Below are 72089 nucleotides of genomic sequence, written 5' to 3'. Positions count from 1 at the left end.
AAAGTAGCAGAACTTAAATACATGGGCTATATAACATACATTCAACTCATTATGCACTTTGCTAAGTGTCATTTCATGCCTCATTCATCCCCGTTTCCACTATAATCTCCATCTAGAATGTTTGAATATTCCAGGGATAAAGCCCAAGTTAGATGATGAATCATCTAAGTAAGGGAATAAACATTTAATGCTCATGTAAGTATGCAATGCACATAGCAGCATAACTCTTATGTTTGGGTCGACTGCATCTTAAGATTACCCACCATTTTTACAGTCTCCCTACCAGACCAGGGTGTATGGATGCACCATTGACAAAGTAACAGCGTCAGTACCTAATCCCAAACCCATGTAACGTATGACCGTGAATCTCATCATGCTCATATGCATATTTCATAATTCAAAATATGTAAATGCAATCTACATGACATACTCATAACAAGGCATGACAATATGATAAGATCATAAAACTAATCTAGTTGGAAAGTACTACTTATCTTCTCAAACTTATCGGACTACCTCGATACTCACGCGCTTGTTTCAAAATACATGCATCATCTCAATTTGCGTGCCAATCTCAATATTCACACAAGTCACTTCAAATTAAGTCTCAAAGTACCCTAATCATCATATTTATTTAAATAAATATTAAAACCTATTTTTTTCACAATTTCTTGCATTTTCTTTCTATTTTCTTCCATTTTCCCTTCTAAAAATTCAAATAAATATCTTCGAGTCTATTTTCTCCAATCTTTTTTCCACAATAATTCATTAAAGTCTAATAAAATCAAAGAAAAAAATTACTGGACTTACCTCAAACCCTTGTTTGCACGCAAAACGAGGCTGGTCGGTGCAAAAACTAAGACATCAGAAAGACAAACCTCAAAACTTTTTTCACAAACCCCGATAAAATATTTTTCTAGAATTTCTGGGATTTTTTCCCAATTTTTCAGACCTCCCACGTGCCCGTACGCGCTAGGGTGACTAATGGTGCGTGAAGACCAGCGCGTGTCGGTTGTCTTCTCCGGTGACGGCTTGCCGGCGTTTCTGGTGTCTTCCACCCCTCGAAAGCTCTCACCCAGTCGATCCTTTTGGCCCATCTTGAAGCTCCAAAGGATGGCCGGAAGGCCTTCAATCAGAGGCTTAAAGCTTTGGCCAAAGCTTCTGCCTCCCACCTTCGGCCAAGTTCGAAACACCCTCAAACCTCAACCAAAATTCACCAAAATCTCTAGATTTCTTCTTCAAGCCATGGGAAAGAAAAGCCCCATGGTTTTGACTCTCAATTTATTTAAAAATGCAGTCAATTTGAAGCTTTAATTCTTCCATTTTTGGCCATTGCAGAACCCCTATTTATAGGCATCTTCGATGCTTCAAATGCCCAATATTGGCCAACCCATGAGCCTTAGATCATATACCTGCCCTAAATCGATCTTCAAGCGGCCTCCACCAACCAAAAATCCCACTTGCAGGTGCGCGACAAATCAACTAGTTTTCTGGTCGAATTTTTCTTAAAATTCGGCCACCCCGGTGGCCGTTGTCGGCCATGTTTTAACCCAAAGGCATCTCCGACCATTGCTCGTGGGTTCCCCGTGGCCAATTTGGAAAAATGGAATGGCTGGTAGGCCATTGTTACTTTGAACGTTTCTTGAAATTACACTTTGGCCCCCTCAACTTTGGCTTTCTCACTTTGACCCATTTCACATAGCCCTTAACTTTCCATAATCATTTTCAAGACCCTCAAGTCCTAAAACATCCACCCAAAGATTCTGAAAAAATATCTTTTCGACCTCCCTCCGATAATTTTGGAGAACTGTACTTAGGCTCAAATCTTTGTTTGGCCTTAGACCCTTTCGTTTCTTCCTGAAACCACTGAAGGGTTGTTCCTTATTAAAAATCGAAGCCCCTTTTAAGCTTTCATTGACTTCCTGAAAGTCCCTTACAACAATTCAATTTTGCAGCCTAAATGACAGCTGTATTTTAGCTGTATCGAAAATCGTTCCGAATCCAATTTCTTCTGATACCATAAATCATGCCTCGAAATGATCAACAAAATCGTATCATTTTTCTTAGATATCTCAGCTCTAGGGCACTCCCTGCAGTCGATTCGGTACTTATAATTGCTATCAAGTCATTTTTTTGGTATTCTAAACTTACTTAAATTACGCGGTAACCTCGTGAAAATATGGGTTCTTACAATAAGAATATATTTGAGTAGGTTTTTATGATACTCAATTGAAATATATCAATACTCGATTAATAAGAAAAATAAATTGAGCAATACTCGATCGACTCAAAAATCGTTTTAAGATTGAAAATCAAGTGTAGAAGTTTTAAAAGAATAATTGAATACTTTGCTTTCAAAAGCTTTACACACACACACACACACACACACACACATATATATATATATATACTTAGTTGAACAAAGGGCTTTTGTACTTAGCCAATTTTCAAAAATGTTTTCTCGAGACCTTTTCATCATGCTTAATTCACATAAAATATGTTTTTGCTATTTTGAAGAAAATAAGGCTATATAAGCCTGAAGTTCTCTAACTTAAGAAAAATATTTTGATAAGCTATAAAACATCTTGATGAATCATTCTCAATTTATACAAAATATATTTTGGCTAATTTGGATGATATAAATATGTATGGGCATGAAGTTTTTCAATTTAAGAAAAATATATAAAATATTTTGGAAATCATCAATAAATCAAATTTACTGAAAATATATTTTCCAAGATTATTTTTTTTATAAATCAAAATACAAATTTATCAACATGTTGGTTGCTTCTTTGATCGCTAAGTGAAGGGCACATTTTGTGATGAATCTGATGACTGACTTCTGAGTAGTTGGACGTGTTCCCCAATTTGCATCACAAAATGCTTTGATTGTAAGTTCATTATTTTTTTGGATAAAAAAATCCCTTTACCTGGAGCATTTTGTATATATTTGATCACATGATGAGCCATGTCCATGTACGACTTCCTTAGCGCTTTGAGAAATTGGCTTAACAAGTGTACCACATACATTATGTCAGGCCTTGTTCCAATTAGGTAGAGAAGTCTTCCTATCAACCTATGATATTTAGCTTCATTAGTCAGAGGTTCACCATCTTCTATCAAAAGCTTGTGTTGCTGAGAGATTGGTGTCTCTGCTTTCCTTAAGTCTGTAATGTTGGCTTTAGTGATTATATCCATTGCGTATATGCTTTGGTTGAGGAAAATCCCCTGTTCGTTCCTGTAAACTTCAAGACCAAGAAAGTAATGTAGATCACTCAAATCTTTTATCTAAAAGCAACTATGGAGATATTTCTTAAATTATGCACATTTTGTTTCATTGTTTCCAATTAAGATTAAGTTGTCTACATAAACTAAGATTAGCATTTGTATGTCACCTTTTTGGAACTTGAAAAGGGAAGTATCTGAGTCACTTTGCTTGAAACCATATGAGATTATGGCATTTAAAAGCTTATCGAACCATTGTCGTGAAACTTGCTTAAGTCTATACAAGGACTTATGAAGTTTGCAAACCAGTTTGGTGTTTTGCATGTGCAATCCTTAGGGAAACTTTAGGTAAACTTCTTTGTTCAGGTCTCCATTAAGAAACACATTATTCATGTCCAATTGGTATAGTGGCCATTGTTTTGTTACTGTTACAGTAATCAAGCATTTGATCATAGCAAATATGGGCACAAGAGTAAATGTCTTGTTGTAGTCAATTTTTTTTTACCTGATTATATCCCTTGGATACAAGTCTGGCCTTGTAGCATTCGATGCTCCCATCAAACTGGCGTTTTATTTTACAAACCCAATTTGAGCTTATTGCCTTTTTGTAGCTTGACTAAACTTCAAGTTTTGTTGTTGCATAAGGCTTTGAGCTTTTCATACATAGCCTCTCGCCACTTTGGATGTTCAGAGGCTTCCTCAAAACTCGTTGGTTTAACGTTGTCATATCTATATAGTTGTTTTTTCTTCAAAGTAATAACCTCGTCCTTTGAGTAGTTCATTACGTAATCATCTAGGTGATGGGGGGTGCTTCTTTCTCTTTGTGGTTGAATTGGTGGTGGCTCATTCTTGTCTATTTCATGTCTAACTTCCTTATTGGTTTTCAAGTCTTCCTCACAACCCAAGCCATCAAATTGGTCTTTATTATCTTCATCGCTGCTAGTCTCTTTTTGGAATACAAATTGCGAAGGAGTTCTTTCCTCCTATTTGTTGCCTTGTTGAACATTGGACATAAATGGAAAATGGTCCTCATAAAACATTATGTCTCGTGACTCCAAAATCCTTCTTGTTTCTAACTCAAGGACTTTGTACCCTTTTTTTCCTAGAATGTATCCTAGGAAAACACAATGCTGACCTCTAGGAAGAAACTTATTTGGGGGCTTCAAGTTGGAGTATGTGTAGCAAAGGCATCCAAAAACTCTTAGATGTTAATGGGATGGTTTCTTGTTGAATAGGATTTCATTGGGGGGGGGGGGGGGGTTCCCTTGAGCTTTGTTTAGGGTGTTAAGTTTATTAAGTAGGCAGTAGTTAAAATGCACTCATCCTAGTAACAAAGTGGGATGTTTGATTGGAACTTGAGTGCTCATGTAACTTCGAGAAGGTACTTGTGCTTTCTTTTAACCATGCCATTTTGTTGGGGCGTGTGTGGGCACGTGGTTTGGTGTAATATCCCTTCATTGAGGATGAAACATTTGAAGTTTCTTGAGACAAGTTCTAGTGCATTGTCAGATCGAATAACTTTTACTTGTCTTTTGAACTGTTTGTCCACCATTTTTATGGAGTGCTTGAACAATGTTGGTGCTTTTGCCTTGTTTCATATAAGATAAACCTATGTAGCCCTTGAACAATCATCATCAATCGTTAGAAAATAAGAATAACCATCATCTATTTTTGTATTGTATGGTCCTAATGTATCTAGGTGAATAAGTTCAAAAATTTTATCAACCTGTTTGTTACTAACATAAAATTTGGTTATGCATTGTTTGGCTTGGTGACACACAACAAAGGACTCTAGCCATTTTTTTATTTAAGATAAAAATATTAGGAAAAACATTAGAAAACTCTTTGATTATAGAAAAAGAAACATGTCTTAGTCGTCTATGGATTAGCTCGGCATTGGCAATGATCTTTGTTGCTCCAACTTGAACATCTATGTTTAGCTGGTAAAGTCCATGTTTGAGTGCCCCTTCCCCTATGACTTCATTGGTCACAAGGTCCTGTATCACACACTTGTCAAGGAGAAATAAAAATAAACAATTTAAATCCTTTGTCAATTTGCAAATTGAGATAAGGTTGCAATTAAAACTTGGTAAATGCAAAGCATGCCTTAAAGTGATTTTTTCAGACAGGTTAGTGTTCACAACTAAATTAACCTTAACTCTTTCCCCATTTGGTAGCTTCATGTGAAAAGGAAAAGTCAATCTTGTGTGAGTTTTCGATAATGGTTTATCACAAGTAATATGGTCGAATGCACCACTATCAAGAATCCAATTGAGTTTAGTGTAAGGTCCGCTTTCGAATATTCTCGCTTAGCATAGGATACTCGAAAGAAGGTCATTATAGAGATGATATAGAACAAAACTGAATTCAAATAAAAACTCATTTCATTTCTAGCAGCGAAAATTTAAATAAGATTTAACTACATTTTCAAAATCTCATGACTTTAGGCTCGATGACCATGCAAAATAATAAGAGGCTCAAATGCTAATAAACATAACAAATCCTCATCACTATAAATCTCACCAAATCACTAACTGGGATCTTTGAAGTTAGGATGCGTCTCCGTACACCACTATCCCTGGGCTGTAATCCTACTACTCTTGCCCCCAATAACATTCTTTCCTTCACCTAGAATGGCAAAGAAGATCAAGTGAGCCATAAGGCTCAGCAAGTTCGAGAAACAACGAACAATATATAGGATCCAAGAATGCGATGACACCAAGAAGAGTAATCAAGAACTCCACAATTATATACAAGATTCATAATTCATGAATTTATCAATTCAATTTAATATATCATGTCACCATGTCTCACTATGCAAATGTGCATAAACTTTCAATGTCATTATCAATTCTCACAAGCTCACAAGCCATCATTCAACATATATACAAGAGTGCATCATTTCATTATTAATATCAATCTTCCGACTCTCAAGCCATAAATCGATACATGCAAAAGTGCATAATTTCAATAAACCTCACAAATAAATATGGAACCAACCTGCCAGGCTATGGCCACCTCATCCCGTGCTAGGTGATCTAGGATACCCTTTCTCCCTCCGCGCAAAATAATAAGTGCGCAAAACATATATATATATAACATGTACATATATGCATCATGTATACATTTTCCAACCACATGTATTTAGATTATTGTTTCCGCGATATTCATACTTTCAACATTGCTTACCCATACATAGTATTTTTCTATCATCAGATAAATTCAACATATCTTACTTCGTAACGTTACCACATTTAAGACGTAATTTATGACATAGAAATGCTTGATGTAATTTATAACACATGAATAATTTTTGAGAGATGCTATTTAATATTAAACCTTGATTCACTAACTGAGGAGTATTATAAATTTAATAACTATTTTTTTTCATCAAATGATTGTTGTGATTTCATTTAACCAGTGACAGTATACATTTATTTGCATTCGTGCTCATAGCTCAATTTATGATTAGTCCCCATGCAATCAGAATGACCACACCACGTGAAATTGCTGGTTAAAATAAATCTAAAATTTTTCTAAGGTGAAGGACCAACTAAAACATATTTTTGTAAATGTCTTCATTTTGAAAAACTAACTCCTGGTATGTTGATAACTAACATTCATTGTTGTAAGAATGATTTTTAATGAATTTTTCAAGAAACATATGCTATGTGTTTCGAGGGTGGGAGAATCGTAAGTTCTTGCGTTTGTACTAAAACCAAATTCTACTTTTTTTATTGTTATGGATTTTAATTTTTTTGATATTTTTATTGAAACCAAATAGGGGGCACTTTCTTATTTACATTTATGTATTAAAGTAAATGAAAGGTAAAATATAAATTAAAGAAAATGCAAACATTTACTTAAGTTAAAGAAATGTAAATGGATGGGGTGTGAGTAGAGAGTTCACAATCAAAGGCTCATGGGAAGAGCTCGGGACAAGGTTGAGGTCATGAGTTTGCAGCTTACGGAGAGAGAGCTCGAGGTCATGAGGTGAACAAGAGTTCGCTTAAGGAGCTTGCGGTCAAGGGGTTGGGCATGAGCTTGCAAGACGAGCTCGTGCCAAGAGCTCGTAATTAAGCTTATGGTTAGAGGGCATAGACATGAGCTCGCAGGTAAGGCTAATAGCCAGATATATGGCAACTATTTAAAACATAGGGTATCTATACCAAGCTGTTCGTTGCGTATATAATATATACATGTGAGGGTTTATTCAAGATTAGGGAGTAAACCCATGATCTGTCTGCCTCTTATAAGGGCTATTTGAGCAGGCTTTTTTATTCATACATATCCATACAACTGGTAGCTTGATACAAAGGCGAACAAAAACTCTGTATCTAAACTGAAACCAAACATATGCCATTCGCAGAAACTAAATCTGGGGTAAGGCAATCCCCATTCGAAACATCAAAGGGACCTTAATATACTTAGTAAGAAGATTCAAAAGAAAATAATGCTGTAATCAGAGAAGAAGAAGTTATACGCAAAAACAGAGATATAAATATATACATTCACAATCATCACAGTAAGACAAAATGAATATAGAAATCGCATCAGTTAGCTCGCGCAAGGATATAAGAGGATGTATAAGAGAACTTGCATTGCAAATCAAAGGGAAGTGCAAGAAGAACTTGCAGAACAATAAATGAGAAAGCAAGAAATCAAGGAAGTGAAATACAGAATGTATAAACGAGCTTGCACTGAAAATAAATAGGGAGTGCAAGAAGAACTTGCTTGATGAAGATGCCTCTACTAGCGAAATGGAAGCCACGCCGCAATAGCAACAAATGAACAGCAAAGAAGAAGAAGAAGGATGCTGAATAGGAAGAAGAAGAATATGAGGTTGAAGATAAAGTTGTAGACAAAGATGAACGAGAAAAGAATACAGGCGGGGAAATTGGGCGCCAGAAATGATACACCAAAGAGGAAATCCTCGGCGTAACAGAGGGGATAAAGATATGGTTGCAGGTCTGCCTCTGCATTCCATGACAGATTACTTAATTGGCCATCACCCTTAGAATAGTCAAAAGAAAGACCAAGAGCACTAATGACATTTGCTGGCCAATTTAATTTATTATGATTTTCTTTCAAAAATTTCAAATCTCATTTCCCAATTGGGCTCAGCCCATACCGTGGGCCATTCCATGGCCCAACTCATTGATCCAATTAATTCTCAACATCTAAGCCCATTCATAATTTAATTAAAGTTTTAAACACATCTCAATGGCCCAATTCACTTGGACTTTCCCCCACAAATTCTAGATTCCATTTAAATGGGCTACCAAATTCTCATTTCCACTACTCTTCATTCCATAAGCAAAGAAAAATATTTTCAACCCTCAATTAATTAAAGCAAAACTTTTTGAACCCAAAATTAAATACTCGAAAATGTCTAGACCCCCTGACGGGTCGTTACATTTAGTGTTACCGATAAAATTCACTGTGGCATCAGCATGATTCTCCCTTGCTAGCATGGTTAAAATTTGTATGTATTGCTCTTCTAAGAAGCACATTTTGCTGCTTTCTTATTCTTTTGCAATAGTGGCATTGGCTGCGTGTTTTCCCTTGCTTTTACCTTGCCAATTGGAAGGATAGCCCACTAACTCAAAGAAGTTCTCCTTAATGTGGCATGTCTTCTTGTAGTAATCACATTTTGGCCATTTTCCCTGCTCCTGGCCTTTTTATTCTCTATTTGTGCTTTGAAGGTTGTTACTCCGACAATCGGAGATCTCCCAATGTAGGCTTCCTCAAAGGTAAATAGAGTATAGGCATTAGATAAACTAAGTAAAGGATCTTTACAAAGGATGTTCGATCTTATTGTGATAATTATGATTCAAAATCCTAATTCATGTATGATTGGGTTTCCTAATTTGATCGTGATTAGGATTTTAAATTTGATTGTGATTAGAATATTGTCAAATTCGATTTTAAGTGAGATTTATCTCATCTGAAGGAACATCCTCATGAATCATCTTATAATCAAGATATGATTTCCTGTGTATATCCATAGATGATTTTAGATCTATAAATAGGTGCACAGTTCACTAGAATTAGTGTGACAGTATCACTTTTGTTGTAGTAATATTTTCTTAGTGATATTTTTTTCCTTGATTTTTCCTATTTTAGGTTTTCCATGTAAAATTATGTGTTCATATGTGTGATTGATAGTTTGATTGTAGTTTGTTTTTTTATCTAATTTCGTAATAAATTGGTATGAAATCCATTGGATCAAACTATCAATGTTTGGCAGATCTCAGCTGTTGGATCTGCACATGTTCATTGTCATCCATAGCCAAGTTACAAGTTGCCTAGCACTGGCCGTTACCACCGTCGTTTTACCAGCCATGCTTTCATCGTTCAATGTTGTCACTACCTCAAACACTATCGTCAACAGTATCTCCTATCTGCCAGTCACCTTTCTTACTTGTTTATGGCTGACCTAAAGCGACACATCATTGACCTCTTCTATAGCTTGGTCGATAGACCGCCGACAGCCGATAATGCCTCTGCCACTGTTGACGGTTGTTGTCATCGACCACATTGCCTTCATTGTCATTCGTGCATCCTTCATCCTTCATTTGGGCTTTCATCTCCATTGATCGCCTTTGTCTCTTGGTCAACCGCGACCGTAACCTCAACATCATCGTCGATTGAGTGGCTTTCCTCAATCTGTCTTTGCAGACGACGACCACAATAATTTTTCTTTGTCGAACATCACTCACCATCGACTTGTTTCTATCGTCTTCTTTGGCGCCTTTCTACATCATGACCGCCATCAACAATGATTTGTTTCATCCTCACCTCTCCATGCTGTTAATTGCCAGTTTGCTCCAACTTCGCCTATGTCACCTTTGCCCATCACTATTGACCATTGGTCCCTCTCTTTCACTATTTTTCGTCGTCGGCGGCTCTCTATACTTTCGTATTGTTGGTTGTTTCAACCAACCCAGATCTCACCTAAATTTAGTCTAACCTGACCTGCTAAGACCCGCCTTGAATCTGGTCAGCCCATATCTGACCCATCAGACCAAATTTGGCCCACCAAATTTGTTAGCCCATATCTGACAGATCCAAATCAATTTCTTTTTCCTAATTTGGCCCAAATTCGATATTTTTTAATATGTTTTCACTTGAGTTTCTTATTTATCAATTATTTGATATTACTTGGGGGTTATTTGATGGCTACATTAATTTACAATATTCCCTTATTGGATCGAAATATTAGATTTTTGTTATAGTAGGTTAAGATACATGTAATTTTGGCATAGATGGATTTAGATGATGCACTTTTTGGGCTTTGAAAAAATGGCACAATCATGGAGTATTAAGGAAAAATAGCATAAAGAGTGTAAGACATTATCTCAAATACATCTGCATTTATCGAATCAAATTTTGTAAGATGTTTTGAAAGAAAAAACTAATGATGCTCTATGGTTGAAACTATAGCAACTATGTATGATGAAAAGTTTGATCAGTAAGTTGCATCTCAAACAAAGACTGCATTCTTATCGAATGGCAGAATGTACGTCAATTGAAATCCATTTAACAGTTTTTAAAGAAATTGTTTTTGATTTAGAAAGTATGGAGGTTAAGTATGATGATGAGAATTTGGGGTTTAATTTTGTTATGTTCTCTACCGGGCTCATGTTTAACTTTTAGAGACACCATACTTTATAGTCGTGATACTCTTAGCCTAGATGGATGAAGTTTATAATGCTTTATTCTTAAAAGAAAAAAATAATTAGTAGTTATTGGGGAATTCTGAAAATTAAGGGGAATGTTTGTTGATTAAAAGAAGAACACATGATAAAAACTCTAGTGGTTGAGGGAAAAATAGATCCAAATCCAGAAAAAAAAAAAAACCTATAATTATTGTAAGGAGAAATGACACATAAAGAAGAAGTGTTATAGGCTATAAAAAAACTTAAGAGATAGGAATCTGACCAGAAAATGAAACAACTAGAAACTTCTGGTAAAACCAATTTTGTTGAAGATAACAGTAATGATAGAAAACTTATGGTGGTAACTAATGAAATTACCAAACTTAGTGAAAATTGGATCCTCGACATAGCATGCACGTTTCATATATATCTCCTAATAGGAATTGGTTTTCGACATATAAAACTTTGATTTATGGTGATGTGAAGATGGGTAATAATTCTTCTTGTAAAATTATTATCATTGGAATAGTTAAAATTAAGATATTTGATGGTATTGTTTGAACTTTAACTAATGTCAGACATGTTCTTAATCTCAAAAGAAATCTCATTTTATTGAGTACTCTTGATTTGAATGGGTACAAGTTCATTGGTGAATATGGAGTTATTAAGGTTAGTAAAGATGCTCTTCTTGTGATGAAAGATACAAAATAGTACGATCGATTGTATGTTCTACAGGGTTCTACCGTTACAAGCGATGCTTCTATTTATATTTCTTCTTTATTTGATATCGATATCACTCAGTTATGGCATATATGTATTGAACATATGAGTGAAATAAGTATGATTGAATTGAGTAAAAGATGAGTTCTTGAAAGACAGAGTATTGGAAAATTGGAGTTTTGTGAACACTAAATCTTCGATAAGCAAAAATGGGTTAGATTGAATAAAGGTATTTACAATACGAAATGTATATTGGACTATGTCCATTCTAATCTCTGGGGTCCAGCCAAAGTACCCTTTAAAGGTGGTACTCTAGGGGTAGCGTATAAGTTAAAATGCTCCGTCTAGTGTGATGAAATACTAGAGGGGACGGAGCATATGCTCCGTCTCTGGGATCCACTATGCTCCGTCCCCTCTAGTATATCTCCTTCTTCATCAGTTATGTTGTGTATTTTATTTTCCTTTTCCTGTATTTATATGTATATATTTTTTATATACAACTTATTTTTATATGATAAAATATAAAAACAAAGAATTTTTTATAATGTATCAATATATATATTTAATATTTTTATGCACTAAACCTAAAGTATTGTATTAATATTTTTTTGATAATTATATATAATTTATTAACTTGTAATTGTAAGTATTCTATTAATTATAAATTAATTTATAATTTATTTGATCAAAAATAGTATTTTTATGCTTTTTAATTATATTATTCAGCATCATGTCTATTGTTTGTCTTTTTATCAAGTTCTGACAACTTATCAGCTTTTACAAACTAAATATATAACTAATAATTGACAACTTAAAAGCAGATCTATCCAAACACATTATCAACTTAAACACTATTTAACTTTTAAGTTAAAAACTAAATCATTTAAAAGCTATTGAAAAAGACGCTAAGCCAAACAACCTCTTATACCTTTCTTTCAATAAATTTTCAATGAGTCAATTATACAACATATGTTTAGATTGCTTTAATCCATACAAAGATCTTTGTAATTTTATTGAATAGACTTCCTAGGAACTTGAATCCTTCAGAGATTTTCTAATAGATATCATTATCAAGTGATTTATATAAATAGACTATAACTACGTCCATTAGATACATACCAAGTTTTTCTTATATTGCCAGACTAATAAGATATTGAAATGTAATTGCATCTACTATAGGAGAATATGTTTCATCATGATTAATACCAAGTATTTGTGAAAAACTTTGTGCTATAAGTCATGCTTTATATTGTATGACTTCTTTTTTCTCATTTGGCTTCCATACAAATACCCATTTGTACCCTATGAAGAAGAATAATGGACAGAAATGGACAGTAGTTGGAACTCGAGGCGTGACAAACGTCACTGTCCTTAAGAGTATTTTCCGCCCCTCGATGAAGTGCAAAGGCTCTGGCGGATACTCTCCCAAGATACAACGAGCACTTTCAAGCTCGTGTGCACTCATGGTGTTTGGGAAAAAGAGGAGAGCAAGAAAACAATGAACCCAACAACAAATTACAGCAGCAATAATTGAATGAAGAATAGCACATACAACATGAGCAATGAGTATATCACAAACAGAAATAGGAAGCAGCCAAGGAATGTGTATTGAGAATAGAAACAGAAAGCAGTAACGAAATATATATCTGGGAGATTATTAATAGTAAGCTAAAGCAAGACTTGCTTGTTGTTCTGTTTATAAGTATAGTGAAGGCTGCCTTTTATAGCCAAAGAAGTGTACGTTGAATGAGAGAAATAATCGGCCAAAGGATAAGAGGTAAGACTAAGTCAAGAGCAAAATGATAAGAGGATAAAACGCAATGGAAGCCAACATGGGAGACTTGGTCAACCATGACTTAGTCTTCCTCAACTGCAAAAGACCATTTGGAATATTATTTGTTTTACAACAATCCCCCACATATTTCAAATGAGTTCAAATTAGAGGAATGACTGTTGCTGGGCTAAGCACATGAGTGTAACACTTTGAACTTGGTGTCTTTTGGACTATGAACCAAGTTTAGAAAGAATGAGAGATAACTTACATAGTCATTGGTGAAACTTATAGTTTCTATGAACCAAGGAACATGCTTGTAAATTATGATTCTCACCAATCATATTACACCCTTTTAATTCTTACTACTCATCGCGGTTTTACGCAAATAGGCCATGCGCGTGCCTGGTAATTCATGAGTGCTCTAGAAATTTAGCCATAGTTTCATTGGAGCAGCCCCACTCCACACTCATATAGGTGAATCCATCAAGTGTATACTACAGTACTATACACCACCCATAAAGGATATGAAATTCATTAAGAGCTTAGTTCAACCCTCATCCATTGCAGTTAATCTACACTATTTACACCATAGGATATGACACCACAATCAATAATAGTGATTCACCATAAGATCAACATATGATTTGTTATTACCCATATGAACCTAATTCATGGGATCTCCAATCACATAGGTTGGGTTACTATCACTGTTGATTTCTCTCTGTTGGCAATAGTCTCATTCCCCTCGATGTTTCATTTATTAATTTTCTACCCAATGGTTTAGTCAAAGGATCGGCCAAATTCACTTCTGACTTCACATAATCTATGGAAATAATTCCATCTTTAAGCAACTGTTTTATCACATTATGTCTCAATCGAATATGTCGATTTTTACCATTAAAAGTTTTATTCTTTGCAATGGCTATTGCCGCTTGGCAATCACAATGCATCGACACTGAAGGTGTCGATTTTATTCCTAATGGAATATCCGTTAAGAAATTTTTCAACCACTCAGCCTCATTACCAGCCAAATCTAGAGCTATAAACTCTGATTCCATGGTGGATCTGGCAATAATGGTTTGCTTGGCTGATTTCCAAGAAGGAGATATACTAGAGGGGACGGAGCATAACTGATGAAGAAGGAGATATGCTAGCAACTTTTTAGTGGGATAGCGTATAAGTTAAAATGCTAACCCAAACAGTTTAACCACAAACGCAGCATAGTGGATCCGCTGCATAAATGGCTTATACGTGGTCAAACCACTAAGCCAAACAGCCTCTAAGAATGATTTAATTTGTCCATGTGTTTTTATAAAGAAATCAGAATCTAAGGTTGTTATAATTGTTGTAATGTTAATGACTTGCATATTATTGACCATTATTGGAAGTCCCAAAAAATTTCAAAAAGCAGTAGATTACTTAAAAAGAGAATTTGAGATGAAAGACATTGGAAGAACAAAATTTTGTTTCAACTTGAAATTTAAGCGTTTAGCAAATGGAATCCATATTCATCAGTTGACTTATATAGAAAAAGTGCTAAAATGATTCTAGATGGATAAAGCTCATCCATTGAATATCACAATGGTTTTTTAGTACCTTGATGTGAATAAGAATCTTTTGCAACCTGAGAGGATAACGAGAAACTACTTGATCTTGAAGTACCATAATACAAGGTTTGATATAGCATTTTCTATAAATTTCCTAACATGATATAGTTCTTTCACCAACACAAAGACATTGGAACGGAATTAAGCATATATTTATATATCTTTGAAGCACAATCAATATAGGTTTGTTTTATTCAAATAATTCTAGACTTCAACTAATTGATTATGTAGATGCATGATATTTATTTGATCCATATAAAATTTGATCACACATAGTTTATTTATTCAGATATGGTGGTATGGTTATATAATGGCGATCTACAAAACAAACAATAGTAGCTACTTTATCAAATCATGTAGAAATACTAGCAATTCAATGAGGCAAATCGAGAATGTGTTGCTTAAGATCGATGACTCAACATATTTGGGAGACATGTGGCATTCCTTTCAAGAAAGATACTTCAATAAAATTGTATGAAGACAATGTTGTATGCTTAGCTCAATTGAAAGGAGGATATAAAAAGGGGATAGAACAAAACATATTTTACCAGAATTATTTTTCATGCATGATCTTCAAAAGAATGGTAATATTGAAGTTCAACAAATTCATTCAAGTGATAATCTAGACCTGTTTACCGAGGCATTACCTACACCAATGTTTAAGAAGTTGGTGCATAATATTGGAATGCGTTGACTCAGAGATCTTAAATAATGTTTCCAACAAAGGGAGTAAAACATATTATACACTTTTCCTTGACCAAGGTTTTATACCACTAAGTTTTCATGGCAAGGTTTTTAATGAGTTAGTTTTTTGAAATAAGAAATGATGTACTATTTTTCCTTCACTAGGTTTTTATCCCAAAGGATTTTTCCTAATAAGGTTTTAGCGAGACATATTTCTTGTAAAATGGACATCTAAGGGGATAAAATTAAAATGTGGATGTCCATAACTCCTTCATAGTCAATAACTTTTTCACATTCTCTTAAGTTATAATTCTTATAATTAATTCTTATTTATTTTATTATTAAGTTTTTTTGTAACTCTAGGATTTTGTAATCCTATAAATAGATATTGTGAGAGTCATGAAAGAATAGGAAAAACTTTAGAAGAAACTCCACCTTTTGTTTTCCTTTCTACTCCCTTGTCCTAATTATTGTTCCCTTATTTTTGCTTAAGTTTATAATATAAGTTCATTAATTTGTTACAAATGTTCATTTTTATCTTGGTTATCAATTATTATATGTGGAGAAGCAAAAGAAGGAGTGAACACTAAGCTTGAGTTGTGGAGAAGCAATTTAGAATCTAAGGGATTTAAATTAAGTAGAAAGAAAACAGAATATATGGAATGTAAATTTAGTAAGAATGCAAGAGTTGATGATATAATAAAATTGGAAGACCAAATCTTACAAAGAAAAGACCATTTTCGATATTTGGGATCAGTGATTCAAAAAGACGGAGAAATTCACGAGAATGTCGTACATAGAATTAAGGCAAGTTGGCTAAAATAGAGAAATGCATCGGGGGTGTTATGTGATGGTAAAATCCCATTAAAACTGAAAGAAAAATTCTATTAAGACAGCTATAAGACTAGTCTTGCTATATGGCTCAGAATGTTGGGCAGTCAAATACCAACATGAGCAAAAGACGAGTATAGTAGAGATGAGGATGTTAAGATGAATGTGCGGCCATACAAGGAAGGATAAGATTAGAAATGAAGTTATTCGTAATAAGGTATGAGTAGTGCCAATCGAGGAGAAGATGAGAGAGACTAGACTAAGATAGTTTGATCATGTGAGAAAGAGACCAATAGACGCTCATGTGAGGAGAGTTGATGAAATGGAACAATTAGTCAAAAAAAGAGGTAGAGGCAGACCCAAGAAAACTTTGGGAGAGACATTAAAGTTTGATATGAAGTGTATGGATCTAAATGAAGATATGACAAAAAACAGAAATACATGAAAATCTAGAATTCATGTAGCCGACTCCACATAGTGGGATAAAGGCTTGATATGTTGTTGTTGTTATTATCAATTATTATATGTTTCTTGTAAGAGTGTGATTCTTTAATGGACTTTTACTTGATGAGAACACTTAAAAGAAAATAAGAACAAAGTCGAGTACAAATGTGATTCTTGCCTGATCTTTATAAATTGACAAGACTTACACATTAGGATTGCCCTATTCAAAAATAGTGCCAGCTATGAAATGCTATACTTTTCAATTGATAAAAGATCAAATAAAAGGTAAGTGACTAACATCACATGGCACTAAAATTCTCAACACCTACTTATTTCATGGGAAATCTAACAATATATAGTTAAACAATTACACCAAACTAACAAAAACACATAAATTACAACATAACACCACTAGAAGATACTCTCAGAGACAACCAACCAAAGGGGGCAATTTATGGTCCATTTTAGCACATCCGAGGATTCATAGAGAAAGGAAATGAGAGCTTGAAATGTTACTTTGAAACAAGTAAATGAAGTGATTGCATCAAGACTTACTCAGCTGGCCACAGTCAAAACTAGCCCTCTTCAATAGCAACCAACTCAGGAATACAGCTAAAACTTTCTCTCTCAAGAACCTCATCACAGGCCCATTACTCTGCTGTATGCACCCGAACAGAGAAGCTGTAGCAATCAGCTCAAAGCTTCTCCATCTCCTCTGTTGGGCATACTTCTTCAGCCCCATCTCAATCCTCCTAAATTCCTCTTTCTCAGGTTTCTCTTTGGATGCAACAGCTGGTTTTTGCAACAAGGCTTCAGCTAGACACCTTGCCAGCACAATGCCATCTTCCAGTGCTGCGCACCCGCCTTGGCCAATATCCGGTGTCATTGGGTGGAGAGCGTCCCCAGCTACACAAACATTGCCTTTGCTGATGTTTCCCCACAGTAGCTGCCATGGAGGTCTGAATCTTAGAGGAGAGCACATGATACTATCCAGTTCAGTCTTCTCTACGGTAACCCTCATATGGTCATCTGACTTCCCAAGCTTGCTTAAAATAAATTCCTTCATCTTTGCTGGGTTCTCTTCCACCTCCTTGTCTATACCATTCGATAGGACAAACAGTAATGAGGATACCACATTGTAAGATCTTAAGAGCATATGCCAATAAAAAAATAAGAGAAAATTTGCGTCAACCTTAGAGAAATTTCATATATAGTACTTTAACAAGAACATTGGGGCTCACCTTTACAGGTCTTTCAATTTGGACCTGAATCCATTGCTTCATTTTGTATGGTATATTTTTCTTTTTTGAAAGTATTTCTTTAATATGTATGGAGCCAGTTTTCAAAATAAACATGCATATTATTGGGTGATATTGTACATGAGAGCCTATTGTAGGATGAAGAAATTCTCACCTTGGCTGGATCGGACAAAGGTGAAAAAGAAATACACAGAGTAATCATCACAAGGTATGCAACCACATCGAATTCCGTTTCCAAAGAACTGCATGAGTTTTGGCTCAAAGCCGTGACTGCTTTTGAACTCTGCACAGCCCCTAATGACAGCTCGGCCATCAAAGGGAGGCTTCTTGAAGTCAAGCCAATTTGCCACTACAGAATTCACTCCTTCAGATCCAATCAACACCTTTGATTTGATGACAGTCCCATCTGCAAGGTGCACCAACTTTAAGTAGCCTGTCTCCTCAATACAAACCACTTTGGAGGAGTACCTAATGGTGCCACTTGGGAGCTCTCTTGCAAGGGCTTCCAACAACAACTTTCTTTTCACACATCGGACTTCATGGTTTGCACTGCACATCATATGAAAGAAGCATCAGGACCTTAGACCAACTATTTTTCATTTTGAAATTTAGTACAATCAGTTTCATAAATAGACGTGTAAATAATTTGTCCATGTAAAACTTACTTAAATGACCTTTCTGAAGTGGGAAGCCCTGTGACTGTAGACGAAGTAATAATTCTGGACTCAAAACATATCAAAGAATGCAATTAGTAGTTGAAAACCTGAATCCCAAATAACATTTTTTCCTGGTTTTTTCCTGGTGTGGTGTGAAACATTTTATTTGTAAAGGGATTCAGCTCAATTGGGGTTGAACCTCATATGTTTTGCCAAATTGATTGGTTAGCCAATCCCAAGAGATAGGATGTGAATAAGAACAAGAAAGCATATACAAAGAGAGAGGAATATTGAAATTCAGTTCCAAGTTAGAAAAGGTTTCACTGCATAAAAAATGACGCTGCAGTCCAAAGCCAGAAGAAATAGATTCAAAGGCAACAACAATAAACCATGCCTTATTCACACTACGTAAGGTCCACTACATCTACATGGAACATAGACAGATTAGATAGCATCAGAGAAAAAATAGATGCTCGAAGGAGAGAGCAATTAGCTGCACCACATAGAAAGTAAATCAATGCTCCACAGGGAGCAGTTGGTGCTGGTGCTCTAAATATATAGTAAATTTTGTAACAGAAAATAATTAGAATGTCCTGCTAGATGTTTTTAGGTGTATTGAGGAGTCCTGGCCCTCAGGCGCTCACCTGGGCTGTAATGAAGTCAAAAACAGGGGGAAAAATCGAAAATGAAAGATTGTCGTCTCTGAAAGATAAGGCATACATGAGCCAGGTAAAGGAGTTTGCAAGCATGAGGGATGCAAGAGCGGTGCAGAGCTTCCTATGACAAATAGATATAGCAGTATTTTGAAGTCATAGGCCTGGAAAATGAGCCAACGAAGAGTTAAGTGCTTCACACTTTCTTACTGGCAATGACTACTTTGTGGTGGGGTGGAAGCATGCAGGTGTCAGAAGCATCATATGCGCCATCTAAACATCAGGTGATTTCAAAAAAGAGCTGAAGAGGCAATTCTTTCCCGATAAGGTGGTATACGGGGTGAGAAAGAAATTACTAGAATTAAAGCAAAGGACTGCCATGGAGATTATGTGAGGGAGTACACTACTCTCATGCTACAAATCCTAAGCATGGCTGTCAATGACCTCCTCTTCCACCTCATTGATGGGTTAAAGACACAGGCCAAATAGGAGCTTTAGTAAGGGGTTAGGAATGTGGACAAAGCCATCGTTGTGACAAAGTCCATAGCAAAATTCTGTCAAAAGAGTCCTGCCCCAACAAGAGACACCATCTGAAGACACATCACGCCAGTGGTGGGGAAGATTGGGTAAGAACGCCGCCCACAGGCCTGCAAGCAAATCTCAAGATGGAGGCAGACTCCACTATTGAGGAAAGTCCCCGAGGGAGACTATAAAAAAGAAAAGGCCTTTGTGCCTAAGATGGGTAAGCAAGATATGCAAAGGGCCTTGCCTGATGGAGGAGTGCCAAAGCCTTGGCTCGCTGGTAGCTCTAGCGCAGAGGCAAGAGGCTCAAGAGAGAGTGGCAGAGCTTGTGCACTCCCTAAACCTTCTCAATATCATGAAGGATAAGTCTGTATCGCCAGAGACAAAGTGCAACGAAGTCATCTATGTTGAGGCAATTATGATTGGGAGACCTTTACAAGCCATATTGAAGGTTTTTGGAATTCCATAGCATGAGGAGAGTCTTGACCTTTTCATGGAAGTTTCTAGTGGCTCTGGTTCCTCCTAGATTCTGGAATGTTTTAGTGCATGTATTGCAATAGTGTGTAGCGTGTTCTAGAATTCGATTTGAAAATCCTGAATATCTTTAGAGTCAGTCTAAGGATTTTCTCCTCACTAGCTTTGTAATTTCACTCCCTAGTAATACAAGAGCTTCCTGTTCTCAAAGATCCTTTTGTGTGTAAAGGATGACTTAGCACCACCAAGGGAGTGATGCTCGCTAAATGTCGATCACATGATGCTTGGAAGAGCCAAGGTCATGAAATTTTCTCTTCTATTTAAAATGATTCGCTCTACTACCTTTTTCTGGTCAAGGGAGGACACTCCTTTTTGCTTGTCCTCCATTGCATAATGTTTGAAGATTTACTCCAACTAGCTCCAAGCTAGTGTTCATTCTTTCTGACAGGGTCCTTTCACCCCTTTCTACAGTCTATTGCTGTATCCATGCTTCCTCGTCAAAAACTATAGACCCTTGCTAGTCACGCCAAAAACTATAGATCCTTGCTAGTCACGCCAAACTTATTCCTCAACAAAAGAGCAAGGTTATACAACCAAAAACATTTTGCATAACTTTTAATTAAAATGGTGCAGTAATCTCCAATTCCATCACTTTGCGATAAGGAAAACAATAAAAATAAAGACGAACTTAGCGCTCAAGATCCCCACATTGCAGGCTCTAGGGGACCTAGTTCAGACCTTACCCTTATCGAGCAAAGAGACAATTTCCTAACTTGAACCTGAGACCTTCAGTCACAATGGAGCAACCTTACTGTTGCGTCTAAGGCTCACCTTGGGACAAGGGAAACATTATTCATGCAAAGTTATTGGTTAAAAAGAACATAATATTGATTGCCGCATCCAAGCAAGGATAGCAGTGTACACATACAATTTTAGTTAGAAAACAAAACAAAAATAATCCATCTTTTCTGAATCCATTAAAAGAAATACCTTCAATCATTATGATTGTATAAATTGTTATTACTCTGGTACCATTATCTATAACAAAATTCTCTTGAGTCTACAAAGACAAAAGTCATAACATTTTGGGCTTACCCTTTGGTCTTGGTGTGAAGCTGGCGAAGGGAGTCGCTAACGCCGACGGCATCCAGCGCCCTCCAAGCGTTGGTCCAAATGGCAAGCGCGAACCCTGTTGTTCTTAAACTTTCCGAAGACTCCAGTACCAAGCTCCGAACTCCCAATCTGCCCAATTAAACATAGCTTTGTTTTTGTTTTTGCTTCTTTTTGGTTGTTGGTAATATGCGCATACTAATGAAGAACAGAACGTTTATTGTCGCCGTTTTTTGGGGAGTTACCTGTGAAGCCCCAAGGAGGTTGTGAGGCCTGCAATCCCAGCTCCAACAATCACTACGTCTTGAACCACCGCTTCCATTATTGTTGCTTCTCCAACTGTAGGGGTCAATCGACGGAAATGGAGACGGAGTGGGGAAGTTTGAAGAAGGAAACCACCACTTTAAATAACGACTTCTTTTCAGGATGGTGATGATGACAGCCATTACGCAACAGCGTTGAAGTTTGAAGTTTTTACTTTGATCGTCATTTTTGGCTGCCAATAGCGTAAAACCGCCGTGATTTTTCTTTCATTCTTTCTTTTTTTATTTGTTTCTAAGAAGCTGTTGAATCTCTCTCGGTCCTTCCCTATGACCAAAGTTCTGTCCCTTGCAAGTGTTTGATGTTGTTGTCTTCCACCACCTTTAATTATACTTGGTGTGTAGTGATCCTATAATATTATTATTATTATTATTATTATTATTATTATTATTATTATCATCACCATTATTGTCGTTGTCGTTATTGTTATCATTAAAATTGTTATTATTAAAGTATAATAATAAATTTGTAAGTGTACAAGAATATTAATTTTTAACTTTTAACCTTTAAGAGACTTGCAAAATAAAAGATAATCTGGAGCGTGATATATCTCTTCTGTAATCTCTCTAATGTTTTAAGTTAGTTTCAATTGAAAAATAAATAAATTTCAAATAGTTTGCGTAAAAATTCTTATGTACCTCAATTTGAAGGATGACTTATTATTTATAGAGGTTAAGATTGATAGGTGCAGGAACATTTACATTTTCTAAAATTTTTTATTCTTAATCTTCAGATAAAAATCTCAAAGGTGAGTCGATACATTCTTAATGAACAATAATTTGGAGGGTACTCTAAAAATCATATCTATGAAACCAAAAAAAAACTCCTGAGAGTATTTGGGAGAGGTCCCCCAAAAAATCTTCAAACGATTGTTTTGTCGGGAAAGTCTCTAAAGCCTCTATCCTTAGATTTCTTTTTTTGAAACTCTCTTAAGCTTGAGCCTATTTTTTAAGCATATCAATGATTATAGTGAGTTTTGAAAATAATTTAATAAAGTAATATTTAATAATTATATATAATGTTATGTTTATTAATATTAAAAGTAAGTAAGTGTTTGGTTTATATTTTGTTTTTATGTTATAAATATATTAAATGACTAAAAGAGATGATTAGGGTAGTTCAAAACTCAACCTAAATTATTGAGTTAGTTGGTCTTATTTTAATTTCGCTTGGGCTTTTTAAAAATTTTGATGAGTTGGATTTAAATTAATAAAAATTAAAACCCAAATTAATTTAACCCGACTCGTACATTTATAATATATTAATTATTTAGTAGAAGTTGAGTAATTTATTTTTTTATAATGCACTATGAACTTTATATTAAAACTTTTTTTAGTTAATTATGCATAATATAGTCATAAAAATATTGGGTTGGGTTGGTTGACCATCTTCTAAAACCCTTTCTAATTATTGTTTATAATATAATTATTAAATTATATTTAAATAAAAAAAGAATTACCTAAAATTTAATTTAGTACTCAACCCAAATCCAATTCACTTGCCCCATAATAATAATTAATAATTATAAGAAGAGGAGATGTTTTACCTTTTTGGTTTTAATAAAAAACTATTCCACTTCCAAAGCAATAATCCATACGCCATTGCCACGACAGCCCATTCTCTCTTACCCATTGCTGGTTTTATTTTTAAATATATATATATATTTCATTTACATTTATATATAAATATACTTTTCTATAAATATTTGCTTAATGCTCATTTAAGCGAGTTAAATATATTCAATTTCAACTTAACCAACCCTCTGTCTATTCTTTTTTTAAGATTATATTACTGACGTCCTTAGTCACACCGTCTTTAAAATTACACTAAAAAAATAAATCAAGAAATGTGTCCAAATGACTATAGTGGTAAGTCTTAACACCACTAATGTCACTCCCAAAATCCTTCCCATAAAGAAATATTCTACTTCCCCTAAAAATCAAACCCACACTAAAAGCCCCCAAACAAACTTTCAATCTGTCATTTGCCACGCGACTATGCCCTACCTATTCTTACTTGTACTACTAATAATTAATAGATATATTATTTTATTTATTATTTATATAATTTAAAAGTGAAAAGACAAAACAAAATATCATTGAATTGAGTTGAATACTCAATTCAATGAATAAGGATTGAAAAGTCTCCTCCTCCTGCCAAAATAAAATAAAATAATTAAACAGAAGCGAACAAATCAAGGGTCATGTGGCCATTCCCAATCCCTCCCCTTACTATAGTTAAATCTCAATCCGTCTGACCACCCAGCCTACTCTATCAAACAAAACTCTTTTTTACGTTTATACCTTCAAAATAAATCAATTTTCCTTTGAAAAGTGTTTTAACAATGAATCCAATCTCCATTCCAAGCAAAACTTCAACAATAATAACCTAATTTTAAAACCCAAATCATTTCGAAAATGGCTTCTCAGAAACAACAAAAATATGGAAAAAACCTTTTCAACTAGTTGTCAATAATAATAATAATAATAACAATAATAAAGAATGTTTTCAATTGGGCCAGCACAATCGTTGAAGCAAATAAGAATAAGCTTGACCGCCACAAACTTTTGACTCTCCTTTAAATAAAGTGGTTCCAAGCTCTCATCATTTGAATAACTGGTAGTGATAGACCAACAGACCCCTAGTAAATGATCCAGCAACCAGCAGCTATTAGGAAAATAGCTACAAAACAAATCTCATCCAACCACATAACTTGAAGCAAAAGCAGTCGCAGAGAGGTCTGACAGTCATTTATAAAAATTTTCAACATCAAAATGGGGGAACGAAAGACCAAACCATTATTCTATTTCTGTGGGTGCCACACAATTCTATGGAATATTTAGCAGCACAGTGGTGTCCTCAGCAATCAAACTGGTTGTTAAAACTCGTCGCAATAGTTGCCGCCTAGAACAGTCAAAAACCGATCGGTCCAACATGGAAGCCATGCAGGACAACTGGAAAGAGCCGTTTCTACCTCCACTATCCACCCACATCCTATCTGCTCTCAGGAAATGTTGCCTCATAGTTCTGGAGCGACTGCATAAATGTCAAATGACATTTTATACACGATTTCACAGAGTAGAAAAATAAAAGCAAAGGGAAGGGAATCGATGTATGGCATCAGAACGGTACACATAAATTACCATGAATGTTGCCGTGATCATCTTCCCAGCAAACCATCTTCCATGGAGGGCACGCTGCGCGCTAATTGCAGATTGTGTATTTTCAAATCGCAAGTACACAAATCCTTCAGTTTTCCTGTTTGAAAAGGAACCAATTAGACAAGTTAACATATCAAATCCCTCATACACGCTTTTGTTAAAAGATAAAAAAAAAAAAAAAAAAGTCATCTGCATCTTCTGGTTACTGAGTTGGTCCAAAAATTTTCAAATACTTTTGAGCCATTCAACTAAGGGAGAACATAATAAATTGAAGTTAATTGTAAATTTGTATACTATTTTGGGGCTATGGCATTAGAGATGTAGCCAACAAGATCCAGAAAATACTAGTGGAGAAAGCTGAGGGTCTTGAAGAGCCCAGATTTCATATCTATGATCTGTCATTAAGTCTTTAAGTAATTCCTAATACAAGTTAACCTGACAGCAAAGAGCACAACTACTCTGCAGGAACAGTTAACAAAACAACATACCAATACTAAATCCCACCAAGTCAGGTCAGCCCTGAACAGTCTAGAAAGTTCTTCCAAAATTGTTGAAATGTTCTGGGCTCCTCTACTCCCCAAGGATATTCTAGATTTCTAGAAGCTTTATCCTTGCCTCATTATGCTGACATTGCTTGGGATAATGAATTAATCAATGCTTAGCCAATGATATCAAATCAGCACGAGAGAGAGAGAGATGGTCAAAGAAAGCAGGCAATTTTTCTTTTTTACTTAATCACACATATGAATTTGTCTGACACATTACACATTGTTTTTGCATGCATAACTGTACTAAATTGTATTAGCCACAAGTCTTCTACTAGATATTGAAATTTTTCAAGGGAAATAAAATTATTATTCAATTGTTTTCGTGTAACCTGACAAAAAAATGTTATCTGTAAATACCTATTGATTTTCTTCTCATTTTTCTCAACCAATAGAGGAAATAAAGAATTTAGCCTCTTTCAGTTTATTTTAATTTTCCCATCTTGAATATTTCCTTTTTTTAACATTCCCCTATGCAATTCCAAGATCCAAATATATGCCCCTTCCCCTCTGCTTGGAAAACCTTGACACCGCCACAAAAGGGCCACCTTGGCTTTTTAGCCACTAAAGAGCACCAAAAGACCCACTATTAAGGGTGAGCTGTACTTTCCTATTTTGATGTGCTCAAGTAAAGAAACAAAAACATGATCAAGAAAGGGAGAGAAGGTTATGTGCCCCTAAAAAGTAAAGAAAAGAAGGAAAATGGCACACTTTGAGGGCAAAAATTCCATGTTGGTTCAAATGAAGGACAACCTTATATTCAAGTAGCAATTAGTCCTCTTTTCAAAACCAATATATTCGCTCCCATTAGCTATACAAAATATCTAGGGTTTACTTATAGCCTCTTGATACTTAACCCACCAGGGCTTAAGAACTAGTGAACATTATTCTAATTAAATACCAAATTGTTTAGATAATACCTTAAAGGGTCCTAATTGAATAGGTAGGTAACAGAAAGATCCTTCATTCCAGCAAAAGACATCCAACAGGATGTAAGGGGTTTCATATCCCAGCATAAGTTAAGAATAGATATGAGCCCAGATTTTCTTTTTCTTTTTGTGTGTGTCTGTGTTGGGGGGTGGGGCGGGGACAGAATTTTTATCATGTATAAAGACAATTGAAGATGGAAATGAGAAAAAAACAAGATGGATACTTACTTGTCTACAAATATATGTTTAAGGGTTCCAAACTTGGAGCATTCATCCTCAACATCTTCTTTAATATCCAAATCAAAATCGGGTTCAGTCTGCAAAAACATGTGGTTTATGCAATGATCATTTACAAAAACAAGACAACAGAAATTGTTGGAAAATTTGTGAACTGACCTCTGATTTTGGATCAAACATATTCTTCAGCAACAAACACTGGCTTGGAATACCAATCATATCAATAGAAGGAACAGTAACAGGAGGAACTGAAAGACCTGCACCTGCCAATCCTGCAAGTGCAGGAACAGGAGCTTGTACAAGAGGACTAACAAGGGAAGGAACTGCAGGTGCGCCGCCAAGAATTGGTGGGGTTGGTGGTGGAAGACCCAAGTTGTTAACAGGAGGGTTACCCATTGTACCAGCTACACTGCAAATGATAGAGAATTTAAGATCAACCAGATCTACATATAAGGCAATTAGAAACTAAGGAAACCCAAACCTTGGAGCAGTGCCACTGCGATCCAACTTCTGCATGAGGAGAGCTCGAGAGCGAGCATTAAGAGCCTGAAAGTCATTAAAAAATATTTTAAGCAAGCCAGACATAGCACCCAAGATGTTTCCAAGTATTTGGTCACAATTATGATTTATGACAGGTATCTCCAATTTTGATATGAAACCAACAACAATACTAAGCCTTAATCCCACTAGGTAGAGTTGGCTACATGGATTATTATTCATCAATCATCCCAATTCATGACATATCTTCTATAAGGCCATTATAACACTCATACCTAAGAGTTTCCCACCAAGTTTTGTTTTTCTACCTCTTTTGCTACATTCTTCTTCCATTCTATCCACTCTCCTCATAAATGTGTCCATTAGTCTTTTTCTGACATGTCCAAATCATTTTAAATGCATCTTACATGTCACCATTATATGAAAGGATGCATCCCATCTCACCTACTGAATTTTGATACGAACTCACAAAAAGAAAAAATAAGGCAAAAAAAAAAAAAACAAAAATAAATAGGTGATGGCAAAGGGCGCAAACCTAAACCATGAACAAGATCAACATATTTCCCATTCTCTTTGTATGGAAGCAGTGGCTCCAAGGATGAAATAAATGACAAAGAAGCAAAAGTTTTGCAAAGGGCCATCTGCATGTACTATCTATGAGCCATGAGACCTCTTTTCAAACACAATGCAACTGACACATTTCTCTCCTGTGTGTTTGGGCTTTTTTTCTTTTCTTTTCTTTTTCTACTCAAGCAACTGCAACTTCAATGTCTACAAACATTTCATTGTCTATTTGCCTGTAGTGTATGATGGCTAAAAAGCATTTTTAAGTAAAAGAACTTTTGCATACTTATAATGGTGTTTGGCTAACATAAAAAGTGGTATTATATATATAACAAAATCCACTGTTCTGTCATAGGGGAGAAGCAAGAAACTGTAGCTTCTTGCAAAAGCACTTTCCACCAAAACGATTCTTGCAAGCCCTTAATATGTCCATAAACTGCTCAGCAACCACACTTTCATGTCTAGAAGCAGTTTTGTTTTTTTTTTTTTTCTTTTGTTTTCATTTTTTAATGATCCACTTTAATTTATCTGATTTCATAGATATGCAAAACAATGTGTTTTACCAATGAAATTTGCATACTAAAAGCAGCCAACCAGACACAAATGATGCCCAACAAATTCAAATAAATCCAAATAATGAAACTAAGACAACTCAGCAAAACCCACCAACACAGAGAACCCAAATGTGCAATGTGTTGTACTTCCATTTTGACAAGTGGAAACAATTATGAAGTCCTGCCATCTCCCCAACCCCAGGCCCAAAACAAAAGAGTTCGTGTTGGCATGCAATAGGACTAATAATTGACTATCATTGTACTAGCTATGAACTCTCCAAACAACTGTTCCTCAGTGGAAGACAATTAATTAAATCTACATCTCAGTTGCACTGGCAAATAATAATAGTAATAACAAGACAAAACCAAGTGAAAACAAGTTTCCGGCTAAGACCAAACCGATTTAAAACAAGTTTCTAGAAAAAGTTAACATTGAATTTTGATTTCCTTCTAAAAGAGAAATCAATTTGCATTTCTAGAGATGTGACTAACCAAACCACCTCCTTCATCGTCATCAAAATCACCAGGATTTATCCCTACATCTTGCAATCCAGTTTGATCAGTTACAGCTGACACCTACAAACATAAGACGAAAAATTCAATACCAAATATCCAAGAAGATAATTCCAGATTAAGGTTTCAGATAAAACTGATTCTTTTGGATGTTGTAACTGTAAATCAACTATGCATGCTGAAAATTAGAAGAATGCAGCCTCAAATGAAAAAGAAGCGTGAGTCAGAAGTAGATAAATTGCAACAGAATTACAGGCTCTATTAGATATGTGACTCATGTAAACTTGCAGTTCCTGTTAAAACCAATCACTCCACAGAAATCATGTTACAAACCAGAAACTGCAGTACAGCAAAAATCAAGAAAATAGATGAAAAGAAAATCTAAGCATATTATGTAGGTTGGTTTGTCAACAGTGCCATTCACAACTAACAGCGTGTTTGGTACACAGATAGGAAGGAGGTATTTACCTCCTTGCTTGTAGTTACATTGTTTCAGATTAAAGGTGAGGGGGGATAAACTTCTCCAGCCACCCCCAAGGTATATATTAATCCCACCCCGGTAGGATTAAAAATTTGCATTGTGCAGACAATTTTGCCCCATTATAAAACTAACCTCTCACCTCATCTTCTTCCCATCTCCAAACCACTGGCACCATGACTGTTGACTGCCACCAGTTCCTCCTCCTTCCCATCTGCACACCACCACCACTGCCATCATCTCTGCCACTGCAACCGCCTACTGCCATCAGTTCCTTCTTTTTCTTAGATATTCAGATCTGTTCTTCAATTCCTCTCTCTCTCTCTCTCTCTCTCTCTCTAGCAGTTTACGGGGGTTTCAGCAAAGGAACCCCAGCGAAGGCAATGGCTCCAGCCATGGCAGCCGAAGCTCTTCTTTTTTCTTTGTTATTTTAATATAATTATAATACTATATGAAAATGTAATCTGAAAATATAAATATATATTAATACATGAAAGCTCATAAGGAAAACAGGCAATTTGGTCACTTGCCACTTAATACCAAGAAATATCTCATTCATATTTTCATACACCAAACATGGGATTAGTTATAACCTTAGGTAATATCACTTTAGCAAATGGGGAAAGTATTATCTAATCCCATCACTATTACATTTCATCCTTATCTTTATCCCATCACCATTCCAGCGGTGAAACAAATGGCATAAATGTTAATTTTGTCCCTCATTGTCTCCCACCAAATTTTTCTTTTTTCTTCCTCAGAGAAAGACCATGTTTTGAGGAAGACCCAAGAAAAATTTGGTGGGATACACTTATACGTATGATATGAGCTATGAGAGCCTTGCAAAAGATATGGCCATATATAGAAACAACTGATGAACTAGAATCTAGAATTCATATGGCCAACCCCACATGGTAGGTTGAAGGCTTGATGTGATTTTTTCTATAAGCAAAATCCAACACGTTTGTTGTTACTTCTGGAAACTGCTTTCTGCTCTTGGAAAATTTGAAACCAACAAAAGTAACAAGTTTTATATTTCATACTAGCACTTTTGAAAAGCTCGCTAAGTTCTTAAACAGTCACTGAATTATCAAAATCTCACTTCTTTTAGAAAACAAAACAACAAAATTATAAAGGAAGAAGAAGAAAGAAAAGAAGAGAAAATAGAGAGAAAATAGAGAGAAAATTTTAAGATAAACGGCTGAATCTCTATAATCAATGAGATTTACTGACTTTATATATTACTCAACAGGATCTCTAACAAACTAACTGTTACTGACAGCTGGCAGCAACAAACTAAGCAAACACTGCTGCTTGTTGAAACAGAATTAAAACTAACAAGTCACATAAGCGACCGAGAATAAACTCTGCCTACTGCTAATAGTAAAATACGTAATATTATTTCCTATCCATCTTCTCTTATATGCGCACAGCATGAAGCAGAGCTATTTTTAACATTCCCCCTCAAATGACACCTAGTAGCTTGCTTAGAAGCCTTTTGCTCAGCCAGCTCCTGTGTCAGAATTCTGTAAAAATTTCTGCTCAACTTCTTCTTTCAAGACAAATTGAGGAGAAGTCTTCGAACACAATTTTGTACACACAGATAAAAATCAATCTCTAGGTAAGCCCTTTGTAAAAATCAGTTGTTTGATGTTCAGAGGGTACATATTTGATATCTACATCACCATTCTCCACCTTTTCTTTAACAAAATGAATGTCTATCTCCATATGCTTAGTTCGAGAATTAAACACAGGATTTTTTGCTATGCTTTTGGCTGTTGTATTATCACACCAAAGAACTGGTGAACTAGAGAAAGAATAACCAAGCTCAGTAAATAATGATTTCAACCATAATCTCTGTAACACCTTGAGCTAATGCTCTCTATTCAGGTTCTCCAACCGATCTTGCTACAACAGATTGTTTCTTTGAGCTCCAAATAAACAGATTATTACCTAGACTTCATAGTAACTTTACAACCAGCATGGTCAGCATCTGTAAACACCTCAATACCTTACAAGTCTTTTACAGGCCTGTTTGTGTTGCTGTTCTGAAGCTACAAGAAACTAAGCTTGTTCACTGTAAAAGCAATGTGTGACCTAGTACATGTCAGATATTGAAGTGAACCAATAACTTTCTACATAGGGAAGGATTGGGAAAAAGATCACCTTCATCAGTAAACTGAGCACCTACTGTAAAAGGTGTTGGACAAGGCTTACAATTTCCCATTCCAGCTTTGTGTAGCAAATCAGTGGTGCATTTAGACTGAGTAAGATATAAGCCTATGGAAATATGATAAGCTTCAAAACCCAAGAAGTTGTCGACTGAACCAAGAGTTTTTAAAGCAAAAAAGGTATCCAAATCATGAATAAAGGACTGAAGCAGTTTGGGATTTGATCCTGTAATTAGGATATCATCCACATACACTAGAACAAAACTTCTGACTGCATTCTTTTGATGAACAGAGAAGCATCAGACACTGCATCGAAAAAACCCCAAGACTTAAAGAGTTGTCTTTAATTTACTATATCAAGCTCTAGGGGCTTGTTTTAGACCATAGAGTAATTTTTGAAGCTCACACACAAAGCAGGACAGGTAGGATCTTCAAAACCCTCAGGTTGTGACATATAAACTTCCTCTGTCAAATCTCCATTAAGAAAAACATTATTAACATCAATTTGTTGGATGCCCCAACCTGTCCTGCTTTGTGTGTGAGCTTAATAACCAAACTAAAAGTTCCAGAAAGTCTATACAGGAGTTTGGTAGAAATCCTTAGCAACCAACCAAGCCTCATACTTCAAAACAGTCCCATCAGGGTTATATTTTATCCAAAACACCCATTTACAGCCAATCAGATTCATGTCAGAAGACTGTGGAAAAAGCTCTCAGGTACCATTATTCTGTAAGGCTGCAAACTCTTCTTGCATAGCCTTCAATCACCCAGGGTCTGATGAAGCAGCTTTAACTGAACAGAGTTCTAGTTCATTCACTAAGGCAATTGGTAACAACAATGAAGGTTGAGGAACAAAAGTAGATAAAGAGTTTCTTGCTTTTTGAACAAGAAACTGTAGGATGAATAGAATGAGTTGGTCTAGGATGATGAGTAGGCTGAGATTGCAATGTAGGTTAAGATGAAGAAAGAAATAAACTCTCTGGCTGCGAAGGAGAGGTAAAAACATCTTGATGAGAAGGAAAAGTACTAGAAGACTGCTATGGACGAATAAGGAGGAGAAGAAAAAAACTGAAGGTAAGAAAAATAGGCAAAATGGAAACAGAAATAGAAGAAACAGGAGAACAGGAAAATAGAACTTTATAGGGAAAATCAAATACATTAAGGTAGCGTTTGTTAAAATGAGTAAGATAAAATTGTATCAAGATAAGGTTGGAATGCTTTCTGGACCAAAATATGAAAGGATCAAGATAAGTTTGGGAAGCATTCCAAGATTTTTATCAAACTATTTGTTAAATTTTTTGGAATGTACTGAATGATATATGCGTCATTTTTTCTTATCTATAAGGTCCAAGATATGCTTATTTAGAAGGGGGAGGGAGAAAAGTATATCTGAAAAATGCCAAATAAAAAATCACGTGATTTCTTTTTCAAAAGTCGTCAGATAAGTGTAACAAACACATTAAAAATAACAAAAGTCTGGAATACTGTCCATATCTTACCCTTTTTTTATCTATATCCTGATTAACAAACACTATCAAAAAATAATGTCTGAAATATAAACTTTCCTAAAGGATGCAAACACTTATACCCAGCATGTATAGGACCATATCCAATGAAAACACACTTAGAATAATGAAAATCAAACTTATGACAATTTTAAGGTCTTCGGTAAGGAAAAGAAGAGTAGTCTGATTTCCTATGATAGAGTAGCTCAAAAGGAGAAGAAAACCTTAGAACTGAAGAAGGCAATAGGTTGATAAGAAAAACTGCAGTCTAAAATGCTTTCACCCAAAATTTTAAGGGCATACAGGCAAAAGCAAGTAGGGTTAGACCCATTTCAGCAATGTATCTATGCTTTCTCTCTGCAACACCAGTTTGTTGGTGATTTTGAGGGCAAGAAACCTAGGTTGAATACCATGTTGCTGAAAAGAAGGAAGAAACACCTTAAATTCACCACCATTATCAAACTAAAAGGATTTGAGTTGAGTGATATACTACACTTCAGCAAGTTCATGGAATCTAATAAAGGTAGCAAGAGCATCAGATCTTAATTTCAAAGGAAGCCAGATATATCTCATATAAGCATCAACAAATATCTTCAGTAGAGGGATGAGGAGTTGGCCCCAAAAGATCAAAATAGACAAGATCAAGAGGTTGTTTGGCTTTAATTTCACAATCATTAAAAGGTAACTAAAAAATTTGTCAAACTTACAAGAATCATAAAAAGAGATGAGATGAATGAGAACAAGAAACATTCATTTTTTTCAATATCATCTAAGTACAGAAAAACTTGGATGACCAAGCTTTGTGTGCCAGATATCACATACAATTTTGTTTGGGACTGTTCTAGCGGTAAAAGATCTAGCACTACAAGGCTTTAAGTCAGACTTCAATGTGTAGAAAGAGCTGTGAATCTGAATACAACTGTGAAAAATAGGATGACCTTCTAGAAGAGGCTTACTCAGATCCTGGAAGGTATAGAAGATTGGTAGGCAAACTAAACTATCTCACAATCACTCGTCCCAACATTGCTTTTGCTGTGAGTGCAGTGAGTTAGTTTCTTAGTTCTCTATGTGATTCTCACTAGGATGCTATTATCCAGATTTTGAGATATATCAAACGAACACCGAGTAAGGGGCTACTCTATGAGGATAAGGGGCACACAGATATTTGTTGTTATACAGATGCAGATTGGGCCGGCTCTCCTTCTGATCGCCAGTCGACCTCTGGATATTGTGTTCTTGTGGGAGGAAATCTAATTTCTTGAAAAAGTAAGAAACAAAATGTAGTAGCTAGATCTAGTGCAGAGGCAGAGTATCAGGCTATGGCTAATGCAACTTGTGAACTCATCTGACTTAAGCAACTCCTAAAGGAACTCAAGTTTTGTGAGTGTCCCTATAAATCTTGTTTGTGATAATCAGGCTGCCTTGCACATTGCTTCCAATCCAGTGTTCCATGAGTGGACTAAGTATATTGAAATCGACGGTCACTTTATTAAAGAAAACTGGTTGAAGGTATTATTGTTACAGAGTTTATTAACTCCAGTGATCAACTTGCCAATGTTTTCACCAAGTCTCTAAACGGTCCTCGAATAGAATATATCTATAACAAGCTTGGTACATATGATATCTATGCTCCAGCTTGAGGGGGAGTATTAAAATTATTAGTATAATTAGATATATTACATATTGTTGTGTGTGTAATTAGGCTAAGCCCGTAGGTTATTAGGCCCGTCGTGCCTATTATAAATAACACACTAAGAGACTAATCTCTTAGATTTTTCTCTCATAATTATTTTCTCACAAAGAACTCTACATGGAAATCCCTCATGGCTTTGAAACAAATCATACGAGAGATAAGGTGTGCAAACTCAAACGTTCTCTGTTTGGACTCAAGCAATCACTTAGAGCTTGGTTCGAGAGATTTACAAGGGCAGTCAAACAACAAAGGTACAACCAAAGTCAGGTTGATCACACATCGTTTATCAAGCATACGTTGGGAGAAAAATTGACCATTCTTATAGTATATGTGGATGACATTATTATTATAGGAAATGACAAGCCAATAAAAAATCTCAAGGGAATGCTTGCAAGGGAAATTGAAATCAAGGATCTAGAAAGTCTAAGGTATTTCTTGGGAATGGAAGTTGCAAGATCAAAAGAAGGCATCTCAGTATCCCAAAGAAAGTATACTCTAGACCTACTAAAAGAAACCGGAATGTTGGGTTGCAAACTGACTGGCACACCTATGGAATCAACTACAAAGTTAGATCTTGGCAAAGAAAGTGCACCGGTTGATAAAGAAAGATATCAAACATTGGTGGGAAAGTTAATATACTTATCCCCTACACGACCGAATATAAGCTTCTTAGTAAGTTGTGATAGTTAATTTATGAATGATCTTACAAAAGTCCATATGAAGGTTGTCTACCACATCTTAAAGTATCTGAAATTGACTCTTGGCAAAGGCTTGATGTTCCCGAAAACAAACAATCAAGGAATAGAAGTGTATAGTGATGCTGATTGGGTTGGTTCAATTTGTGATAGGAGGAAAACATCCGAGTGTTGCACATTTGTTTGGGGGAATTTAGTCAGTTGGCGCAACAAAAAAATAGTCTGTGGTCTCTAGGAGTAGCATGGAGGCTGAATTTAGAGCTATGGCTCAAGGGTTTTGTGAAGGAATATGGTTGAGGAGAATATTTCAAGAACTACAAGTGGTTGTCCCTAAACCGGTACAAATGCTATGTGACAATCAATCTACCATCAGCATTGTGAAGAATCCAGTCCATCATGATCGAATAAAACATGTTGAAATAGACCGGCATTTTATTAAAGATAAGTTGGAAGAAGGGATATTTCAACTAGTCTACACTCCTAATAATCAAGTGACGGATATCCTAACTAAAGCTCTACCGAGAAGAATTTTTTATGAATTGAGCTCCAAGCTTGGTTTGAACAACATTTTTTTCAGCCCAATCTTAAGAGGGAGTGTGGAGAATTAAAATGAAATCAGTGACATTATCAAGAAGTTACATTCGAGATAATGCTCCTAAATATTCGAAGCATTCAAAGTTAGAGATAAGGCCAAATATCTCTCATTTAGTTAGCTGGTTGTCATGATCCACGTAGCAAGGAGGGGGAGATATAGCAATTAAATATAATAGGAAAGGAGGAATAGCAATTAGCAGAATAGGCAGTAGAGTATGCTATAAGGGGGGTACAAAGTTTGTTGTTGCTTAGGCAGTTTGTACATTCCCCTGCTGTAAGCGGTTACCGCACATGGGCAAGGAATCCAGCTATATAAACAGCTGATCCTTGCCACGGATGGATATGAAATTATTCTAATAGAATTCTGAACATTCTCTCTCTCTCCCTTTCTGTTCTCTCTTTCTCCCTAATTTCTCCCTCTATCTTCCTTCCTTTCCCCTTCGAACAGCTCACTGGTCGAAAGAATTATTGGTCAGATCCTTGGGAGCTGACATTTTGGTATCAGAGAGCGACTTGGGAAACGCTCGGAGCTGTGGGTATCCTCGCAATGGCAGATGGAACGAGGATGAAACAAATGGAGAGCCAACTACAGCAAGTCGTGACATCCATGGCGGAAATGCAGACCAGAATGGGTACACTCGAATCCTAAGTAAGAGTGGGGGTGGATAGTCGAATTACCCAAGCAACGGAAAGATGGCGAGAAGAAAACCGAGAGCAGAGTGCTATGTTGAGAGGGTAACTGATGGAGCAAATGCAACAATTCGTAAGAATGTTCATGTCTCAACAACCAGTGAGGCCTTCAACAGAGTTTTCCCCCAGGGATAGAACGGAACCAATCCTTACTGGGGTAGGGATGGAGCCTCCGCATGCTGGAGTGCCGGAATTTGAATTAGAACCGGAGATGATGGAGGAAAGCACGATGGGGAGAAGACCCGAAGCTCAAGCTCATCGAAATCAGTCGAACTTCCCTGTGTCTAAATTAGACATTCCACTATTTGATGGAGAGAACCCAAGATGGTGGATCAAGAGGTGTGAAAGAATGTTTACACTATACCAAGTTCAAGAACAGCAGAAGGTTGTCCTGGCATCTGCTTACCTGAATGAGACGGGGGACGCCTGGTTCCAAGGATGGCTTGCAACCAAAGAGGGGAGCCCGTGGAATGTGTTTGCAAGAGACCTCTGTATGAGATTTGGAGACGAGTTTGAGGGACGTGGAATGTGTTTCATTGTCAGCAGCTGAGGTCTTTGATGGTGGTGCACCAACCCCACTTGACGGAAGAATATTTTGTGTCAAGTTTTATCAATGGGTTAGGAGAGGAGGTGAGACCAATGGTTAAAATGATGCAACCAGGGACAATGAAACAAGCTGCTGACAGTGCAAGGCTGTAAGAAATGACGATTGAAGCGCTGATGAAAAAACAAAGAAGCCAAGTTAAGGGGGTAGTCACCGGTGGATGGCAGGTGGGGAATAGAGCCACTGGAAGGGATATGGGGCAAGGAGGCAAGGGAGTCCTGGCTTTGCCTTCGACAGTTTCCAGTCCTGCTAATGGGGGAAGATTAATGGAGCAAAGGCGTCAGGCAGGACTCTGCTATAAGTGTGGAGATAAATATTTTTTTGGGCATAAGTGCAAGAGGCAACTATTGATATTAGAAGCAGAGGGGAATGAAGAAGAAGAGGTAGAGGGGACTCTAGAAGTTGATGAAGAAGATAAAAAGGAGATTTTTCTACATGCCCTTAAAGGGTCAGCCAACAGTAAAATAATTAAGGTGGAGGGAAGAGCTCGCAATGCTCCGGTAATGGTACTTATAGACAGTGGGAGTACCCACAGCTTCTTGGATGAAACCATGGCCCGAAAGTTGAGAGTGTGAGATCTCCAGCTTCCACCCTCTGTCAGTAACAGTAGCGAATGGGAATAAGCTTGTAAGTCAGTCCTCCTGTGTGGGGTTTTGCTGGGAAATGAACGATGAGCAGTTTGTGGCTGATTTGAGGCTACTGAAGCTGGGGGGTTGTGATGTGGTGCTTGGTGTAGATTGGATGAAGGGGGTCAGCCCTATCAATTTTGATTTCAACAAAATGGAGGTAACTTTTGAGAAGGATGGGAAGAAAAAGACCCTAACAGGCAATCAAGAGTCGAGAGTGTGTAAAATGATTTTCGGAAAGAGGCTGCAAAGGATGTTTAAGAGCAAACTCTCCCAGGCGGCCCAACTTTTCTCCATACATGCCCTGGAGTTCATCCAGGAACAAGGAGAGTAGGAAGGGGAGTTGGCACTGTGAACAGCAGCTCACATGAACCCTAGCAGGTACAAGAAATAAACTCTCTTAACATGCCTTTAATTGAATTTAGGGACCTTTTTTCCGAATCATCTGCCTTGCCACCCAAAAGATCACTTGATCACACCATTAACCTAAAGTCAAATGCCGAGCCTGTTAACCTAAGGTCTTATCGATACCCACCCAGACAGAAGACTGAAATAGAACAACTCATTAAGGATATGTTACAAAAATCTATCATACAAACAAGCCATAGCCCATTTGCATCTCCCGTGTTGTCAAAAAAAAAGATGGTTCATGTCAGTTTTGTGTCGATTACCGCCAACTCAATGCCATGACCATCAAGGACAAGTTCTCCATACCTATTGTAGAAGATTTGCTTGATGAATTAAAGAATGCTTCTATTTTTACCAAACTCGACTTAAGATCCGGCTATCATCAAATTAGAATGAGACCGGAAGACATCCCCAAAATAGCCTTCAAAACCCACCAAATGCATTATGAATTCATAGTGATGCCCTTTGGCCTCACCAATGCTCCAGCAACCTTCCAATCCTTAATGAACCAGATTTTTGAACCTTATTTACGCAAATTTATATTGGTTTTCTTTGATGACATTTTGATCTACAGCCCCACTTTTGCCCAGCACTTAACCCACCTAAAAACTACCCTTGAGGTCCTTAGATTCAATAAATTGTACGTTAAGGAGTCGAAATGTGCCTTTGCACAAAAGCAGGTGGAATATCTAGGGCATATTATATCAAAAACACGGGTGAGCACTAACCCTAGCAAGGTGGTAGCAATGGTGGCTTGGCCCAGGCCTCATAATGTCAAGGGGCTGAGGGGATTTTTGGGTCTAACCGGCTACTACCGTCGGATTGTAAAGGATTATGGTGTCATCAGCCGACCTCTCACCAATCTGTTGAATGACAAATTTCTATGGGATTCCAAAGCAGAAGAAGCTTTCAATGAGCTTAAACAAGCTATGAGTAAGGTACCAACTTTAGGCCTCCCAGATTTTAGCAAGCCTTTTGTTCTAGAAACAAATGCGAGCGCTAAGGGTACTGGGGCAGTGCTGGTTCAGGAAGGGAGACCGATAGCATTCCTAAGCCAGGCTCTATCACCTAGACATCTTGGGCTAAGTATCTATGAGGAGCTATTGGCGGTATTAATGGCAGTGGAGAAATGGCGCCATTACTTGGAGGGAGGAAGATTTGTGATTAAAACAGACCACGAGAGTGAAATTTTTGCTACAGCAAAAGCTGCACACCCAGCTACAAAGGAAGGGGATGACAAAGTTAATGGGATTGGATTATCTAATCCAATATAGGAAGGGAAAGGAAAACCTAGTAGCAGATGCGCTGTCTAGGTGTTTTGAGGAAGGAAGTCTGGCTACAATCACCACCCTCGTTCCCGATTGGTGCCAAGAGGTAGTTGACAGTTACGAAGCAACTGGAAGAACCAAGGAACTTCTTTAGCAGCTGGTAGTAAACCCATCATCAAGACCAGGTTACACTCTGAGTAATGGTTTAATCAGGTATCAAGGGAAGCTGGTTATAGGAGAGGACGAGGAACTAAGGAAGAAAATAATAGAAGCATTACATGCTTCCCCCATAGGGGGGCATTCGGGTATTGAAAACACCTATCACAAGGTCAAACAACTATTCCAATGGTCAGGAATAAAAAGGTATGTCAAGGATTTTGTACTAAGCTGTGATACTTGCAGGAGATGCAAATCCGAAAATGTAGCCAAGCCAGGGCTACTGCAACCTCTGAATATACCTGGGGGACCATGGGAGAGTATCTCAATGGATTTCATTGAGAGACTTCCCAAATCTGAAGGAAAAGACTGCATCATGGTGATAGTAGATCGGTTCACCAAATATGGCAACTTCATAGGACTAGTTCATCCTTACACTGCTCAAGAGGTAGCAAAGGTGTTCTTGGATCAGGTAATCAAGCTACACGGCGCACCTACGGCCATAATATCTTATCGCAACAAGATCTTTACTAGTTTGCTGTGGAAGGAGCTGATGGGGCTGCTGGGAGTTAAGCTACATATATCGACGGCTTACCACCTTGAATCAAATGGCCAAACCGAAAGGGTGAATCAGTGCTTGAAAATGTATCTAAGGTGTTCTTGCTTCTTACCGCCAAGAAATCGACACAAGTGGCTTCCTATGGCCCAATGGTGGTACAACTCCAGCCACCACAGCTCTATAAAAAGGTCTCATTTTGAAGCACTCTATGGCTATAAACCACCACTTCTACCATCCCTAGGTGACTCTTCTACAGTGGCAGCTTTGGATGTTTATCTCCAGCAAAGGCAGCAAGCTTTACAGGTGCTAAAAAAGAATTAGCTACTTCTCAGAATCAGATGAAGCAATTTGCAAATAGGAGGAGTGAAAGAGAATTTCAGGTTGGAGAATGGGTGTATTTGAAGCTTAAACCGGGTCACCTAAGGGCTTTACTGCAAAACCCCAGCTCCAAGTTGAATCCAAGATTCTATGACCCATTTCCCATCACTGCAAAGGTGGGAAATGTAGCATACCGGCTGCAACTACCAGAAGGCTCCAACATCCACCCGGTATTCCATGTGGCACTCTTAAAAAAATCAGTGGGAACACAACCAACAAGTCCTACCCTACCCAGTCTTCCAAGTGCCAATGACAGTATTAAGGAACCTATAGCTGTGCTAGATAGGAGGATGATCTACGAGCACGGGGCTCCTATTCCTCAAGTTCTCATCAAGTGGTCTCATCTCCACTCAGATAGCAACACGTGGGAATACCTTCCGAACATGCTTCGCCAATTTCCGAGAGTAGCCAACCTGCTCCACATTTCTTGAGGACAAGAAAGTTTTGTAGGGAGGGGTAATTGTCATGATCCATGTAGCAAGGAGGAAGAGAGATAGCAATTAAATATAACAAGAAAGGAGGAATAGCAATTAGCAGAATAGGTTGTAGAATATGCTATAAGGGGGGTACAAAGTTTGTTGCTGCTTAGGTAGTTTGTACATTCCCCTGCTATAAGCAGTTACCGCACATGGGCAAGGAATCCAGCTATATAAACAGCTGATCCTTGCCATGGATGGATATGAAATTATTCTAACAGAATTTTGAACATTCTCTCTCTCATTCTCTCTCTCTCCCTTTCTGTTCTCTCTTTCTCCCTAATTTCTCCCTCTATCTTCCTTCCTTTCCCCTTCGAACAGCTCACTGGTCGAAGGAATTATTGGTCAGATCCTTGGGAGCTGACACTGGTTATTTATGTTTTGCAGATAGATAATTTGTAAATTTAAATAGATTAGATTTTGTACTTATAGATAGATTAGACTTGTACATTAGGTAGGTCTTCTATCTCCTAATCATATATATATTGAGCACTATCAAATGAAACCGTGGATCATTCTCTTCTCTCAATTAATTCTACACTCACCAATTGCAATAAGAGCATGTCCAATTATTTTAATCTTCAGAATATACTCATTTACTATTATAGAACCTTTCTTAGTTGGTCTGTGTTGTTTTAGCTGAAAAGACTTTGCTACAGTCCATTGTGAGTATAAATTTTCAAGAACACACCACAGTTTTGATGAACACTCACAATGTATAAGCTGAGATAGCACTTCTTTGCTGATTGTTGAAAACAACCAGCCTAAAAGTAATCGATCTGGCCTGAGCCATGCAAGATATTCTTCATACCTTCTGTCCATATGGATTACCGGGACCTGAATCTGGAACATACTTCAGAGGAGATTTCTCTGATTTTGTGATAAACTGAATTAGGTCAAAAGCTATCTGTCAAGAATTTGGGCCTTCCAAAAAAGAAGTTATCTGTCTCCAATTTTATTGGATTATAGTTCAATGCTTTCACAACTGAGGAAAAATCATATTTCAACTGCGACACAGTGAAATTCGAGTGAAGATTTTGGGATGTTGAACTCGAGGATTGGTCCTAGTTTCTCGCCATTTATGTTGATCTTTGGTTCTGATACCATATAAAGGATGAAGAAAAAAGAAGAGAAAATAGAGAGAAAATTTTAAGATAAAAAACTGAATCTCAATAATACAATGAGACTTATTGACTTTATATATTACACAACAGAATCCCTTCAGGAGGAAATTTCAGGATTGGGACATGGATTCATTGATAGCTTTTTTCAATTTTCTTGATGATTTTGTACTGTATAGTCAGCTTAAGGCCAACCGAGTGCAGGGGCCTCTAACTAGAGGTTCATTTTCTATTTGTTTTTACTACTGGATGCATCATGACCATGGGATGATTTCCCCTAGTTTGAGGTTTGGAGCTCCGGGGTAGCTTTTTTTTCCATTTGGTTGGCTCCTCATGAAGTTGTTCTACTACTGATAATCTGAAGAGTAAGAGGCCAAAGGGTCATTGATGCTTTTTGTGTAAGAACAGTGGAAAGTAGCCTCTTTATCTACTTTGCCATCGTCTGGTGGCCATGGAGATTTGGTGCTTCTTTTGGTTGATTGCAGGTATTCAGTGTAACATGCCAGCTTGGTTTGCTTGGTATAATGCTTTCCTTTTTGGAAGCATTAACAGATTCATCTCCCCTTTGCAGGGATGTCGCATCTTAGCAGAGAAGCATAGTCATGCCTTTGGTGTAGTAAGAGTATTTCATCCACCCTCTCAGAGGTTCTATTCTTAGTTCTTTATTTTGTTGGTCTTGCTCTGATCCTCGTGATTTTTCTTCCTTTGTTTGGTGACTTTGGTCATCTTCTTGTATCTGTTGTTGTTCATTTTCAGGGGATCTTTGTCATTGGGTAGTATTTCAATACTTTTGTTGATTGTTCAGGATTGCTCCTCTTTGGAAGTTTATTTATCAAAAGAAAAAGAAAAAGAAAGCTTGCTTGTTAGTAACTATTAGATACCAAACAATTCGGTTTTGCACTTAGAAATGCTTATTTGACATTGAATCCTATATTTCTAGTCTTTGTTTTTGTTTCCAACCCCCAAATGTCGACAAATAAAAATAAAAATAATAGAAGAATACTTGTATCATATACATGTGTCCATTAGCTTTTCCCTTTTAGGAATAACTAATATGTGTGGCCTCTCCCTGAGGTCAATAAAAAATGCTGCGATCAAGTAAAAATGTACATGAACCACACCTACTATAATAGTTTGAAGACCTTACAAGATGACCACAAAAATGCAAATGAGATCAATTCAGGAACCAAAAAGACAACTAACAAGAAAAGCACTTCCATGGATAAATCAGAGAACACCCAGATCAAAATGTCTACTAATGCAGAAAATACACAACTTTGCTGATTGCTCCTCAATAACTTGGAATTACTTTTGCAAACCATTGCCAATGACTTATAATGATTGTACTACCAATTTTTTTCTCCTTTTTGGTTGTGGATGAGTGCAACTGCATCCTCAATTGATAAGGCCAAGAAAGATATCTACATATTGATCTTAGTTAATTTTATACAGGATTTCAGTAGACAATTCCAGAATAGAACATGTGAACCTTTTCTTTTGAAAAGTGGAATATAGAAGTATATATAATAGAACATCTAAAATGCTACCTGTCAAATATTTTTTCACTACAAATTATGTCTCAAGTCCATGCCTAAGACTTCAACCAAATAGGAGAAACTCAATGTTGATCACAGCCTTGTTTACACCATAAAAACTCAAAGTTTAATAACCTTCAAGATTTGGCTAGGGAAAAACCACCCATGCAGATTTCAGGATCTAAACATGTACACAAAATTAGAAAGATAGAAAAAAGTAAAACTACCTTGATTGCTCGACCAGCAATCTCCAGTTGTCCATTCAAACTCTGCGCAGCTCTAGCATCTTCAAGACGTATAAACTGCAAAAACATCTAACCCATCAGTTTACAATCTGAAGTAGAATCTAGCATAGTAACTCATTGGGTTGCTGTAATGATTTTTGAAACATCTACATCTTCTATCTCCTTTATCGCTCAAAGGGCAGAGAAATGCACAAAGCTCCTTCCACTGCAATCCACACAGACCATTGCATCGATGACCCCTCACTAGGAACAAATATTGTCATTGCAAAATTCTTCGATACCTCAACTAGTAGTCAGTTTCAATTACAACCTTTTTCAGCTTGCTCCCTAAGATAACCATTCAAAACAATGTTCTGAACTGCATTTTAATCAGCAGTCACTAACAACTGCAAGAACTATTGAGGTTTCTCCCAGAAGTCAAATTTGCTAGCCACACTCACCTGAACAAAGCCAAAACCTTTGGAATGACCAGTCTCCAGGTCAGTAGGCAACTGAACCAGCTCCACCATACCAAATGGTTCGAAAACCTGGATAACAAGAAAAAGATAAATTATTTTGCAAGGGGAGAGTGAGCATAATACTTAATGATCTTGATCATCTAATAAGGACAATATAATCGAATCGAAACCTACTGTCAATAGTAAGTCTATGATGAGTTTGACACGCTGTTAAGTTTTGGGAAAAAAAAATAACCTTACTGTCTCACTTTTTTATTCACAAGAAAAGCTTGATTTATGCAAGCTTCTTTACAAGATTAGGAAACAACTAACTTTAGGAAAGAATCCTAGGATCTATACAATTTAGGATACAACCAAGATAGAAAACATAAACTAATCTGGAAGATACAATTTTACTTTTAGGAAACAATATATATAATCAATCAATCTAGTAAATATATATAATCAATCATCAATTAATCAATCACCAATCAATGATTGAATCATTCATCCATATCAACTGTCATCTTTCCCAATACAGAAACAATACTCTTGCTGTTGTTTCCTATTACTTAGGGAACCCTAGCTGCTGACACCCCCCCCCCCCCCCCCCCTCAAGATTGGGCGTGTATATCTTGCATCCCAATCTTACTTATCATCATGTTAAACACTGGTGCAGGCAGGCCCTTAGTTAGCATGTCTGCTAACTGATCTTGTGATGAGATGTATGGTGTGCATATCAGCCCACTATCCAATTTCTTCTTGATAAAGTGCATATCTACTTCAATGTGATTTGTCCTATCATGTTGAACACAATTATGAGCGATACTGATTGCCAATTCGTTGTCACAGTAAAGCTTCATAGGCGTAGTCCACTCAATCTTGAGATCATTTAGAAGAATTTTTAGCCACAATAATTCATACATACCTAGAGCCATGGAACGAAATTCTGCCTCAGCACTAAAAAATAGGCACCACATTTTGTTTTTTGCTCCTCCATGTTACCAAATTGCCTTCCAACATAGTACAATAGTTGGAAGTAGATCTTCTATCTACAACAAAGCCAGCATAGTTTGCAAATGTGTAGGCCTCAAGGGTCATAGCTTCACCCTTTTTGAACAAAATGCCTCTTCCAGGTGCTCCTTTTAGATATTGAAGTATTCGATACACAGCTTTAATATGGACTTCCCTTGGGTTATGCATGAATTGACTAACCACTCCCACAGCATAGGCTATATCTGGCCAAATATATTAGCTTTCCAACCAGCATTTGGTAAACTCCCTTGTCAACCTTATCTCCTTCTAGAGCTTCTTGCAACTTATGATTTGAGTCAATAGGTCTGTCACTTGCTTTGCAGCCTAGCAATCTGGTCTCTTTAAAAGGTCTACCACATATTTTTGCTGAGATATGAATATGCACTCTTTAGAATGAGCCACCCCTATTCCCAAGAAATATTTTAATCTCCCCAAATCTTTGATTTCAAACTCCTTTAACAAGCACTCATTTAATTGAGCCATCCCTTCTTTGTCGTGCCCGGTAACAACAATATCATCTACATACACAATTAACACAATTACTCCCCCTGTGGTCGAATGTTGAATAAAAAGAGTATGGTCTCCTTGGCTTTGTCTATACCCCATGCCAACCATAACACTCATGAATCTCCCAAACCAAACTCGTGGGGACTGTTTTAGTCCATACAGGGCTTTTTTTAGTTTGCATACAACCGGCCCTTGTGTGGCTACTTCATAATCTGGTGGTATTTCCATATATACTTCCTCCTCTAGGTTACCATGTAAAAATGCATTTTTCTCGTCAAACTGATGCAATGGCCAACCTAGATTAGCAGCTAACAAAAGGACTCTAACTGTATTTAGCTTAGCCACCGGTGCAAAAGTGTCCAAATAGTCTACCCCATACACTTGTGTATATCCCTTGGCAACCAATCTTGTTTTGTATCGATCTGGAGATCCATCGGACTTATATTTCACAGTATAGACCCATTTACAATCCACTAGATGTTTTCCTTTAGGCAATTTTACCACTTCTCAGGTCTAGTTTTTTTCCAAGGCTATCATCTCAACTTCCATGGCATCCTTCAAATTCTTATTCCCTATGGCTTCAGAGAAACTTTTTGGAATAGGGATGGTATGTAGGCTGGTAAGAAAGGCTTTATGGGTAGGAAACAACTTAGAAAAGGAAAGAAATAGGTGTAACAGATGTTTGATACAAGTTATTTTCCCTTTTCTTAGAGCAATGGGCCAATCAAGGTCATAGGTATCTAGTTGGACAATAGCTTCAGTAGGTTGTGTAGAGCTCATATGAGTCACATCAAGAGAATTGGTTGCAGGAATACCTGGTGATGACTCTGAAATGGCAGGATTGTCAGTGTTATTCCTGCTTGTAGAGATTGTAGGACATATAGGACTTGTAGAGGATGCAAGAGCTTGCATAGGACTAGATTCGATTTTCTTCCTCCTTGAGTATACCAGCATAGGCCAAGGAGTAGAAGGTGAAGCTTTCTCAGGTGTCATGTTTGTCGAGTCCTTCTATTTAGGAGATGGGTTCGAGGATAGCAGAATAGGGCCAGGAAGAAAGGAGGAATCCCTATTAATCAATGTCTGATTTTGTTCTAAAATAGTTGATAATTTGAAGTACGACTCATTTTCAGCAAAGGTAACATTAGCAAATACAAAATATTTCTTTAAAGGAGGATGATAGCATCGATAGCCTTTTTGTGTAGATGAATATCCAATAAATACACATTTTAAGGCACAAGGATCTAGTTTCCCTCTATTGGTTGGTGGAATACGAACATAGGTTGTGCACCCGAATATCTTGGGCTGCCAATTACGAGCCACATAGAAGTCAAGAAAATGACTCATCAATAGTTGAATAGGACTTTGAGATTCTAGGGTTTTAGATGGCAATCTGTTGATAAGAGTGGTGGCAGTTAGGGCTGCTTCTCCCCAATAATGTTGAGGGACATTATGGTAAAAAAGAAGTGCTTGAATAATAGCTAGAAGATGACCATTTTTCCTCTCGGTTACCCCATTTTGTAGAGGGGTGTAAGGGCAAGAAGACTCGTAAATAATACCTTTTTGTTAAAAGAAAGCGAATAGAGTGTGATTGAAGAAATCTCTAGCATTATCAAATCTAAACCGCTTTACATTTACCCCAAACTAAGTCTTAACCATGTTGTAAAAATTGGGAAAAACATGGCTTATTTCTAACTTGGCTTTCAACAAATATAACCACACCACTCTAGTATAATCATCAACAAATAAGACAAACCATCTTGCCCCAGAAATATTGGGAACACTTGATGGACCCCAAATGTCACTATGAACTAAAGAGAAGGGGAATCCAGTCCTTTTATTAGAAAGAGGGTTAGAAACCCTTTTATGTTTGGCAAGTTCAAAATCAGCACAATGAAAGTGACTAAAATCCAAACCTTTAGCTAAATTAGGGAACATTAATTTGAGAGTAAGAAAGGAGGGATGACCCATTCTATAATGCTATAACCACATCTTATCCTCATTGGACTGAGCTAGGCATGACATAAGAGGAAGAGACTCCTTCTTGTCCGGCCCTACTGATTCCTTGAGGTAATAAAACCCCTCTCTAGCCCTAGCAAGCCCAATCATCCTCTTCTTGCCCTGTTCTTATATCTCATAGCCATTGGAATAAAAAGATACACTGCAATTAGTATCCTCAATAAATTTTTGAACAAATATAAGATTAGCAAATAATTTGTGGACATGAAGGACATTCTTGAGGGTTGGGTGATCATTGAGAAGAATATCTCCTCAACCAACAACAGTAATAAGTGAGTCATCTGCCATTGTAATTTTTCTAGAGCTAGGATGAGGATTATAGGAAGTAAATAATTGTGGATGGGATGTCATCTGGTCTGAAGCACCCGAGTCTAGGATCCAACAATGTTGGTGTAAAGTTTTTGAAGCATGTAGGGAAAAAGTGGAGGAAGCAATACCTATGAGAGCAAGACAGCTACCTTTCTCTGCCTTTTTGTCTAGAGATCCCAAAAAATTTTTTAGTCTTTCAATTTCTGCCTTGTTGAGTTCAAGAGACTCTCCCCCATGCTCCAGTCCTCTTGGTTCCAGTTGCTGCTGACTGTTGGCTGCTGCTATATGCACTTGACTCCTTGCTGGTCCCCCTTTGGATGGCTTTCCATGGAGCTTCCAGCACTTCTGTATAGTGTGCCTAGGTTTTTACCAAAGGTACACCATAAAAAATCCCTATCCACTAGTTTCTTTTCATCCCTAGGGCCTTTGTTTTGATTATGAGTTTTAAAGACACTAGGGCAGAACTCTCACCGGAGATAGCTTCAAGCATCACACCCCTTCTCCTTTCTTCTACCCTTATTATGGAGATTACCTCATTCAGGGAAGGTTAATCCTCCTGGACAAGAATCTGCACCCTGACCGCATCAAATTCACTGTTGAGGCCGACCAAGAAGTCATATATCCGCTCCTTTTCAACAAATCTTTTATGGAGTGCAGCATCCTCACTACATTTCATCTTCAAACACTGGTAGTGATCTAGCTCTTGCCATAGAGTTTGCAACATATTTGCATACTCCGTGAAGGTCTTCGAGCCTTGTTTGGTTCATGCCTCCCTTGCCCGTATTTCATAGATTTGGGCTGCATCTTTAATCTTGGAATAGGTCAAGTTTATGGCCTCCCAAATATCCTTGGCTATGGTCAAAAACATGACAGTGTCACTGATCTCTGGAATAATAGAATTCCAGAGCCAAGACATTACCAAGAAATCCTCCTTGTCCCATGTTGCGAACACTGGATCACCTTCTTTTGGGCCTGTTCCTAACAAGTGGCTAAACTTCCCCTTCTCTTTAAGAAAGGTCCAGATCAGCTGTGACCACTTTAGGTAGTTTTTTCCGTTCAAATGATAAGCTGCCTGGAGACTCTGCAATTCTCCTCCCAAGGCCGCATTTTGAGTTCCAGCAATTGGAACTTTTGAGGCATGGCAAGAATTGGTTGTATCGGATGTAAGTTCTTGGATGGTAGACATCTCTTGACCAAGGTTTGGATGACAAATGAAAGGTGGGAAGACTGGTAAGGATAGGCTTCGTAGATCCCAAAGAATTGTAGAACAAAAACAATCCCTAGGGCTCTGATACCATGTTAAGTTTTGGGGAAAAAAATAACCTTACTGTCTCACTTTTTTATTCACAAGAAAAACCTGATTTATACAAGCTTCTTTACAAGATTAGGAAACAACTAACTTTAGGAAAGAATCCTAGGATCTATACAATTTAGGATACAACCAAGATAAGAAACATAAACTAATTTGGAAGATACAAATTTACTTTTAGGAAACAATATATACTAGTCAATCAATCTAGAAAACATATATAATCAATCATCAATAATCAATCACCAATCAATGATTGAATCATTCATCCATATCAGCTGCCATCTTTCCCAATACAGAAACAATACTCTTGCTGATGTTTACTATCACTTAGGGAAACCCTAGCTGCTGACACACCCCATAACTAAATTGATGTTATTGGTGCGAAAAGGACAGAAGAAGTGGTAACAGTTGACCAACAGTCAAGCTGTATGGGTATGGAAGTGGCAACCAACCTGCCAACTTTTAGGATCAACTGAAGAAAAAGGCTTGAAGAAGAACAGCCAAAAGTTAAGGTGACAATCGACTATTCAGTCAACTGTTGATGTAAGTGAATAACTCCATGTAAGCAATTGACTTTGAGCTGACTTTGGGAGTTTTAAATGAAAAGATAACATTTGAAGTGAGAGGATTACAATGGTACAATCATAGAAACTCAATAATTTTGGTTAAGGTCTGTGAGAGTTGGAATTAGGGAGTAATGGAGATTATTAAGGTTAATTAAGTGGGTTAGTGCTAAACTTCATCATACCAAGCATTCATCTAGAATTCTGGGGCACAAAGGATTCTTCTGGAAGGTGAGCGTGATAGGAATGCACTGTAAAGGCAGTGATCACCCTCTTGAATTACAGAGAAGAGAGGGAATTCTCATTCATGCCTTTCTCATTACATCAATTCAATCCTATGTCACTGCTAGTGTCAATGGCTATCTTACTTAGTGTAAATCGGTGAATAGTAGTAGAAGAGAGAAAAAGTTAGGCAGAACAGAGGGAAGAAAGAACAAAGAGAAACAGAGAGAGAGAGAGATTGAATTTCAATGATAATTCTCGATCGTCCTTCCTGGAAGGTCTAGGAGGGATATATATACCTCTTAGCATGGGTGCTGCCATAGCAGACTCCCCCTCACAAGCGGTTATAACAACCGATTTTATCCTATTCTAGCCCATACATGTGGGCTCTCCCTAGAATATTCTCCTAGTAACAAACTATTACAATTGGAAATTAAAGAAACAAACTACAATAAGCAATAACAGTAATAAAGGAAATAACAATTACAGCATTAAGGAAAATTTTTAAAAATAACCGAGAATAAGTCGTCGCATGTGACATCCTATACCCCTTACACATTGGCGCCCACTAATCACATGTGCATTCCCATGGCTCACGTGCCATTTTCTGTTATTTTCACTTGAGCCTACAATTATTACAAATTCTATAGTAATAAGTGAGAACACAAACAAACAAGCCTCAAGTTTAGTCTTCCATTACTGTGCCTCAAGCTGCATTCATAGTCCCTCATCTTTTCTATTAATTCCACAACCTAGCTGGGAACTTCTTATCCCTCCTGCTTCTTCTCACTGCAATTGGCTGCTGGCCGTATTCCTGAGCTACTTGATCCTCTGAAGTCGGATCAAGCTGGCTACCATCAATGCCCTCCCCCTCAGCATCAAACCTGTCCTCAAGTTTGAGGTGGGGGTGGAGAGAAGCAAATTGTTGATGGTCCCCCCAAGTTGCCTCCTCTAGAGGTAGCCCTTGCCATTGCACTAGCACCCTTTCCACTCCTTTATGCAGCACCACTTTGGTGTTGAGTATGGCTAGGGGTTTGATGAGGGGTCTGTCACCAAAGTGGTCCTCTAGTAAGGGGTGGGCCTGCTGGTAGTTGGAGTTTATAACCTAATGTTACCATCTTCCTGTAGAGATGTCAAACAGATTGGCTCATTACTATGGCAAGTCAGGCTCAGCTCGACTCACCATTTATATAGACCAAGCCCAACATGTTTTTTGGGCCCGTAGCTTGGCCCATCCGGCTTGGCTTGGGCCCATGGGCTTGTCGACTAGGCTCATGGGCTCGCCCTATTACGCACAATCAAATTTTAATTTTCTAAAAAATAAAATTATAAATAATTCAATTTTGAATTTGAATTGTTGATATTTGGTTTAATAACTCTTAAGACTTTAAAAATTATATAGACAATGTCACAAATTCACAATGACGATCAATAATCCCAAAAAAATTATATCTCATATATAATTTTACGCTTTTTTACAAACAAATCTATATCTCATACACAAAAAAGGCATAATTACATTAAAAAAATTCTAAATATATAAATAAATATGTATCTCATACACAACTATTGGAGTTTGAATTCAAAATATGGAAGTAATTTTTATAATTTTTAAACATTTATAAAATTTAATACTGCTTTACAAGTGGAATTGTAAACTATTAAAAATTTTAATTTTCAAAATGTTTAACTTCTAAATTCTAAATTTTTATTTTACAAGTAGAATTTGCATTTTTAAATTTTTTTTATATCTTAGATATTAATTAAATAAATATATATTTTATTTTTTTCAAACTATTTTAAAAATGAGTTGACCTAGCAAGCTGTTGCTGGGCTCAGCCCAAGACTTGCAAACCTAGCCTTAGCTCAACTCAGCTCGAGAGCCTGATGGGAGATGGGCCGACTCGGTTCAACTCGCTCTAGGCGGGTTCACGGGCCTAGCTAAGCCCTGTTGCTGTGTTTTGCATCGAATATAGCTTAGAAGAATTAGAAGGAATCAATGGAATTCTCGGAATATTCAAGTGGCAGAATTAGTTAAGAGTGAGTCTAACAATAGCTTATGTATGCGGGGTAGAATAGGAAATGTGTAATCTTTTATATTCCTTGTATGGTCCGCCCTAATTGTCTATAAATAGAAGGCAAGGGGCAGTCGCTTGAGGCATCATTCTGAGAGTACACGAGTGCTGTGAAAATTGAGAGAAAAGTCTAGAGGAAGATAGTGCTTTGTAATCTCGATTGTATTGTACTCGTGTGAGTGGGTTCTTGTATTGATTCTTTGAAGATTTCATAGTGGATTGCTCTCGAGGCAGAGGATGGACGTAGGATCACAATTGTGATCTAAACTAGGATAAAACCGATTGTCTTCTTGTGTGGTTTGCACATTCTTACTCTATTTTCATTTATGTTGTTCTTAATTTTTTGTTGTGGGGTAAACCATGTGTGCGTGTGGTTGTGAATTGGCTAAGATTAAGTATTTCCAGTGCTCCCGATTCAACACTTATTTTTGGCTGATGGGTCAGGCCCAGGCTTGGCATGTCCTGTGAACATGTTGGGCTCGACTTAGCCCATCTCTTTAGGGCATGGGCTAGCCTGGCCCATTTGACATCACTATCTTCTTAGTTACGAGGTAAGGCCCATATTACTTAGAACTAAGCGTTTAATGTCCCCCGTGAGCCATCAAATGTTGTATGTAGGGTTGAAGCTTCACCCACACCCAATCACATGTAGAGAACTAAACTAGCCTCTTATGTTTGTCATGTTGCTCCCTCATGGCTTGTTGAGCTTGTTGCAAGTTTATTTTTAAGGGTGTGTAGCAAGTTGGTCCTTTGGAGCAAGACTTGCTCAACCGCTTCCACCATGGTTCCATTCCTCACATAATTAATAATTCCTAGTGTCTCTCTCAAAAATAGGGCTTGATAAGGAATCATCGTAATGGGGGACTAGTAGAAGGTGTTGTACTAGAGCTCAACCCAAGGCATTAGTTGTACCCAGTCTGTAGTGACCTCATTAACATAAGACCTTAGGAAGGCTTCTAGAATTCTGTCAGGGACCTCTATTTACCCATCAAATTGAAGGTGATATGATGAGCTATAGTATAAGGAAGTCCCACTTTACTTGAATAGAGCCTGCCAGAATTTGCTAAGGAATAAGGGGTCTCTACCACTAACTATGCTTTTAGGGAACGCATGGACCTTAATCACCATATGGAAGAAGCCTTAGGCTACTTTTATTGTTGTGTAGTGTTTTGGAAGAGCCTCAAAATGGGCAAATTTGCTTAACCTATCTATCATCACCAAAATAGACTTTGGGTAAGCTCACTATGAAATCTATCGATAGCTCTTCAAACACCTATTGGGGAATTAGCAATGGTTGTAGTGAACCCCCCTAGTTTAAGAGTCGAATATTTCACCTATTGGCCAATGGCACAATCTTTGACATAGTCTTGTACGTCATCTTTCATATTTGCACGGTAAAAATTAGATGAAATCCTCTTATGTGTTTTGGTTAACCTAGCATGCCCCCCTATAAGAGAGTTGTGAAATTCCTATAATACGATATGCTTCAAGGGTGAATTGGAAGGGAGGACAATCCTCCCCTTGTAGGTTAGGACTCCATTGGTCTCCTTGTAGAGACCCCATGGACAAGCTCCATCATGTATCTTCCGCTTTCAATCCAATATCTCTGCATGAGTGTTATGGTCTTCTAGGACTTTTTGAAATAAATCACTAACAGGTCTAGAGATCACCATCATTAGCGTATTTGAAATGATTGAGAGTTTTTTCTCCGGGTGTTGTAACTCCTATCTAGGAGCATCTACTACCAAGTTAGTAGGACCTGGTTTATAGACAATAGTGTAGTTGAAGACGACGTAACTTATTACATATACAATTGCTCAGGTGTTCAAACTATTTTTGTCATTAGTTCCTTCAAACTTTTGTGGTATGTGTATATGGTGAAAGGATGCCCCAACAAATATTTTCTCCATTTTTGAATTGCTTGCACTATGGCATACAATTCCCTAACCTAGGTAGAAGCCTTGAGTAGTATGGGAGGTATCTTCTTGCTGTAGAAAGCTATTAGATGATTGTCTTCTGGGGTTAGTATCGCACCTATGGCCTTTGTTAGAGGCATCTCTCTCCTAGAAAAAAGGTTGAGAAAAATCTAGTATGGCCAATACAGGTGATTGGGTCATACAAGATTTAAGAACAAGGAACTAGGGGTGTTCACAAAAACTGGCTCACCACGAAAATCGGCCGAACCGCACCAAACCGAGTGATTTTCTGAGTCAGCGGTTTGGCACGGTTTAAGAAAACTATAAACCGCGCGGTTTGCGGTTTGGAGTTTTCGCGGTTCGCTTTTGAACTGAACCGCCCAAGTAATAATATTGTAATAATAAAATAAATAAAAATATATAAACAGATGTAACCCTATCTCTTCCATTCTGTTTCTTCTCCGTGTTCTAACCCACCAACGTCGCACCACGTTTCTTCTCTGTGTTCTCTACCAACGGTGCGCTTCAAACCCACTAGACCGATCGTCGCCAAAAGCAGGCGCAACATGCTTTCGGAAACGCTGGTACTAGATTCTCTCTCTCTCTCTCACTTCGATTCCTTCATCTGCAATTCTGAGCTCCTTTTTCTGGCGCCTTCATTCTAACCTCATATTTAATGTATGAATATGCAGAGAAATGGAGGGAAACAACAGCTTCAGGTACTAATAATGTTTTTTTTGTTTATATATATATAAAAATAGATTTCCACAGGCTGTTGGAGCTCAGTTATGGAGGTAGAGCATTGGACCATTCTAAGGTTCCAACTACCCATCTCTCTCTGTCAAATGCTTTAGACTCTCTCTAGAACCATCTGGTTGTAGATCGGTGAGAAGCCAACCACACAGTTGTATCTATATATACTGTAAGATCAAGCTTCCCTTATCTGCTCAGTTTTGTGTACCTTCATGTCATTATCTAGGGCAAGTGGGTGCTTAGAAAATTTGGCCACTACAATAAATCAAACACATAATGCAAGTAGTCTTTGAACATGAGCACATGTACACAATTTTGTGCAATGTCAAGCCGCGCCAACCAAACCCTACCTAGCCGCGAAAAATAAACATTCACCAAACCGCAGAAATCACACCGCAAAATGCGGTGCGGTTTTGGCTCACCGAATCAGACCGTGCGGTTTGATTTTATAGGAAAACCGCATATGCGATTCGGCATATTAAAAATGGCAAAAACCGGCCAAACCGAACCATGTACACCCCTACAAGGAACGCTTTCTCGTCCTCTAGACCCCATTTCCATGCCCCCTTTTTGAGTAGGTCAATAAGTGGACTAGCTATGGTAACATACCCCTTAATGACCTTCATGTAATAACCAGTTAACCCCAAAAATCCTCTAAGTTGTTTCAAGTTGGAGGGAGTTTGCCATACCTGCATTGGTTAATTTGGTTCAACTATCCTTGGGTCAGGTTCCACCCTTTCATTAGAGACAATATGCCCCGAATAATCACTAGTCACTTGAAAAATAGTAAATTTGCTTAGTTTCACACACAGATGATTTTGTTGTAAAATGTGGAGGACTTGTCTGAGATGTTGGGAGTGTTCTTCTCTAGTCTTGCTATAGATGAGTATGTCATCAAAAAAATACTGCCACATATTTCCTCAAAAGGGGTCTAAAAATCTCATTCATGAGAGCCTTGAAAATAGATGGGGTATTAATGAGCCCTAAGGGCATGACTAAGAACTCATAATGGCCTCAAAGTGTTCTAAAAAGTTGTCTTGCAAACATCCCTCCTTTGTACTCTGATCTAGTGGTACTCGGATATGAGGTCCAATTTTGAGAAGATGGTCCCCCATGTGGTTCGTCAATAGTGGGTATTGGAAATTTGTCAGTAATAGTGACTGAGTTTAATGCCCTATAATCTACACAGAACCTCCAAGATCTATCCTTCTTCTTAAGAAGCAAAACAGGTGAAGAGAAGGGACTAGTGCTAGGCTAGATTATCCATTGATTCAACATGTCCTATACTCTTCTCAATCTTAGCCTTTTGGAAATGGGGATACCTATAGGGCCTTACATTCTGCTCTTGGTTCAATGCGATGTGATCATTAATTTGCCTAAATTGTGGTAATCCTTGAGGTTCTTGAAATACCATGTGGTATTGCCTAATAAGGTTTGGCAACCCCCCTACAATTCTCTCTAGTTGAGCTTCCTAGAGTTCAGTGTCTTCAATCCTCAAGCAAAACATTTCTAAAATTTCACCGTAGTGTTCCAGTTTCTGGAGTTGCTTCCTACTAAGAGGTTGTTCTTGGGTTTTAACTCCTTGCAGCTGTACCTTTGTACCTGCCCACATAAACCTTAAGAGTCGAAACCCTAAAGTTCACCTTGATATCTCCCAACATTTCTAGCCGTTGGATTCCCAATATTAGGTTAGCACCTTTAATAGGTAGTACATAGATATTGAGGGTGGTAAACCTTAGAGTTGAAACCCTAAAGTTCACCTTGATATCTCCCAACATTTCTAGCCACTAGATTCCCAATATTAGGTCAGCACCTTTAATAGGTAGTGCGTAGTACATAGAAATTGAGGGTGGAAGTCATCTGCTGAATCTGCAAGGGAACCTGCACACAATTGTGTTCACAATGTAGATGATCTCCATTGCCAATAAAACTTTAAAGGACTTGCACCTTTCCACTATCAACCCCAATCTTGTAGTTGTGTGATCAAGCATGAAGTTGTAGGTGCTGCCACAATCTACCAGAATTTGTGTGAGATGTCCATTAACTGATCCTGCTAGCCTGATGGTCTTTGAACTATGTTGCCCCTCTAGGGCATGGGTAACTGATTTCAGGGGTGAGATTAGAGGGCATGTCCATATTAGGTTCATGTGCATTCTCAATGTCTTGTTCCTCTTCATCCAACTCCCCCCCCCCCCCCCCCCCCCTTCAAGAACAAATATTTGGCTTTACATTTGTGCTAGGCATATACTTGTCATCCCAATTGTAATACAACCATTTTTCCCATTTAACCTTCATTTCTTCAAGAGTAAGCCTTTTGATTGGTAAGGAATTGGTCCTTATAGGTTGAGATAATGGGGTTGATTTAGTAGTTAGAAGTGGGGATCCCAGAATAGAAGCATTGGTAGTGGTCATGGCCCAAACAAGTGGTATTCTAGGGGGCTTAAACTTAACTTGTCCTCATGGAGCCTAGCCAGGCCAAATGCCAATGTAAGAGTAGTGGATTGATGGGACACCAGCTCTCTTTGAATCTCAGGTTTTAACCCAGCCATAAAACAGCTTGTAAGGGAATCAGTAGGCAACCCCACAACTTTAGTCGATAAGGCCTCAAACTTAGCCTGATAGTCCAGCACACTATGTGTTTGCACAAATTTTGACAGAGCACCCCTAGGATCATCAAAAGCAGTAGGTCCAAATTGGGTTATAACTGAGGTCTCAAATTCAGCCCAGGTACCCAACTGGCAGCTGAGCCATCCATGTGGAAAGAAAACAAATCTAACTTCAATTCTTCAAGTATAGCATAGAAGTTGAAGTAATTATGAATTTTAAAGACCCACTCTGAGGGATCATGGCAATCAAACTGAGGACACTCCACCCGTATGAATCAAGGAATTCCTGGTTGTGCAAGGTTGCTAATCTCAGTCTGTTGGAGGACAAATGAGATCCCATTTGGGGTGGGAATCACGGGGGTTTCTAGAATAGGCCCTCAAGAAGTTGTACCAGGTCCAGCAGTGTGCAAGCTAGGGTTCAGATCTGGGGTGGAATTGGATGGTTGAGGGCCATGTGCCATGCAGTTGAAGAGCAACGCAAAGCTCTCTAGAGCCTGCATTTGTAACTGCATGACTCTGTTATCGATGGTGGCCTGGAGAGATTGAACTTCCACCAAAACTCGGGTTTCAATGTTAGCTTGCAAAGATTGCACCTCCACCAAGATTGAACTTTGTATTTCCACACATTGCAATTGAACCTTCTCCATGATCAGATCTGAATGTTTGTTCACCTTGGTCATCTTAGACCGCACACCCTCTGCCATGGTGTCACTAATCAATGCTGCATTGGGCTCTCAACGAAAGCAACAGATGATAGGAATTCACTGTAAGGATAGTGATCACCCTCTTGAATTATAGAGAAGAGAGGAAAATAGGAAGAGGAGAGGGAATTCTCTTGGAATCTTCATTCATGCCTTTCTCATTACATCAATTCGATGTTATACCCCCTTATACATTGGTGCCAACTGATCACATGTGCATTCCCACTGCCATGTACCACTTTCTGTTATTTTCACTTGAGCGTACAATTATTACAGATTGTATAGTAATTACTTGAGAACACAAACAAACAAGCCTCAGGTTTAGTCTTCCATCCCTGCACCTCAAGTTGCAGCCATAGTCCTTCATCTTTTCTGCTAATCCTGCAACCTAGCTGGGATCTTCTTGTTGCTCCTGCTTCTTCTCACTGCAATTGGCTGCTAGCCATCTTCCTAAGCTGCTCGATCCTCTGAAGCTAGATCAAGCTGGCTGCTATCAAAGAGTGACAACTGCATGTGCTGAAGCAGGTGTGGAAATGCATGGTTAAAAATAAGGCATATGGCTAGGGCAAAGGGTCAAAAAAGAAGAGCAACACCTGTCTAGCTGTTTCCCATTGTCCATAAATAGGCCTTCACCATTCATTTTTCCAGCACAAGCAAGTGAAGACTGATCGGCTCTTAAGGGAGAAGAGTGTTACTAAGAGATAGTGCTGAGACAATTAGAAGGAAAGTGAGGAAGAAGCTGAAGGAATAGGGAACTGCTGCTGGAAAGCCTGAAGAAGTTGGGGTCTACCCTAAGGTAAGTGCATGGTTAAGGTGCTTACATATTGGCATTGTACATAACTTGATTTATGGAAGCTTGTTATGCATTACACTATAATATGCATAGATATTGTGAGCATGTTGCATAATAATGTTAAGTAGGCTTTGGCATGTGAATTTGATGCCATGCATGTGTGATCCCCGGGATTGTGGAATGAGACGGAAGGCTAGGGTGAGTCTATGGCCCCTTGTGCTATATGAGGATGATGCTACAAAGAGTGGACTATGGGAATTAACCTACGGGTGCATCCTGGTGGAAAGTGGCTTTTAGAACCTAGTAGCTGCCTAATTGAGTGAGCATTTTGTGAATGCATTGTTATACCACAACTTCCTGAGATGATATCCACATGCATTGCATTATATCATGTCAGACCTTGCAAAGGATAGGGAAGAAGATCAGTCCAAGGCTGGATGAAGGAAAAGATGTTGCATAATGCTTAGTATGTCATTTGAATTGCTATGTAGTGCTATGTAGCATACTAATGTTGTCCTCAATGAATCCATAATCAATCATGAAAAGTATATGATCTTTAGTTGCCCTTTTACCCTCAGGGTTGCTTTGCTATAATACTTATGAGAATGCATTGTTTATGAAATTGTGAATGGTCTTGGACAATGTGGAATCTAAGCGTTGACAATGGCAGGCAGGAAGGGAAATAGTTGACTGAAGACCAACTATAGGTAGGTGCATCAATTGACAATTGATTGTAGCATTGACTGTGGGATGTAGAATCCAATGAGGATCGGCTGTGACAAGGGACAACCAATTGTTGCTTAGAAGGTCTACTATCAAGAGGGATAATCTATTATGGGTGGGTCGAAGCCCACTGAAATATGCTGACGTATTAGAAGAGCCAACTATGGACATCAACTGAAGGCTCTATGGGGCCAAAAATGAGAAGGAACATTCACTTTGATGGGAGTTCTGCACACACAAGCAACTAGGTAAGTTATCTTACTTACCTGGTAATGACTCAACACATCTGCCACAGACCAAGAAATAGTATCCAGGGAGTTGTGACTCAGCTTGCTCTGTGGGATATGGTAGGTCATAACCACACTAAAGCATGGCAAGGTAAGGCATTGAGATGGCATAACTGAGGACAGCAAATAGGTACACAAAGAGTCCATGATATATGTTTAGGATACAAATGCAAGAATAATTAATATCTTAGGCTTAAGTTCAGTATTCTCTGTTCCATACTCAGCAGAATTCAAACACAAATGGTAACTGAGTGACTAAACTAGTAGGCAAATTAATGCCTCGCTCATAACTAAGAAAACATTTCATTTACATTATTTGAAGCCCAGTTCTCTTAAAATAAATCTTAAATATGCGTTATTAAATAAAATTAAAATCCCAAACTAGAAACTGAACATTTGTACCTGACGAAGTTGATCTTCCTTTATGTTGAAATGCAGATTACCAACATAAAGCCTCCTAGCTCCCCCAGAATAGGGACCTATATGCCCACCTGTTGTCACAGCTGTAGACGTAGTAGACTGAACTAGATTTTTTTCAGCTTCTGAAGGTTTAACCATCACAGGCTGACCAAGCAGTGGCTGGCCACAGAGTGCTATTGCCATAGGGACCGACATTACATCAAAAAATTCAATATACCTGCAAAGAAGATACATCAATATCCAAGAAACAGACTATAAATAATGTAAAGACAAGTATACAACTTGACTTCATAGGTAGAAAGGGACAAGATACAACATTCAATAAGTAGATTGAGCCACCATGGCTTCACAAAATGCCATTGCACAATTTACCAAAAAAGGAAAGAAATTTGCATGTATACAATTTAATAAATATAAGCCTACGAGCAGTTTCTTTTTTGTTAATGAAACTATCTAGTGTAATCCTTAAATTAAAAAAAGATGCCAAACAAGTCAAGAAAGATCATTTTAGTGCATATTTATAAGAATAAAGAAGATGCTCAAAGTTGTGAAAATTATGGAGGGATCAAGCCAATGAGCCATACTATGAAACTTTGGGAGAGGAAAGCTAAGCAAAAGTTACAAAAAGAAATTAAGGTCTTTGCAACCTAATTTCGTTTTATGTCTAGTAAGTTAACAACGGAAGCTGTCTACTTATCAGTACAACTAATTGACTGCTCAAGAAATAGACAAAAAGATTTTAGATATGGTATTTATAGACTTTAAAAAAACATATGACAGAATCCTTCTAGAACTCTTGTTCAAAGTGTTAGAAAATGAAGGAATCTGGATGGTTTATAGACAGGTTAATAAGACAGGTTAATAGGACATGTATAATCAAGCAAAAACATGTATTATGACTTGTGCAGAGTGCAGAAAATATTAAGGTTTTTGCAATTACATACATCAAGGATCTACATTGATCCCTTACCTCTTTGCTTGTGTGATCGATGAACTCACAAAATACATAAAAGAAAAACTGTCATAGCTTATGCTATTTTCAGATGATATTGTCTTAGTCAATGAGATGACAGAAGTGAAAAATAAATTTAAATTATGGAGAAACGCCCCAAAATCCAAAGTTTTTAAATGAAGTAGGTTGAAAACTTAGTATGTGAAAGGTAAGTTTAGTAAAAAAAAAAAGCTGTAGATAATATTGTTGTGAGACATGGAGATCAAGTTATCTGGAAAAGAAAAGGTCGATGTTGATATATTCGATCAATTGTTCAAAAAGAAAAAGAGATTATGGAGGATGTTACTTATAGAATAAAGACATGTTGGTTAAAGTGAAACAGCATCTAGCATTTTATGCAATCGTAAAATCCCTTTAAAGCTACAAGGGGGATTTTATCAAGCTATAAGACCATATTTGTTATATGGCTCAAAATATTGGGCAATTAAATGCCAACATGTGTGAAATATGAGCATAGCTAAGATGAAAAAATTATTGTGGGTATGTGGTCATACAAGAAAAAATAAAAGAACAAATGGGATTATACATGAAAAGGTTTAACTAGTGCCTATTAAATATAAGATGCAAAAATCATGATTAAGATAATTTGGACATGTGAAAAGATGACAAATAGCAGCACCTGTGAAGCAAGTGGAGGAAATTTATAGCAAAAAAGGGAGGAAGACCAAAAATACTTGGTGGAGAACCCTTAGACATGATATATGATATAATGGCCTTACAAAAGATGTGGTCGTCGATAAAGATGGTCAAAGGTCTAGAATTCATTTAACTAACCCCAACTAGTGGGGATTTAAGGCTTATGTTGGTGTTGTTGGAAGGCTACAACAGAACACTCCATGGTATGAGAAATGAAATATTGAAGTATTGGGGAAGCAAACAATTTCAACTTGACATATCATTCAAATATCTAAGCAAATCCTATCATGAAAACACCACCAAAGATGGGATTGGCTACATGGATTCTAGCTCCCTAATCATCTTTATCCATGACTAAGCAAATCTAATCACTCCCACAAATTGTCCTATCAATTTCTTTCCACATATGTTCCATGAACAATCTAAAATTGCATAAATATTATATGTATAGTTTGTTGAAATCTTTCTCCATGAGGACCATAAAGGCACTCACAATGCCTTCCAAATAGAAAAGGCAAGAAAAAGGAGATAGAGAACAAATTTTAAACAACATAACATTTTTATAAAAGCTCAAAGAATCCCATCCACCCACCCCAAATTATTATTAAAAGAAAAAGAACCAGAAGGAAAAAAAAAAAATAGAAGATAAAAGGAAAGAAAACCATGAGTTACATTTTGTAGCGGTAGGAGTCAAGAAAATGCAAGGTGTCATCATCTATCTACCAAATCATCAGATTTCACATCCCAGAAGTCTGTTAGCCCTTGATTACTTTACAACTCAGCAAGTAAACTTCTTCAATGTAATTAACGTAGGATTTCACTCTTACTCCTCTATTATAACATATTCTGCTTTTGCTTTTGAAGAAAAAAATGTACAGCCATCTGATCTCACAACCATTATACGATAACAATTCTCCACTCAGTAACAATCCATCCAAAATATAAATGAAAATGAAAATAAGTGAATTTATAGGTTTCAATAAAAAATGAAACTTACCCGACCCCCTTTGACCTCCTTGAATTCCGGTCCATTATAAGGCGGACATCTCGCACCTAAAATAGCAATTAAGAGGTATTAGAAATACCACAGACAAAAACAACTGTTTCTCCACCAAAGGTACCATACATCTCAAAGGTTACAGGACCACAAGAGGCAGCATATGTAACTAGGCATGCATGGAGGAAGAATTGGTCTGCAATAGATGGCTTCGGTTTGTTGGTAAAATTTTACAAGTTGTATCCTAAATGATCTTATGCCATAAAATCAACATGAGAAGGGGAAGCAATATGGTTCCATTTAGATCTAGACCCATTTCAATGTTTCTCTGTAATATATAAAAGTTCCAGTTGCATAAACAAATAGTGCAGATAAACTTTGTCAGATTCTGGGGTTCTATCTGGTTTTACCAGTACATAAGATGATAATAACCATCTCATTCATTCAAACTTCAAATCCATTACAAACTACAGTATATAAATTGAATAGGAATTATTTCTAAAGTCGTACACAAACAAGAGAACTCTGATAGGCTACACCTACAACAGGTCTGAATTATAAACAAATAACCAAAAATAAGACTAGAGCAAATGAGGTGTTAGATCAGTCTAATATTACCAGGCAAATGAGAGTTACAGCTATCCAACTATAAATGTTTTTCATCTATCATTTCCACTCAGATACTCACTTCGAATGATATTTCAATACTGCACAGATTGTCCATAGATTTACTCCTAGTTGAATAAAAAACAAGTATTCACCTTGCCAGCTCTTGAGAAGAATTCATACACGTCTCTTTCATCTGCCTTCAAAGATATCTGTTAAAATTGGAAATAACATACACGTCAAAAAAGAACAAGTGACAGACAAAATTTATGGTAGCCTAGCTAGCAGTTCAATTACCTGATAAGCAAAAACAGTTCGCTGATCTCGTTCAGGATCAGCCTCTGGTTCAGCCACTTCTTCCTTTTTATCTTTTTGGCGCCTACGAAGGAATAAATTTTCAAATATCATCTCAACTTGATTAATCATAAACAAAGGCAACAGATTTAGTTAAAAAAAAGGTGAGGAAAAGAGTAGAACACTACAAGCAAAGATATATATATATATATATAATATGCATTTGCTTCCTTCAAATAACAGAAGCTAGCATAAAGTTCCTCAAGTTATTGAGCATAGAAGAGGAAAAAATGAACAAAGAACAATCCCAAAAGGGCAGCAAATTTTCTCCAGAGGGTGCATAATGAATGGCCGAACCCATCTAACATAACCCTGCAGGGAATTGCACCAAGTTAAATTGATGGGACCAATGTATTCAGTTGAGAAATTATAAACATCTTATAACAAATTTAATGAGAACCAACCTGAGAAATAAGTAAAAGAAACTGGAACATGTGGACCAAGTACTGAATTATATAATCCAACTTCAGGCAATGAATATAGTAACAGATTTGTTCCCTTCTAAAAACAACCTAATCTTCAACAGGCACCAGATCATGGGATCACACAAATGGCACTGTTGAAGGAGGACATTATTAGTTGACAGCATAACGGTGTGGAAGTTTATTTTCAATGAATAAGAGATGCGTTTTTAGCAAGTAGTAAGAAAGCCAGAACATAACAGATGTAAAACAAAAAAACATCACTCCACACAATTGATTTACTACCATCATGGTAGCTCAGCTTAAACTGCAATATGTGTTAAACAGTGAAAGCAAATCAAGATAATGAATCACAAAACATAAAGGGCTAATTACGCACCCCCCCCCCCCCCACCCCAACCCCTGCCAAAAAAAACACATTTGACCATATTTTCAATTATGGAATACCTTCCAAATTTTTTCAAAAGCCACCACCACTTCTGTTAGTTGTTTCAATTTTATAATTGGTCAAGATCCATCAAGTTTCTCTATTAAAAAGTTGGCTTGTTTTGCCCATGTGTTAGAGTGTCATCCGTCTCCCTCGCTTTTCTATCTCTACACAGCTGCAAAGGAGTCGTCCATACCAGCCATCAGTGGAGATCACCTCCAGAACCAGATAGAGCAGTATGGAGGAGCAATCCAAGTCCACACTCAAAAACCCATTTCACGGACGCAGCATTGCCATGAGGGCAATGGCTCATGAAACCAAGAAAACAACTAAAATAGAAGCAAATTGAAACCCACAAACCCATAAAGTCTTCTATGTTTCTCTCTCCTCCCATTAACCTTTGTCTTCTCCTAAGGCTAATTCTTGTATTCTGCCACAACATATATTCTCCCACACCGATCTAAACCCTCCAATCCCTACCCAACCATCCTTGTCCAAGCCAACACCGCACACCTTCAAAATGTCTGTTTAGATGCTCAGTGGCTCAGCACCATCCAAAGTGTTGTCCTCCAGGGGAACTGTCAGCAACATCTTGTCGATTACGAGTAGGAAGCAGCCTCAAGAATGCCACTCAAGATCAGCCCTTTGAAGTTTGATCCCTTCTTTGGTTCAGAATTATGGATCAACAACATTCCCTCACATGCAGAAGCGAGAGATTGTCGCTGAGAATTTTCCATTTCCCATCATTGGTTCTCAGCTCGATAATGCTGTCGAACAAAGACCATTCAACAAGTCATTGCCGTTGATGGGAAGCTCATCAGAGGAGGAGATGGAAATAGCAGAGAAGGGCCTTATTTACACCCATCACTGAGAACCTCCCAGCCGCAACTTCTGCCATTTCAACAACCTTCTTGCTCCTTGGATTCTTTTACACCCGTCACTGAAAGGTGAAGGTTTTGTTAGAGAACCATTCTTAATCTTAATTTTATCAAATTGAAGTAAGGTACATGAAGGACAAATCAGGAAACAACAATGGGGCTCATCTGAAAAGAAAAGCAACATCATTCTTCCAGCTAGCTTTGATCTTCAGATTGAATCCTCAAGCCCTTTCCTCTGATTCTTGCTCCAACAACATACGGTCGGCCTCCTCTCTGGTCTTCTCAAATATGGCAAGGTATGCAAGTTCGGTGGTATTCTAACAGTGAGTGTGAGCAGGTTTGCTGGTGCATTAGAGGGAGAGAGAGAGAGAGACCTCACATATAAAGGGGTTATGCAAATGAAGGGGATGACATGGACTAGACAAGTCAGCTTTAATGTAGGAACTTGACAGAACTTAACGGGTTATAAAATTGAAGCAACTAGCAAAGGAGGTGATCATTACTGAAAAAATTAAAAATGCATTCTAAAATTGAAAACATGGTCAAAGGGGAGTATTTTTTTGGTAATTAGCCAACAGAAAATTTGTAGAGCACATCTGGACAAAAAAAACAACTTAAATTTACATCTAAAGCAACTGACAGAAAGTGCAACAACAAAAAGGTAAGTCTGAGAAGCAACTTTTGCTTCAACACTGCAATATAAAATCACAAAGTAATGAAAAGATGAAATTAATTTCCCAGTAATTGATGGTTAAAGACTTCACCAATTTTAATTTTTTAGAGCTCTAATAAAACAAAGCACATAGAGAATGACGTGGTTAGGAAAAACAGGAATCTAAGACTAAGTTTAAAAATTAGATAACCACACCCCTCTCCAGAATTTCTAGTAACAAAAAGAACATGAACATGAAATGCCTAGTGCAAGGTTAAAACAAAGAATTCTATTTAAGAAAGAAACTGCTTGTCAAAGAAAGCCCACTAAAAATACTAAATTTCTCCAGAAACATTTGCACTAAATTGAAATTTCTTTCAGGACATTGGTCACAGAATAAAAAGGCCTTCAGATGGGATCAAATTTAAACTTTGTAACAGGACCTTTATTGGAGGCAACTATTGTATCAAGAAACCTGTAATTTAGTAATATGCAATCAGACATGTTTAGAATATTGTTTCACATCCCGCAAAGGAATTATGGCCAATCTTGTAGCCAACATAACAATGATATTCCACAAGCATTGGAAGATGAAGTGCTTCTGTTATGTAAAGCCCCATCACTCCCTCACCAGCATTTCTGCAACAGAAAATAAAATTAAGCTACTAAGTTAAGAGGTTGGGACTAATAAAATCATAAAAATGATATCACCATGACATCACTCCAGTTAGGACCTCTAATACCAAACCCCCTGATCTTGCCATTACGACACAAAAGACCGCTCTCACAAATATGCGAGTCATGTAATCTAATACTCAATATTCAGATCTTTTAAGGCTTCGGCAGTCCAGGTAATCATATAAAACACGGATAACCTATTTTAAGGAAATTGTGCGTAGATATAAGTGAATTACCTTCCTAAAAATGATGTGCTTCCACTTGGAAGCAGAAGTTTTTTTCTGCCAATTAAAGTCACAGAAGGGGGTTTAGAACAAATAAACTCAAAAGTCATGGGAGAAAAAGAATTAAATTCTCAGAGGCTGTGAGCCCAAGTAGTTGGAAAAGGATTTCATTGAGCTGAGTTGAGGGGGGAAAAAAAAGGAAAAGAAAAGAAACAAGCACTCCATTCAGAAGGGAAATCAAGGACTAAAAAAAAAAAACTGACGGATAGGAGCTGTTTTATCCATAGAATGATACACATAGCAAACATATTAACTCCAAAGATCCAAACTTGAAAGATAATTATACATGTGTAAAGTCAAATGCTACTTCTCACAGCAAAACATACTGATACCTACAAGATAACAAATAAAGATATTACTTTTATGTGATTGGGATTCTTTTTAATTTTATCTTAATGTATTTGAGTTTTTTAGGACTTTTAATAGGTTAAGTGGTAAATTTTAAGTGGGATTAAATGACTGTAATGGATACAATTAGTTTTATAAGAGTTCTGGTTGTCTTGGGATCAAGCCTATAAATATGGCTAATTGGTGTAACCCACAATTATGATTGAAAGATTGAATGAAGTTGGTTATTTGAAAATACTTAGCCTCTCCCCTCCCCTCCCCTCTCCTTCCCCCTGGGTTTCTTCATCCTCTCTTTCTTACCCTGGGTTTCTTTATCAAAAGTGAACCAGATGATAAAGCTCCATATGAAGACCTAAGTGGACATATACTTCAGAATTAAGCATTGAAAAAATTGCACAAGGCAGTGTCTAATGCAGTATAGTTGCGTTGCCAGTCAAAAAAATAAATAAATGACACCCCTCTTCTATTAGTCTTTATAGTATTCACACTTTTTTGCGACTCCGGAATATGATGACAGTAATTTGCATCAAAAAAGATAATATATGAAATTCTAAACTTCCGCTTCCTCAATCCAAGTGATCCCAAGCGACAAAATAATATAAATTGTAGATCATGCTATATGCTACAATATTATAATTGGTAGCATATCAAATTTAGTGCTGATAAAATGTGCTTGTGCAAACATTAATCCAGCACTCACAGCTTCATAACCTAAAGGAATTACAGTGACATGCAGACATATAATCTCCCCTCCCCGAAGGGGAGAAAAAAGACAGAAGAATACATCACCAAAAATACTTCTCACAACTATAAATGGGTTGATCATTCAAGAAAATAATATGTGGCTATCACTTTCTGGCAATGAAACTCATATTGTCTTCCTATATATAGACTAGCTCATGTCTGTATGAGCAGAACTAGGATAGACATCAAGAATATCCAGATTAATTCTAGATATTAACGATAATGAATTGTAGTATCCAAAAGAAACAAGACTGAATTTACGCAATTTGCACAATGCAAAACAATAAGAAAAGGCAATAAAATCAAAGTACAATAAGAATAACCAGACTATAATTGGAAAGGCACATATTCCTCTAGATGTTCAGAAAGGAATCTAAAGTTTGTCAATGATCAATTAGTTGGCAATGTTATTTACCTAGGCATGAATATGTTCTTCCTTTATATACATCCCCAATCATACTTCTTAATCATATCACAGGCAACATAAAATTACATGCAGATCCATTATCTTTCAAACAATCATGCAGATATTACCCAGTACACCTTTAGAGCAGTTGCATGTACAAATAAGCTTGTAAAAAGATCTCTAAACTTCATAACCCACAGTCAGGACTCAGGAATGAGTGGAAGAGTGGTTGGAGACTACAGACTTCTCAGAATATGCTGTGCACTCCAAATAGATAAATTTAGTCCAGAAATATGTATTTTCAATGTTATAAATTTACATAACTGTGTTATCAGCTCATACAATAATTACACACAGTTATAAGCTCAATTAGTGCAATAAATTCAAGTCAATGTGCCAAAATTGTCAACAAAATTACACAAAATTGTCAGTCGAGAGCATAATCTAATTAATTGATTTCCCACAAGGTTCCATCTAATAGTCTACATAGAAAACAGGAATCTTCATATAGGTTTCACAAATCTAATTGTGTAATATAAATCAACAGTTCAATTTGATGTTCACAAATTTTAAATTAAAAGACGAAAATATGCAATACCTGCTTTCACGGTCAGGTTCTTTATGCTCCCCCCTTTCCCTATGCTCCATATCCCGACTCCTCTCTCTGTAGGGCTCTTCCTGATGCCTTTCAGAATGACTTCTACTTCGACGTGATTGCTCTCGCTCTCTATCAACTTCCTTCTCATAGTTACGATTACGCTCTCTCCTACTCCTTTCACGATCCCTCTCTCTATCTCTGTCTTGATCTCGATCCTTGTCTCTGCCTTTGTCTACATCTCTGTCTCGGTCTTGATCCTGGTTCCGGCCTCTGTCCTTCCCATTCCTCTCCTCTCTGTCCCTATCTCTATACTCCCGACTACTTCTGGGTCTCTCACTGCCATTCCTCTCACCACTTCTTGGAGTAGAACGGTGTCGTCTTGATGAGCTCCTCTCCTTGTCATGATCACGAGACTCTTCTCTAGACTTTGAGCGCTTTAAGCGGTAGTCCAAATCACCATCATCCTTGTCACTTTGGTGCTTCAAACGCCGAGTATGTTCTTTGAATTCATGTATAAGTGGTTCTTCACCACCATTTCCTGCTCCCTTTGATTTCTGGGCTTCCAGATTTTCTACTTCCTTCTCTAAATAATCATATTCATCAAAATCCATTCAGCAATATCTGATTGAAACAACTCCAAATTCTTCAGAGCACCTTTTCAACCACTGGGATCTGCAAAATATGTTAGCAATCCATTGAGCAATAACATGAAATTTGAGCTTTGAACAAGGCATGCTCGCAATAAAATTTTGAAATGAACTTAAATAAAATGAAGAAGGCATGATCCCCATATTATTAGCCGTGAATTTTCACCGAAACAGGAATACGTACAATTATACACCAGTTATTACTTATCAAAGAATATATTCTACACCACATTTAATATTTTTTATACGCTTTTATTGTGTGAAACCCTTGCAAAGAAAGCTTAACGCGAAATAATTCTCATAGAAACAAATATTGCTTTAAATCCAAAGGGTAACACTAAACATGGAAAATTCAAGCGGAATAAACCGAACTAACCACGCTTGCCGGAGTATAACTAAGTCAAATGACGAAACAGTGCTTCATTCACAAGAACAACAAAGAAACAGAAGGGGAGCAGAAATGAAAATAGACGGCATCACTATTTTCGATGTTTCGAAACCCTAATGTAAGCAACCAACTAAAAGCATCTCGACATAGCCAATATTCATAGCGAAACCACTTTCAAACTGAGTGAAGTGAAGAATTAGGGATTTTTTTTCCTAGGATTTCCCGAGATTTACCCCTGGAATGACGGCGCCGGCAATGAGACTGAAATGTGCGGCGGGAAGGTGCGTCAACAGAGTTTGTCCAGGTTTGCAAGTGTTCGTGGCACTTAGGGTGGTGTTATTTATACGGACCGAGATTTTTGACCCGAAATTAATAATCGGGCGGATATTTAGATATCATATCATGAGTTGAATTGGATGAATTAAATTCACGTAATTTTATCTATTTTTTTATTATAAAACATTATCTTACTTATATATAGACCACTTTTTTTTCTTTATTAAGTAGATAAATAGATTGTATTTTTAATTGTATAAAAAGATAATAATAGATTGAATATTGATCAATATTTCTCTCCTTTTCATTAAAACATTATCTTACTTATATATAGACCACTTTTTTTTTATTAAGTAGATAAATAGATTGTATTTTTAATTATATAAAAAGATAATAATAGATTGAATATTGATAAATATTTCTCTTCTTCTTCATTTCTTATACTTGATTTGAGAGTATTCAAAAAAGTCAAAATTACCAAATTATCTCTAAAGAATAATAAGTCGTAATAAGTCATGTGTCTCTATTGTCAAGTAACATGAAAACAACATGTGATCCTTATCTCGTCTATATCCAAATCTAAGAGATTAATTTGAATCTATTTCTCAAATCTTAATCTTAAAAACTCATTTCAAATATAATAGATTTATCTAAATTTAAATTCAAATAAAATATCTTATTATTCGATAATAGTTAAAATCAGAATTCTTTGAGAAAATATTGAAGAAAATCTTAAGGATCCAAACAAATTTAAAAAATAACTCTAAATATATCATCTTATGTAGTCTATATAAAGGGGATCTCTATAAGTAAAATCAGCTAACTACAACCTTATTATTAATTTTTCTAAGTGTCATTACTAATTTAAGAGTCAAAAACTATATTAAGGGAACAAACCCCTCATATTCTTATAGGTG

General features: G+C 37.1%; 2 protein-coding genes across 4 annotated transcripts; both read right to left on the bottom strand.

The window, feature by feature from the left end:
• Nucleotides 1-17101: 17101 nt before the first annotated feature.
• Nucleotides 17102-22024, bottom strand: LOC127802826 (monooxygenase 2-like). 2 transcript variants are annotated; one of them, XM_052338872.1, is made up of 5 exons: nt 21866-22024; nt 21606-21752; nt 18871-18924; nt 18360-18754; nt 17102-18041 (listed from the first exon to the last, which is right to left on the bottom strand). In XM_052338872.1, exons 1-5 carry the CDS (start codon nt 21940-21942, stop codon nt 17491-17493), a joined length of 1224 nt encoding a protein of 407 aa, XP_052194832.1. In that variant the 5' UTR covers nt 21943-22024; the 3' UTR covers nt 17102-17490. The 2 variants fall into 2 exon arrangements, with proteins under 2 accessions (XP_052194832.1, XP_052194833.1); XM_052338873.1 differs by lacking the exon at nt 18871-18924.
• Nucleotides 22025-24382: 2358 nt separating this feature from the next.
• On the bottom strand, nt 24383-71266 carry LOC127801421 (uncharacterized). 2 transcript variants are annotated; one of them, XM_052336572.1, is made up of 14 exons: nt 71130-71266; nt 69862-70533; nt 64368-64449; nt 64226-64282; nt 63465-63520; nt 60802-61036; nt 44585-44671; nt 44127-44201; nt 28922-29005; nt 27295-27359; nt 26973-27222; nt 26805-26893; nt 25085-25199; nt 24383-24977 (listed from the first exon to the last, which is right to left on the bottom strand). In XM_052336572.1, exons 2-14 carry the CDS (start codon nt 70470-70472, stop codon nt 24936-24938), a joined length of 1848 nt encoding a protein of 615 aa, XP_052192532.1. In that variant the 5' UTR covers nt 70473-70533; nt 71130-71266; the 3' UTR covers nt 24383-24935. The 2 variants fall into 2 exon arrangements, with proteins under 2 accessions (XP_052192532.1, XP_052192533.1); XM_052336573.1 differs by lacking the exon at nt 71130-71266 and adding an exon at nt 64829-64980 and having other exon boundaries at nt 64368-64736; nt 69862-70010.
• Between the last annotated feature and the right edge of the window lie 823 nt (nt 71267-72089).

Source organism: Diospyros lotus, chromosome 5 (genome assembly GCF_014633365.1).
Source record: "Diospyros lotus cultivar Yz01 chromosome 5, ASM1463336v1, whole genome shotgun sequence".
Classification (NCBI taxonomy): domain Eukaryota; kingdom Viridiplantae; phylum Streptophyta; class Magnoliopsida; order Ericales; family Ebenaceae; genus Diospyros; species Diospyros lotus.
The sequence above is the reverse complement of the archived record's forward strand: the minus strand, read 5'-3'. Positions and strand labels throughout refer to the sequence as shown.

What these genes read in the sequence shown, in the direction of transcription:
- LOC127802826 (XM_052338872.1), bottom strand. Translation starts at nt 21,942, where the DNA reads ATGGAAGCGGTGGTTCAAGACGTAGTGATTGTTGGAGCTGGGATTGCA. An exon ending in CTTCACACCAAGACCAAAGG is followed by an intron (nt 18,925 to 21,605) that starts GTAAGCCCAAAA and finishes TTTTGAGTCCAG; the next exon opens with AATTATTACTTCGTCTACAG. An exon ending in CTTTGTCCGATCCAGCCAAG is followed by an intron (nt 18,042 to 18,359) that starts GTGAGAATTTCT and finishes CGAATGGTATAG; the next exon opens with ACAAGGAGGTGGAAGAGAAC.
- LOC127801421 (XM_052336572.1), bottom strand. Translation starts at nt 70,472, where the DNA reads ATGGATTTTGATGAATATGATTATTTAGAGAAGGAAGTAGAAAATCTG. An exon ending in GAACTGTTTTTGCTTATCAG is followed by an intron (nt 64,283 to 64,367) that starts GTAATTGAACTG and finishes CAATTTTAACAG; the next exon opens with ATATCTTTGAAGGCAGATGA. An exon ending in AAACATATATTTGTAGACAA is followed by an intron (nt 25,200 to 26,804) that starts GTAAGTATCCAT and finishes CTTTTCAAACAG; the next exon opens with GAAAACTGAAGGATTTGTGT.